General features: G+C 32.9%; 4 protein-coding genes across 6 annotated transcripts in view; all 4 read right to left on the bottom strand.

Annotated features, from left to right (window-relative positions):
- LOC109711683 (pantothenate kinase 1-like) overlaps positions 1-5,387 on the bottom strand; it is an 8,819-nt gene extending 3,432 nt beyond the window's left edge. Inside the window, exons 1-10 of the mRNA XM_020234835.1 lie at positions 5,077-5,387; positions 4,814-4,975; positions 2,971-3,011; positions 2,557-2,673; positions 1,913-2,032; positions 1,736-1,830; positions 1,568-1,661; positions 1,195-1,326; positions 423-535; positions 157-280 (exon numbers count right to left, since the gene is read on the bottom strand). Coding sequence (XP_020090424.1) covers positions 157-280; positions 423-535; positions 1,195-1,326; positions 1,568-1,661; positions 1,736-1,830; positions 1,913-2,032; positions 2,557-2,673; positions 2,971-3,011; positions 4,814-4,975; positions 5,077-5,206 — 1,128 coding nt within the window. The 5' untranslated portion in view covers positions 5,207-5,387. The remainder of the gene's footprint in view (positions 1-156; positions 281-422; positions 536-1,194; positions 1,327-1,567; positions 1,662-1,735; positions 1,831-1,912; positions 2,033-2,556; positions 2,674-2,970; positions 3,012-4,813; positions 4,976-5,076) is intronic.
- Positions 7,155-13,661, bottom strand: LOC109712012 (replication factor C subunit 3). 2 transcript variants are annotated; one of them, XM_020235425.1, is made up of 9 exons: positions 13,316-13,660; positions 12,949-13,165; positions 12,249-12,328; positions 11,987-12,146; positions 10,258-10,339; positions 9,766-9,895; positions 9,603-9,666; positions 9,440-9,508; positions 7,155-7,538 (listed from the first exon to the last, which is right to left on the bottom strand). In XM_020235425.1, exons 1-9 carry the CDS (start codon positions 13,497-13,499, stop codon positions 7,439-7,441), a joined length of 1,086 nt encoding a protein of 361 aa, XP_020091014.1. In that variant the 5' UTR covers positions 13,500-13,660; the 3' UTR covers positions 7,155-7,438. The 2 variants fall into 2 exon arrangements, with proteins under 2 accessions (XP_020091014.1, XP_020091015.1); XM_020235426.1 differs by lacking the exon at positions 9,440-9,508 and having other exon boundaries at positions 13,316-13,661.
- Positions 29,496-30,215, bottom strand: LOC109711287. The gene has a single exon (XM_020234249.1). It carries the CDS (start codon positions 30,171-30,173, stop codon positions 29,730-29,732), a length of 444 nt encoding a protein of 147 aa, XP_020089838.1. The 5' UTR covers positions 30,174-30,215; the 3' UTR covers positions 29,496-29,729.
- Positions 38,298-51,624, bottom strand: LOC109711846 (kinesin-like protein KIN-7D, chloroplastic). Of its 2 annotated transcripts, XM_020235146.1 has the most exons (23): positions 51,051-51,624; positions 50,866-50,963; positions 50,119-50,208; positions 49,840-49,892; positions 49,572-49,637; positions 49,425-49,478; positions 47,842-47,901; positions 47,145-47,223; positions 45,884-45,951; positions 44,728-44,787; positions 44,362-44,466; positions 43,578-43,682; positions 43,332-43,439; positions 43,009-43,155; positions 42,686-42,868; positions 42,444-42,599; positions 40,962-41,183; positions 40,169-40,309; positions 39,967-40,092; positions 39,837-39,887; positions 39,629-39,676; positions 39,333-39,539; positions 38,298-39,172 (listed from the first exon to the last, which is right to left on the bottom strand). In XM_020235146.1, exons 1-23 carry the CDS (start codon positions 51,299-51,301, stop codon positions 38,654-38,656), a joined length of 2,997 nt encoding a protein of 998 aa, XP_020090735.1. In that variant the 5' UTR covers positions 51,302-51,624; the 3' UTR covers positions 38,298-38,653. The 2 variants fall into 2 exon arrangements, with proteins under 2 accessions (XP_020090735.1, XP_020090736.1); XM_020235147.1 differs by lacking the exon at positions 51,051-51,624 and having other exon boundaries at positions 50,859-50,963.

The following is a 72,089-nucleotide window of genomic DNA, read 5'->3' as shown; positions in this document are numbered from 1 at the left end:
TAAGGAGAATTATTCAACATTACGTTGATATCGCAAATTTACAAGATTGAGAAAACATAATCTGAAGTAGAACTTGCAGCAATTCGTATAAATATCCAACAGTATCTCTACATAAAAATCATATACTAGTTTCTCACCATTCTCATCTTAACTCACTTGTTCTTTTGAATCCTCAAGTGTCAGGCTATCAGTATCAATGTTTCCATAACTAGTTAATGCACCAAGAGATCCTAAAAACCCTTCATGGCGTAAAAAGAGTGCTTGCATCTGACCTTTTGACCTGAATGACAAGCATAACAATGAAAGCAAACACAAGCAAAAAGAAAGCCTTTCCAATTATGAATTATTAAACATCAAGGATAACGAGTAAAATAAATTTGTCATGTTTTGCATGCTCAATGAATGTAATTCATGAAGTATACCAGAAGTCAATTGCATAACTAATGTTGTCCATTGTGCTTGTATGACCACGAATATACGATCCTCCAAAGAAAACCTTCCTGAGCCCCAAGAGTGATGCTACAAGGAAAGAAATCTGAAGGAATAGTGTAAGTACAAGAACCAGCATTAGTAACTTGTTTCATAATAATCAATGTGTTTGTTTTTTCCTTCAATTTATAATGATTGAATGCATAGTTATTGCTCACAGAAAGATATTTTCCACTCATAGCTTAGAGCATTTCAATCTGAAAAGGTCAAATGGCCTTCCATGAACCACCCCAATCCCTCCCCCNAAAAAAAAAAAAAAAAAAAACCACAAATGGGTTCTCTTTGTCTGGCCACCTTTATAATTAAATGCATGCCCTTAACATCTAAAGTATTATTCTCTTAATTTTCCTTTTTTCCTCAAATCTTTTTACACTAATTTTCTTTTTTACTCAAATCTTTTTACACTGCTTAAGGATCGTAGCTCTTGCTTTTATTACGTTTTCATTCTGTTTAGGAACTTCACACTGTTCTATTCTATGGTCACATCTTGAACTGTTTTATCCTTTGATCGGCCAAGACCTTCACAACAGGACAAGATCAGGAGATCTTTTGATAGCGTTAATCAGTAGTATACAAAGTTACTATGATCTGACAAAGGTAAGAAGATAACAGAACATTAACAAGCTACTTGGCAGTTCAGAATATTGATTCTGCCAATCGATTAAGTTTAAAAAAAAAATCTCAAAAAGCCAGAAAGAAACTTACTTGTGCAATGTTATAAGTAAAAGCACTTAATAGGGTAGCAGCAAGGTCCTCAGGTTTGTAATCCGCGAGCTTCCTTTTAGACGTTATCACTTTCCCAAAGCTAGAAGCAAGAGTTGACGCTGAAAGACCTTGCTGAGACATAAATGAAAAGAAAGTGATCACTAAAACCATATTATGCCAACAGAAACCACCAAAAGTGCTAAAATAAACTAGATAAGCAAACAATTACTAACTCTAAACAAATGGTAACTATAATAAAAGAACAGCAGGTTACTACAATCAACTTTTGACAATATGAAAGCATACCATCCTTGATTAATTCTGGTAATTGCTAAATAATAAGAATATGAAATCCAAACAGTAGAAAAGATACCTTTTGGCAAACCAGTTCCCCACAAATATCTTTGACAATCAAATCAAGAACAAGATTGTCCCCTTTCTGGCTCAACTTCAAGAACTCATCATAACTGTAAGTGACATGCATGTGAGTCGAACCAAATGCATAAGCATATGCATAACAGATGATACAAATGTAACATACCTTTTGCAACCAGTTAAAAGTTTTGCTAAACCAAACATGGTGCCCCCACCGATGTGGGTCCCACTTACCCTTTCAAACTTCCTAGTTCCAGTGACCTAAATTGAATTGATGAAAAATATCTAACTAAATAGGATCATCATTAGAAATTTTTACCAAGCACACCATATGCAGAATTACCTTTATTATACTAACACCTGAGCCAATATTGACAAGAAGGTATGGAAACAAGTTCTTCGGACTAATAGTTACAAGAGTCCGTTTTCCATTCATGTGTGTGAAGGATTCACCAGGAATTTTCTGCAAAAAAGAACAAAGGCTAGGACAGTTTAAAGTGAACCCAAAAGCACTTTGTATGAATAACATCTTGACAAAGACAAATGATGTTGCACAAAAACCTTATTTTACACTGAAAAAGAAATATAAGCCCACTTAGTTAATCATTCTGCGCATTATACATGATATAAACCAGGTCTTGCATACTCTTCAATATAATTGTTTTCTGTCAGTAATTAAACTCATTACGATACGTTTTACATAATGTACATAATAATGCAATTTACCAACATATGGTGATGTTTATACAATTTTCATATCTCCTTATCTCTTCTCTTTGAGATTCCTTAATAAGAATCTCCTTAATGGCAAAATCATGTAGCAAGTTTTACATGGAAACCACAAAAATGTAAGTAGATCTTAAGAACTGTAGAAATGAGTAGTGTTATTCATTGTAGTGAGCAGCAACAGCACAAAAGGTTAGTTTGCTCTAACTATAAAGTTCCAAATTAAGATGAATCTGTAAGAGAACAGTTTCAGTAATGAACCTGCAGCAAAAAGTTTGCTCCAGCTACAACACTATCCATTTCATCCAACTTATCAAGAGAAACACCTAGCTTCTCCTTGAAGACATCAGCAAATTTAAATGCTCCACCACCTGTAGCCTATTAAAGTGTTTCAGAAATGAGTTAAAACAAAATATGGACCAATACACATTTTCTCCTAATACAATAACTTGAATCAATTGTATAAATAATATTTTCTTCAGATGATACATATTAGCCATAAAATTCTTGTTCACCATTAGTACTAGCAATTAGGCCTTTTGCCTTTCTAGTTTCTAATCAAATAAGTCTCAAAAAACAATCCTGGAGTTCCAATTAGGTCTCTGTATGGTGCCTTAACTTTCAGAAAGAATCTCCTAAAAGAATTTGCATAACAGTAGCAAGGAAGGATCATACCTTTATTACCACATGTTCTTTACTTGACCCTGTAGTCATTCCTGACAATTATGGCAATGTAAGTTTACAATGAATAGCATAAGAAATGTAAAATAAGTTGCAACCTAGAAGTAAAATAAGATGTAGAGGCATTATTAGTCATATATAAGAGCATTGCAGTAACTCAAAGGTCAAAAGAAATTACAACACTTTTGAAATAACAACAAAGAACATTCAAACGACAATGCAATAATAAAAAATATATAATAGGTTTTTATTCATCTTTCTTTTCCTTTCAACCAAACAACCGTGATGGAAATCTATTTTTCTTTTCCTACAAACCAAACACTAAAATTTATTTTCCACCGAAAATTTTTTTCCACTGAAAACTATTTTTCACAATTTTACGTGGAACCAAACAATCCCTTAGTCAACTAAATTTGGTCGTGGGACTTAATTGCAATAATAAAAAAGTTCGAACTAGAAATTGCAACAAAGTAAAGTTTGAGTACCAAAGTGTCACACGCCTCATAGTTTGAAGACCAAACATGTAATTTACCTCCTCTCTTCTTTTTTTTTTTTCAAGAAAATGAGAACACATTCCCTCAAAATTCCTACGTTAGCGTTAATGTTGACGTTAATGTAGAAGTGATATAGCATCTTAATTATTATCGCATCATCATCAATCACAACGTTACTACATCACTTCTACATTAGCGACACATCAACATTTAGGGTGTGTTTGTTTCCTCGTAAAACTTGCCCGAAAATACTTTTCAGTCTGAAAAATATTTTTCAGGCTGTTTGGTTGGCCGTAAAATTATTTTACATAGAAAAATATTTTATGGATTTGGATGAAAAGTTGGGTTTTCGTTTTCCATTTCTGTCATGCAGAAAACGAAAACCTTCTCCTCAAAAACAAGCGGCCCAAGGGTTGTGTGCTCGTGGTCCACGAGAAAAGCCAATTCTCATGGACCGCGCGAGAGTTCCCACTGTGGACCTCTCTTTCTCAAACTTTACATATATATATATATATATATATATATATATATAGAGAGAGAGAGAGAGAGAGAGAGAGAGAGAGAGAATAGGACTATTGTGCTATTAAGAGTTCAGCAGCCCGTATACTCCTAAGTTCCTAACAANTTATTGTAAAATATATTTTATTTATAAATATAAACTAGCATATGTAGTATAATGATTATTATATATTATATATCAATAATATAATAATATATATATAATAGAAGAAAATATATATAATAGGTTTTTATTCATCTTTCTTTTCCTTTCAACCAACAACCGTGATGGAAATCTATTTTTCTTTCCTATAAACCAAACACTAAACACCGTAAAATTTATTTTCCTCCGAAAATTTTTTTTCCACTGAAAACTATTTTCCACAGTTTTACGTGGAACCAAACAACCGCTTAGTCAACTAAATTTGGTCGTGGGACTTGATTGCATTAATAAAAAAGTTCGAACTAGAAATTGCAACAAAGTAAAGTTTGAGTACCAAAGTGTCGCACGCCTCATAGTTTGAAGACCAAACATGTAATTTACCGCCTTTTTTCTTTCCAAGAAAACGAGAACACATATTCCCTCAAAATTCCACGCATAAAGAAAACTTCAAATCCAGTCCAACATCGGCTATCATTTTCGTTAGTTAAATTCTTCTCAAACATTTATATGCTCTTGGGATGATAAATGCAATAAATGTAAGTAAGAGAACCTCAAAATTATCTCTTACAGAACGCATGATGATCAACTCATCAAGAGACATAAAGGCAATTTAAGGCATGGTAACTATTAATGGCAAGTAAAACAATAACCCTAACAAAGGCATATGCTTGCAAATTCTTACCACAAAGGAGCTTCTTTGACACAATAAAATCCAAGCACTCATCAAGTCGCCGCGTTTCAAACTTCGTGAAATGCAACTTCCCACCAAGTTTCCGAACCCCTCTCTCACCCCCCGCATTCCCCTCTTTCCCATTGGAAAAGTACACGAGCTTGATCAAAGTCCCTAAATTTAACACAAAATCGAACCGGCACATCAAAATCGAAACAAATTTAACACCATTTCGATCACAAAATTGGCCAAACAAAAAAAAAAAAAACGCTTACCTCCGATATCAAGCGCGAGAAGAGGGGAATCTGAGGGTTGGTTGGGCAAATAGATTGGAGGGTTCCTCTCGTCCAATTCTCCGCGGATCTCCGCGCCATTGAGATCGAGATTCACATGAGGTGTGCCCATGTCACAGAGATCGAAAGATCCACTCCGAATTCAAATCCAAATTTGGAGAGGCATTAGGGGATTTGGGGGGACGGGGACGAGAATTAGGGTTAGGGATTTGGAATTCCGTGGACGTGGGGAATGGCGGAGCGAGAGAGCTTCGTAGGTTTGGGTCGCCGTTCAAAGAGAGGCGGTTGGTGAGAGCCGAGACAATTAAAAATAAGAACAAAGATTGGGGGGATTCGCTGCGGGGAAGGATGTTAGAGTTGATCCAACGGACGAAGAAGAGTATCGGCATGAAATGTTTTGACACGTGTCCAGTGTGTATTCGTGATGGAAGAGAGGAGTCCATATCATTCGTTGTGGCGAATCCGGTGTACTGTTTTGACAAGTGTTATATTTCCAAGCGTGATCATCTCTTCCATTATTATTTTGCACACATATACTAATACTGTTGCGGATGCCACAACATGCTGTAATTATGAGTTTTTAATTTTATAATTAATTTACAGGTACCGTTTTAGCTTCTGCGTAATGTTGCTCTTATTTATAGTCCAATGTACTGATTCACACACACACACACACGCTTTCTTTGAAATAACACGTGTTTAGTTCTTTTTTGGTTTTCTTTTTAGTTCATTTTTTCTTTAATTTTTCACCTTTTTTTTTTTTTTTTTGAGACCTTAACTGTCTCATTTTATATAACTAAATTTATTTATCTAATAAATAAAATAAATATCGTGCTATTTTTTTTTTAAAAAAAATATTGGACATATAGGGGAGTGTCTCGGATCCAAACAGGGTGGATCCGGGGGAGGGGGGAGGGTTCCCCCACCTCCCGCTCCATTTCTTATAAGGTGGGGCGGATTCAGGGTGAATTATTTTTTATTTTATTTTTGACTCATTTATCATCCTATTTGGGACAGAAGTGAATTTTTGGCAGATTATTGACGGATCGAAGCGGATTGAAGGAAGAAAAAGGTCTTCCGCCTTCGACTCCATTTACTTGGCAGATCATGGGCGGATTCAAAACAGGTTATATTTTTCTATATTTTCTATTTCCATTCAAAATGAATTATATTTTTCTATATTTTGTATTCCCATTTAGCGCTCCCTTCGGGATGGATTGAGGCCGGAGCTCCAACCTAGATCCATTTGCATTTCTAGGAATGCCCACCTATTGTATTATTTAGGAGTAGTGCCTTTCACAATTTTTAATTCAGAAATTCAGCAAGATAGGAAATTGTAAAGACGCACAATTATGCATAGTTCTATGTGCAGGATTTTGTAATATGAAAATCTGTAGACTTATTATTCTGATTTTTAGATAATTACCGATCACCATTTTGGCAGGTTCTTAAATGAAGATAGTTAATTCAGGATCAATGATATTGCGAACAAAGTCAGTGATACGAAATGTTAGAATTTTGGAGATTCATAAACGTGGTAGAGTCAACATATAACAAATGCATTATAACCCAAACTTGTACAAGGAAATTTACTAGTTGGGATAAGCCAGTGTTTACTGCCGGAGATTATATTTAATCTTCTGCCAAACCGCAATAGCCAACAAAGTTGATGACAGAACAAATTTCAGCATAAAATTCTGAGCATTTGATATAAAGTCCCATTTTTACAACAAAATAAATATAATCTATTAAAAAGCAAAAAGAAAATAATTCACAGTAAAACGAAAAAAGAAAACTGAAAAAAAAAAAAAAAAAAAGTTTGTGAGCAGAATGTGTTAAGCTGAAATCATGGAAAAATCATAGACTTGCAAGAAATCCCAACAGAAATTAGATTTGTTATAGAAAAGTAAATGCTCCTCGCAATCCTAATAAGAAAATGATAGATGCAATACATGACTTTTGCGTCAATCCATTTTCTTCTGACCAATTCAAGAACAACTAATGTGCAGCTCCAGCAAACTTGATTCACAAAAAGAGAGAGAGAGAGAGAGAGAGAGAGAGAGAGCACAACAACGATGCAGATTAGAGAACCGAATAACAACGCAATTTCCACTCTTCCTCCAGCCTCAACACGGCCAGTGCAACAAACAGATTTTGATCATAACAGGTCAACACATAGTTTTGCAAAACACAAGCTATCTTACAATGGTTAAGTTACAGCAATTCCCCTCAATTTGCTGCGCACAGGAGCCAAACAGCCTCATTGAATTATGCCAGATTCACCAAAAAGTATAATTTCTCTTGTCAGATCAGAAAAGTAAAAGGCCGCAGCTTCACTTCAATGTTACTTCGCAGCAGCAACAATGGCACAACGGGCGTTAGTGAAAGTAGAGATCAATGATCCAAGCTGCAACTTATCATTGCATGCAGAACACAACCTATACCTGCAGGGAAAGATATTCGAACCATCAGGGCTGTTATTTTTAAACATTAAGTATTAATGTCTTGCATTCTCCAAAATTAAGAAAATAGCACAAATAAAGGATGGTAAAAAAACTTAACAGCATTAAATCCAAGATCGTTATCTTGCTTGGAGACATAAGTTTTCATTCATTTGGCTTTTGGTTAAGAAATGCAGTATAAGCAACATTTACATGCTTCAAACCAAATAATTTTTTAAAAAAATGATAGTTTTAGTTGCTGCAAGAGTACAAATTATAAAATGCCACCCATTGCATCCTCTCTGGTTTTTATAGTGTTGACATTTGAAACTGCAGAGAGATTAAACTGAACTGATGGTGTAGATATTGCAAATGATGAGAACCCATTGGATGTGTTACAAAACAGGAGGAAATATTATACTTGAAACAAAACCCTGTTATTATAGTTATGCTAAACTGTTTACATGATCACTCTTATTGGGGTTTGCTATATAGATAGTTTCCTCTCACTCAGTGGTCAACACTATTTAAACATGGTCCGACATGAAAGTAAATGTTACGCCTTTTTCTTGCTTCTCCAACAACATTTTTGGCCATCCTATTCTCAAGCATCTTCTGAAGAGTCACTTATTCTAATAATGCAATCCACTAGTACTAATAACTTATTGGGCCCAAACCGCTGAGTAAAAATGCTTAAGTCTAGTTACACTATTATTACAGCCTTAGTACCTATGTTCCCAAAAGGAATTTCTTTTTCATCCGATATGGGACTATTAGAGCATTACAGACTCCCCTATTTAAACCTTTATGTCCTCGTCAAGTCCAATTCCCTAGCTCAATATTACCAGGCGATTTCATTCCCTAGCTCAATATTACCCGGCAATGTGAAATCAATCTTACACTTCCAGCTAACAAACCGCCCCTGATACTAAATATAATGACCCAACCTGCTAGCATTATAATTTTTAGGCCCAAACCACGCGCCAAAAATGTTTAGGCCCAATTATTATTACTAGAGCCCTTGATCCTTGTATTCCTACAAGAAATTCCTTTCCCATAGGAATTACTGTCCTCCCCAATGTGGCATTATTGGGTCGTCACACTTATTTTTGCAACTCATACCTATACAACATGTCAAAACCATTTTATGAGATTTTCAGCCACATATACTCGAGAAATGCTATTTCCAACTTTTGCCAGTCAAACTTGCTTCTTATTCTCTTTTTGCGAGATCACTCGTCCGCCTCAACATACACATCTTGCCATCATTAAATATCTGGTTTGAGCTTCAGAAGGATCATGCATTAACTTTTCATACCAATATAGGACTGGAATATTAGTGTATCTTCCAAAAATGGCAAATCTGAAACAAAGGCACTTGCTAAGCTAACCTAAAAGCCTGCACACCTTTTGGCTTGTTTGATGCTAATTTGAATATATATTGTAAAACTAATGCATTGGTTCTTTAACTGCACAGCTTTCGTACAGTTAGAATTGGATTTAAACCTAAACCAGATTCTTCTTCTTGAATGAAATGACTATTATAAGCCTTAACTTCTTCCAGCTGCTGAAGTTTTACAATGAATCCTACATAGTGAATAAATCCAGATTGATCTGATGTAACCCTATCTTACCCAGTCAGATTACTTGGTACAAGTTTACAAATTTGATTTTTTTTTTTTTTTGAAAAAAAGAGTGATTACACATATAATGAGGCAAGGCTTGTTCCAGATGCTATATACGAAAGATACTTAGGTTGAGCTTATGTGTCCCCAGCACTGATCATGACTATATCCATTCGTACCGTACTCATGGTCATCAGAAACACAAGAAGTACAAGCAATAGATACACAACTATAGCAAAAAGATTAATAACAAGCCAGATGTGAAAATTTAGAACATACTCGATATCTGCCAAATCATTGATTAGTTTTACTTGGACATTTGATGGCATTTGTATTTTGAAAACAAACCTGAGAAAGCAATTCGTTAGAGACCGCTACAAAAGAAAAGTCCACTTATTAAAGGGTAAACAAAAAGGAAAAAGATGAGTTTGTAAATCCATACATAGTAACCTCCCTCACAATATCGATCAACGCCAATCCTTTCCTCATTTTTATATCAGATATATCTAAACAAAGTAAAGGACAAATTCATAACATGTGTATATTCAGATTAAAAGATAACTAAGAAAGAAAACATAGAAATGGAAACAATTCGTGTAGGATACATCTGAAACTGGTTGTAAATGATTCATTCAGTAACCAATAGGCTATCTGCTCAATGTCTTTTGGCATTGGATTTCCAGTGCAAAGGTAGACGGCTTCTTCTGTTATATGTTGAGAAGCCATATGCGTTGACTGCAAAACAGAAATGGAGAATAAATCTCAATGTAAGAATAAGGAGAAGGCTGGCAAATTTAGAGAAGTTAACTTACAGACCTCAAATGAAGGACTATCTAGCTCTAAGCCTCTAAATCAAAAAAAAATGTTATTCACTTTATTGGTCAACGAGTGAGCTAAAGGAGATCATATAGGTCAAGTTTATTAACCAAGCTACTCAAAACAAAGTAGAGAACAAAAATGACTGCGCAGATCAGACTTCCTACTGATCTAACAAGTGAATCCTAGATGAAAACAAAGTAGTTAACAGAAGCACATATTTTTTTTAAAAAAAAATAAGCATAAAGAGCTTAAAAGTGTTAGATAGTGCAGATCAGAACCTGCAATATGTTCAAAGCCTTTCTCATGTCACCATTGCTCAACCGTACTAGTGCTGTAAGGCCACTCTCATCCACATCAAGCCTAACAGGACAAAAAAATTGTACATGAATTTTTCCAAAGTGTGCAGACATATCTAAAAAGGTCACCTATGATGAAAAAAGAACTGCCATTAATTGGATTCTTCACTGCACGAAAGGCAAAAACCAAGTATAACAGGTTGAAACAACTGTTTTCGCTAATTTGGAGCATCGGCTTAGTTTTACAAAAGTAGAAACTTGGAAGTTACCCATAGCACTCGCCAGTACTGAGACAAATAGTTATTCTGATGGAAATGATTGACATAAGTAAGACCATATTTTATCAAATATTGTTATGCTACGTAACACCCCAAACTGAGAGGTCCAGAAAGAAGGAAAATTGCAATAAAAATATCAAGTACTGCTAAGAATTTTAGCAGTACTGTACAGCACAGTAATGATACTGCAAGGCACTATAGTGGTACTGTAAGGATCGGAGAAATGCTAGATGGATTAGTTAGCAAGCTCTTGAAGTCCTACTGGATCAAGAATTTATAGATTAAACCAAGGACTGCATGTGCTGCCCATGCCATACCATGCTGAGGCCGTGTTGGCACATGGCACAGGGTTGTGCCAACGCTATATCGACAAACTAGGTTTTTTTTTTACATTTTTCTGGGGTTCTTTTTGAGGTAGTAAATTTTTTTATACTTAAAAGGACGTAGATCTTCTAAATGTACTAACATTTGGAGTAATTGATAAATTCTATTTCATTATAAGACCAACTTTTAGTGAAAAATTACAATTAAAAAGATTTCCTCAAATTTCTTTTATCGTTTTAGATCTAATGATTTTATTCATGGTAGTGTTTCCCTATAAATTTTTATCCAATTATGACTTTAGTTTTGGCTTTATCCATATAATTTCATAATCTATATAAATATTTTTTTTCTTTAGTTATTCAGAAGATTATAACTCTATTCTTACTTAATTGTGTGAGATATAATACATAAACCATTTTTATAGCCCCTAAAGATATTAAAATACTCTTAAAAAACTAAATTTTCATGAAAAATTAATTAGAAAAAACCTGTGCCAATATACCAATGGCGTGCCATTGGCATGAAGGGGCATGCCGACATTGGCATGCCCCGTGCCACTGTGCTGTGCTATGCCTCCGGCACAACAGCATAAGCCCTGCCAGTGGCATGACAATCCTTAGCCAATCCTTGGATTAAACCCACCGGGAAAGGAAATAAAAATGAACTCACTACTGCCAACATAACATGGCAAATCCTTTCTTGCAAAAGGCAGTCAAGAAACATAGAACAAGAAGTAAAAGTAAGTAATACAAGTTATTGAGCACAACTAAATCACAGCAAAAGTAATACAAGTTATTAAGCTCAACTAAGTCAAGCAATAATACATCTTAGTCTTTATTCCAGATAATAATCCAGGAAAGTATGAAACTTGGTCTTTCAGACTAGCATAGCAAGAGAAAACTAAGAAGCATAGACTAATGTATTATATCAATGCTAAACAGGAACACAAAAAATGAAATGAAGAAGACCAGCCTTAATAAAATGCCTTAAAAAATAACCATTAGATTCAGGGGAAGTTTGAAACCAGGAAATTAATCTTTCTAACTACATAAACATCAGTAAATCACATTAAAGATTCATAAATTAATCAAGGTAAGGTAGGGACATACCCTTCAGCTTTTATCACATACTGTAGACGTTCTCTAATATGGGTAGCCTCAAGGGGAGCAAACCTAAAGCGAGTGCACCTTGACTGTAATGCTGGTATTATTTTGTTGACATGATTGCAGATAAGTGCAAACCTTGTGCTCTTTGTATGTTTCTCAATCACTAAACCAAGAGAAAATATAAACAAATTTGGTAAGCTTGATAACGAGAAGCACGGTTATGAAATTATTATTTAAAAATGATAGTTCTATAATATCAGCAAACCTCGACGCAAAGCAAACTGTGCATCCTTGGTCATTGCATCTGCTTCATCCAACAGTACCAATTTAACAGAAGGCTTTGCTCTACGTAAACATAGAAGAAGAATAGAATTTTACAAGTACTTAAAGGTCAAATTACAAATATGTAATCCAATTTGGCTTACCCAGTAACAAACCAGCAGCATGTATTGAAATAGATTATAAGCAGTTCACTGTTTCAAAGGTCCGCAAAATTCAGATAAGTCCTTTTATTATTCATTCTAGTGTTTGTTATGGTGAGCAAATCTCAATTTGGTCACATATTCCCATACCATCTAGAAAAGAAATGCACTGGACACTCTTTACAATTGTAATAGAAACAAAGTGCTAAATTTTAAAGAAATCCCCAATTCAATAAAGAGAGATCAAATCAAGCAATTAAAGATTGAAGGGCCGCCAATCAAAATAGAAAATTTGGATGTCCTACTTGAAAATGGCCTATATAGTTGAGAAGGTCACCATACATTTTTACCTAAATAATTTTTTCCAATGGCTTCGCTCCCAAGTTGGAGCCTCTTCACTAGGACCTAAAAATCACATTTTTTTTGCTTAGTGCTACAGGAAGAGTTTCAAACTTTTCTGATTGTCAAATACTCTATGATAGCTACAGCTAAAAGCCTAAATCTATTCATAGATTGCATAATTTTCATCTAGCTCTCTTTTACCCAAACGACAGGCTCCGAGCGCTCGCGAAATCCTGAATCTGCTGCCGAACGACACCAATCCCCCTATCATCCGACGCGTTGAGCTCGAGGATCATGTTCTGGTACTGCGAACCATAGAGCTTCCGCGCGACGGCGAGGATCGTCGACGTTTTCCCCGTCCCCGGGGGACCGTAAAGGAGCAAATGCGGGAGCCTGTTCTCGTTGGTGAGACGATCAACTACAACGGCCAAAAATCATAGTAACCAAAACATCATCATCATCATCATCATCATCATCATCAACAACAACAAAACCATCAAAAACAACATCATCAACAACAACATCAGCAACAACGACGACGAATCCGGGATCGAGAGAGGGGGAGTACTTGTGTCGACGATGTCGCGGTGGGCGGCGACGTCGGCGAGGGATTTGGGGCGGTACTTCTCGACCCAGGGAGCGGATTTGGCGACGTCGTGAGCGAGGGGGGATTTGCCCTTGTCGAGCTTCGGCGGTGGCGGCGCAGCGGCGGGGGCGTCGTCGTCGTCGTCGATCTCCATGATCTCCGCCATAGGGTTTCCTTCGGGAACTCGGCGATGCGCCACCAAAAGAGAGGAAAAAAAAATAAAAACCCTTTCTCGCTACAGCGCGCGTTGGGGGCTTCGGGGGTTGTGGAATTGAGCGCCAAAACCCTCTCCACCAGCAACAGCGACGAAGGGGTTTTTCCCCTTAGAAATGGTTAAGGGGGGCCTCTAAACTCTACAAATTTTTCTTTTTTTAAAAAAACATAAAAATGTATAAAACTTTCCTCGGCCCGGCCCGGTTTAAAATACGGGCCGGTCCGGAGCTAACAACCCTCCGGCCCAGCTCTGCCGTCCGGCCCGGAAGACACGAACCGTGCCGTTCTCCGGGCCGGTTCCTTATCTTTTTTATTTTTTAAAAAAAATATAAAATTTTTAAAAATTAAAATAATGTATTATTCCTATCAACGATTTAAGTGTCCATCCGGGCCGTATCTATCATACCGTATCGTGCCAACAAGATATTGATACGATACAGCCCCCGTGTCAATGACACAACTCAAAATTTTTTATTCTTTAAATTAATAAGTAATTTTCTCAACAAAATTTAAAAGATTTGATAAAATTACATAATTAACCATTAGAATATTTTGTTGTTATAGAAAATAAATATTTCATATTATTATGTGTTGGCACATATGAATTTTTTGTTACTGGCACGTATCGGCACAGCCCGGCACGCACCGTGCTGTATTGTACCAGCAAGTTTCCGGCACGACTCCGTGCTACGGCACTTAAATCCTTAATTTCTCTTTAAATTGATATTTTAATTAAAAAATTTTAAATTTATTAAAATAATTATAAAATAATAAAATTTTAAATTTTTATAAAAAAAATATAAATTATTATTTTATTATTATTAATTTTTAAAAAATAAATTTTTTATCTAATAGATCAAAATTGTTTGGTCCATTAAATCAAAAACCACCCACTCCTCCCAACCTTGGGAGGAGCGCTCTTGGGGAGACTCCTCCCGAGGAGCCCTTCTCTCTAGGAGCTCGAACCCCAAGCCCAAAGCAGGTTGCCTTCGGCCGTGGGGTCCGGGCCACGTTGGCCTGGTGGGCCGTGCCAATCAGACCGCGAACCTCTTCTCTGCCCGGCTTGACCCAGGCCCGTTATTGGCCGGACCGTGCCAAGCCATCGTGCCCAATTATAGTGGCCCAACATGAACCGAAAGTCTAGGCCGGGCCAAGTCGGGCCGGATGCTATAGTATCCATACCGTGCTGTTGCCCGGCCTGAAGGCGCGTGGGCTACCCGACCTGTTTTACGTCCCTACCTATCACAAACACTTTTTTAAGTCTTGCTTGTCCGTATCGGGCTCGTGTCTGACGCGGTAACACTATGGTTACGCGTTCGACGTGAGTAGGGATGCAAACGGGGCGGATTTGGGGGCGGGAGCCCCGCCCCGCCTCCCGCCCCAACTAGCAAATCTCGCCCCGCCTTCCGCCCTGAATCCGTGATGGGTTAAAAAATACATCCATAATCCGCCCGCCTCGTAACCGTTTTCCGCCGGCGCCCCGAATCCGCCCCGCCAATAATATGTTTTATAAAATTATAATATTATTAAATATTTGTAAATATAAATTAATATTTTTTAATAATATTATATATATAATTTAACAACATTAATTATAAAAAAAATACAATCACAATTCAAACAAAATTCAAAAGTTTCAAATACATTAGAATGAGAATACTAAATTATTTGTATTTTGAACTTTTTTGTAAATACATTATTTTTTAGGAATATTTTTTTAAAATATAAATGATTTTCGGGGCGAATTCAGGGCGGATTCAGGACGGATCATGGCAGGGCGGATTCGAGGCGGGTCAAAATTTCTCCCGTTTCCTGCCCCGAATCCATCTCGGATCGTAAAATTTATCCCGTTTCCGCCCCTGAATCCGTTTATTTTTTCCATTTACTGCCCTGTCATGGCCGGGCGGGCGCTCCACCAATCCGGATCCGTTTGCAATGCCTAGATGGAGTCCATGGTACATCCCTTTAAAAAAATATATTCTTTTTATATTATTTTTTATGTATATATAATAATATAATAAATATTTTGTTTTAATAAATTATGTATAAGAGAATTTTTTTAAAAAAATATGAACTATCAATAAAAAATTTATTAACTTTATTGGTATAAAATATAATAACATTTTATCAAAATTAATATTTTATATATAATAAATATATTGTATTATATTAATAAGGTTAATATTATATTTTATTAATATCGTGTCTGTGTCCTAATTTTTTGAAGCTAATGAGTGATCATGTCATAGGCATGTCGTGTTTCATATCGTGTGTCCGAATCTGTGACACCTAAACTATCAATCTATTATACATTTGGATTTGGCTACCTAATCTTTCAATATTTTGATATTTACTATCTAACCTTTTATTTTCTTTTTTATTTGACCCAATTAGTGACTATTTAGCTTTAAAATTTGAATGTATCATTTATTTCTATAAATTTAGTTAGTATATTTTATATAATTTACATAACTATAAATTTATTAAAGTAGATAATTAGCTTAAATTTTATATTTGGAGAGCCATCAATTACTTAAATTAAACAAATTGAATGGTTGGACGCTAAAATCAAAATTTTGAAAGTTTGAGTAGTCAAATCAAAATGGTCTATAGTTCTAAAAACTTTTATACATTTTTACATTTAGAAAATTACTATCCATTCACTTCTTTTGGATATGAATAGTAAATAAATTATGTCTCAGGATTAGTGAGATGTTAGTGTATAGATTGCTTTGCTCTTTTGATTTACTTTGGTCTTTTTCTTTTTCCTTTTACCCATTTGCATGACTGATTTTTATAGTTTATTGCAGTTTGGTTTCAATCACTCAGGTTCCTATTAATTTTGATAAAATAGACTGAAGCCAACGTCAATATATGTACATATATATGTATGATTTAATAATCCAAATCAATCTCAGTATCGACTTTTCTAAATTTTCGAAAGAGTTTGGTAACATAATCGGCTCAACGCTAGAGTGTTGAATACTTTAGAATAGACGATAGTCATAGATGCAGAGGATGATAGTAAAGATGGTCACTTCTAATAGATAAATAAATATGAAAGAAGAAAATAAGGATCAAAGTATAGAAAAGACCAAAGTTAGGGAACAACCCAAAAAAAGAAAAATCGAGTAAAGATCGGGGACCAATGGTGCAATTGACCCTTGTGCGGATTCAGTAGATTTCGGGTTCGGATATGAGATCCAAATGAGAAAAGGCGGAGTGTGATTTCGGATCAGATCAGTTTGTCTGGTCCGAATCCGCCCGTCTGAAATTTTCTACCTATTTTAAATTACCTTTTTTTTGCTTTTAGCCCTCTGAAAAAAAATTTCACAATAGCTTCATAAAATTTATATTTACAAGATTAGTCCTTTTCCCGCCACGCAAACGCCATGCAAGCGCCATGTAAGCGTAACAAATTAAGTTGAATACAGTGAATCATTTACCGTAAATGGATACGGTGAATGATTTATCATGTTTAACTAAACTTATACAATATTTAATATAATAAACACAATGAATGTGAAAAGGACATGGAGAATGGTTAAACGTATTCAACTTAACCAGCCACATGTATGTGGAGTTCGCGTGGTGCTTGTGTGGCGGGGATAGGACAGATGTTACAAATATAAATTTTGCAGGAGTATTTGTGAAAAAAAAAAAAAAAAAAAATTCTGAGGTAGCTAAAAGGAAAAAAAGACCCTTTTAAATGCTAACTATGTCCAAATTGGTTGGGGTCGATTGGGCTCCACTGGTAAGCTCGAGACGAGTCTGAATTATTTTGGGCTTTTCATTTGGAGGCCCGGCCCAATCTAATAATTTAGGCCTTATATTGGGCTTCACTTCCTCAAGCCCACATATACGTGATTTGTTTGCGATAGCATTGTTTCCATATTAGTTGCACGCAGTCGCAATTGCACTATATTTTTAAACTATTTGTAAATCTTAATTTGGTATTTTATTTCATACATTCGAATTTAACAGCTGCAGTTGGAATTAAACGAGAAAGCTCAACTGCAATAGTTTGAGATAACAATTTAAATAAAAGATAAGTTTACATTTTCTAATAATTATCACCCATATATAAAATAATAAAATTTACAAATATACTTCTCAACAGTATACTACCAAATAAATTATTTATAATTCTAATGTATTTGCCACATCCAAGTATCCAATCAAACAAGATGCATATAATTGCAACTACTGTATTTCTAGCTGCATACATTTTTAATTATATTGTATTTACAATTACATTCAACAGAATGTCTCCTTTTAGTATTTAAAGTTTGGGTAGGATAGATGATCATTTATAATATAACGTATTATCAGCGTACAATGCATCTGTCGTGATTTAAGAGGGTTCAAGGTAAAACTAAACTTCATTTTAAAATGGCTACCCAATTTAAAAATATTTGAATTTTATTATTTTGAATCTTTCAGTTTAGTTGATTTGAGTCGGTCAACAGTGATTTGACTTCAAAATTTAAGCTAGTTTCTTATTTTAAGAAATTTATAGTTGTGAGGATTGTATAAAATGTATTAATGAAACATATAAAGATAAATGATGTATTCAAATTTTGAAATCAAAATATCGTTGACTAGCTTAAATCGAACAAATTGAGTGGTTGGATAGTAAAATCAAAATTTTGAGGACAGTCGTTTTAAAATGATTTATAATCTTGATAAATTCTGCATATTTTTACCTAAATTTAAATTCGTGTGCTTCGTTAATTGGACACTCCACTGTCAACAAGAAAGAATTATAACAATCATGCGCAAAATAATTGCCTTATATTATTGGTAAAAAAGTATAAAACTTATTTGAACTTTAAATTATTTTGAATCGACTACACTATCATTCAAAATTTTGATTTTACTATCCAATTTCAAATTTATTTGATTTGAGTTAGTTCAGCAATAATTTTACTTCAAAATTTAAGCTAATTTCTTATGTTAATGAATTTATAGTTATGAGGATTATATAAAATGTATTAATGAAACATATAAAGATAAATGATGCATTCAAATTTTGAAATCAAAATATCGTTGACTAGCTTAAATCGAACAAATTGAGTGGTTGGATAGTAAAATCAAAATTTTGAGGACAGTCGTTTTAAAATGATTTATAATCTTGATAAATTCTGCATATTTTTACCTAAATTTAAATTCGTGTGCTTCGTTAATTGGACACTCCACTGTCAACAAGAAAGAATTATAACAATCATGCGAAAAGTAATTGCCTTATATTATCGGTAAAAATGTATAAAATTTATTTGAACTTTAAATTATTTTGAATCGACTACACTATCATTCAAAATTTTGATTTTACTATCCAATTTCAAATTTATTTGATTTGAGTTAGTCAACGACTCTTCTACTTCAAAATTTAAGCTAATTGTTTAATTTAATGAACGTATAGTTGCGAGAATTGGATGAAGTATTTGGGTTAAATATGTAAAGATAGATGATGAATTTTAAATTTTGAAAGTTCAAATGTCGTTGAGGGGCTCAAATCAAAAAAATTGAAAGATTCGGTAGCAAAATCAAAATTTAAAAAAATCTGATAGTTGGCTCGAATGACTCATAGTTTGAGCAAGTTCTATACATGTTTACCTATATTATTATTTTACATAATGTTATAGCAAAAGATTCTATGTTCAAACTCCATTAGATATTTTATTAAAAAAAAACAGGGAGTTCAGATATACTTGCTTAAGTTTTTTAAGACAAATTGTTATAATTTTGGGTTCATGCTGTTGGGAATTTGATATTACGAATCTCCAATCCGCTCTGATATTTATTACTGTAAATTCAGTATTTGCTCTATTACCAGTCGTTGGAATTCCGCAACGGAAGCGTCAAATTGAATTTTTACTATAAACCCGCCGTCTACTTAGCAAAACCTGATACGATTACAAAAAAAAATAAGAAAAAAAAAACCAAATAAAAAATATAAATAATTCACGAACCAAGAAAAAAATTACACTCGACTACTTTTCTATATGAAAAAACTTCAACACAACCTCTCTTACTAAATCTCTACCATTCCTTTCTCATTTTCTATAAATTTAAGGATAAACTTCAAATACCATCCATATAGTTTTGCACTTTCTCACTTTAGTACCCTATGGTTTAAAGTATATCAAGTTAGTGTCCTATGATTTTATTTTTATCTTTTCGTCAGTTTTTTCGTTAATATTTCGTTAAATTATATACAAAAAATTTTAATTAGATATCTCAACTCGGTTTATCAAATATTTATTTTAGTACTCTTTAGTTTTAACTTTGTTACTGATTTAACGAAAAAAATTTATGAAATCAATGATAAAGAGATAAAAATAAAATCATAGGATACTAAATTTATACACTTTAAACCATAGAGTATTAAAGTTAAAAACTTTAAACCATAGAGTATTAAAGTAAAAAACTGTGAAACTAAAATGTGGTATTTGAAGTTTTTTCCAAATTCAAATGAGAACTCTCTTACGATGCACCCGTATTAATTACTACGTGCATGCAATCATTGTACGTACGGTCACACCTTAAATTAATATCTATTCAATTTATTTCATACAGATTTAAATACCCATCCTAATCTAGCTACAATTTAACAAATTGTCAGAATACAGAAGTTGGCGAGTACGATTATAATGTGACGCTGTTCTATTCGTCATTCGTGTCATTTTCAGACGCTTCGAAATGCGTAAACTATATCGGGTTGTGGGCTCTCGGATGCGCCGAGCCCTATTGTGGGTTTAAATGAGCCAGCATTCTGTCTTATTGCGGGAGGTGATGTTGGGTCGAGTCATGTCCGAAATAGTATGAGACTGAGTGAGTCGAGTCATATTCGAAATGGCGTGAGACTGGTTGGATCAAATCACAATCGAGATCTGTGAAATATGTATCTGTATGCTTTCAGTAAATTAATTAATTATTTTTAATAGTTCGAATTTTTGAGATTAATGATTAGCGCTAATGTTTTGACAAGTGATTAGCGCCAGTAAAGGCCCACAATCTACAGCATCTTTGGCACTAGATCATCTTACAGTATTTAACCCGTGATCACCTCGTATGCATTCAATGAGCATCAGTTGAAATATATTTACGTACGATTTGGTACGGTCCAAATATCGGATGCACGATATTTAATGCAAAAAATAATAATATATGTAGAGGACCACATTAAAATCGTACGTGCAAAATTCATTGTCACCTTCATCTTCGTTGTCTCATTTTGCGTCCTTTGTTCCTGCAAGATATGGGCATCAGGCTGACACATTTTCTTTTTCCTCTGCACACTTATGGTTGAAGTTCTCAAAAAAAAAAAAATAATAATAATAATAATAATAATAATAATATCCAGCATAAAACTTGTTTTAGATATTAAATAAAATTTTCTATTAAAGTTTTATGTAATTTAAATTATTTTACACTGTTGAACTTAAAAACATACCACATCGACCGTTAAAATAGTCAATTTTGAGACCTTTTGATTACTTCGTAAATAATGTTAAAAAATTATAAAATTTGATTTCTAAATAGTTCCAACAAGATAGAATATACCTAACAGAGCCAATTGTCGAATCGGATATCCTATCATCGAAAACAAATTACAAGTACGGAAACCTCCGTACTTTCGAAAATACAAGAGACATACACTATATATATTTATATATAGAATTGAGCTCCTATGCTTTTAAAAGTACCAAGTTATTGGTGCTTGTAGATTTTTAGCCATTGGATTAAAAGATATGCGGTTAGGATGATGTGGGCCCCGTAGAGTTGAGTGGGTAGTTGGTTGAATAGTATAATCTAATGGTTGAAAATGATCCAAGAGGTAGATCTAGCGGTAAAAAACTTACAAGCACCAATTGTTTGGTGCTTTTACAAGTAACTTAGCTATACTATATATATATATATAAAATAAATTTATGATATTTTATTCATTAGACTTTGCTCTAATAATTAAAATTTTATATATAAATTAGCTTTTTTGTAATTGAGTTGGGATTTGTATTTAGATTGGGCTAAAAATCAAATAATAAAATCTGTATTATATATATATTTATTTATTTATATATATCGAGTTGTTATCGCGTTGAACACGAACGAGCTGACCCGAACTCATATTCGACTCATTTATTAAACGAGCTGAAAAAATCAGCTCATATTCGACTCTTTTATTAAACGTGTGATTTAATTTCAAGCTCATTTCTAGCCAAACATAAACGGGCTCGTTACCGACAAGTTAGATTGTCACCCCAAAATAAAACATACATTGAACTCTACCATTTGCATTTTCAACTTTGCACTCTACAAAAGGGTGAAGTGGGTCGATTTAAAAACAAAATCCCCATCTATTAAACTATATGAATCCTCAATGTTTGTTGCCACGTGGTAAGTTTTTCTTCATCCTGACTAGCATGTGACTCTTCTTCTTTCCATCACTAAATTTTCAATATGCATTTTAACGGTCTCATTAACCAAACTTTCAATTAGTGCATTTAAATGGTCCCACTACCTTCTCTCCACTATACTTTCAATTAATGTAAATGGTTTCACTATCAAACTTCCAATTAATATATTTAAATGGTCCTACTACTATCTACGATCCTAACCTCTATCTCCAATTATTCATCATGGTCCATTTTTCTCCTTCCACCGAACTTTCAATTCTTTATCTCCGATTTGTTCATCAATTCTTTATTTCTCATCTTTAGCTATACACCATCGCCTCCTTCCCTCACTCCCTCTCTCTCTCTCTCACTAATGTGCACCCAATTCCTTCTTCCGCCGCGGTCGGAGAGATCGTCGTCGCCGTCACTATCACCATTGCCGGAAAAGGCATCATCGAGTTCATATCTGCCGCCTACAATGAGATACTTTCGGTAGATGTACCAAATGAGATACACAAGAAAATATTTAATATTTTATTATTATTAATTACTATTAGGGTTTCTATCCGCTGTAAAGTGCGGGTCTCTTCACTAATATAACATGATCACACAGTTTCACGTACTAAGCGTGATTTCACATTTAAAATCTATATACAAGATCACAATTTTCTTCACCAGGTGATCTCAAGAACAAGACAAAGACTAAAAGAAGTGTTATTAGTTAAGTTATAAGTGATTCACTTCAATGGACTAAACTAAATAATTAATATCTTTATCCATACCTCTACACCTATACATGATTTCTCATGATCAAATCCAACGTGGATGTACTACCTTCATTTGAGGGCAGTGGGACACACTATTTTTTTTTTTTCTCTCTTTTATCTTAGTAAAATTCTTCCTCTCCCTCGTAACCATATCTTTCAACTCTCTTTCTCTCTCTCTCTTTTCTCTCCATCTCTTATTTTCTTTTATCTTTCAAACCGATAACGACATCTCTTCCTCTTCCCTCACCTCACCTGTGTAGTGATTTTGGATTTCTCCACCTATGATTTTAGATTTTTCATTTTTTTTCCTCCTTTTTCCTCTTGCTCACCGCTCAGAGCACTTTGGCCTCTATCCGTTACTCCTCATGTGTCCTTGACAAGAACGGCGTACGATGTCATCGCCGGCTGTCTCATTCTCAACAATCATAGGATATCTATATTCCCGTATTTTTATTTTTTCTATAAATTTTTATTTTTATTTTTATTATCTATCCATCGCATCGCGCGGGTTACTTCACTGGTTTTTATGAAATACCACATAGTCACCAATATATATCAAGAACAAAGTCTCAGGTTAATTGATAATCAATTAATTAATTATTTATAGGTGAGATTCCTTTTGTGTAATTACACATCACCCATTTGCCAAGCACCAATGCACCAAGATTTTTGTTGCATAAACATTTATTACTAGTGAAGGGACCTGCGCTTTGCAGCGGGTAGAAATTGTAATAATAATTAATAACAAGAAAATATTAAACATTCTCTTGTGTATCTCACTTGATATATTCACCAAACGTCATGGCGGAAAGGAGAAGTGGGCGCGCATTAGTGAGAGACGGGGAGGAAGCGAGGGAAGGAGGCAATAGTGTATAGCAAAAAATGAGAGATAAAGAATTGATGAATATATTGGAGATAAAAAATTAAAAATCTGGTGGAGGGAAGGAAAATTTCCATAATGAATAATTGAAGATAAAAATGTTAGGATTGTAAGATGATAATGAGATCATTTAAGCATAGTAATTGAAAGTTTGGTAGTAGAATCGTTTGCATTAATTAAAAGTATAGTGAAGGGAATGGAAATGGTCATAATGAATAATTGTGGATAGAAATGGAATAATACATGATAGTGGGACTATTTAAATATATTAATTCAAAGCTTTGTTAGTGGAACCATTTAAATACATTAATTGAAAGTTTTATTAGTGGAACCGTTAAAATGTACATTGAAAGTTTAGCGAGGGGAAGAAAAAGAGTCGCATGCTAGTAAGGGTGAAGGAAAACTTACCATGTGGCAACAAACATTGGGATTAATTGAAAGTTTTATTAGTGGAACCGTTAAAATATACATTGAAAGTTTATTGAGGGGAAGAAAAAGAATACATACTAGTGAGGGTGAAGAAAAACTTGCCATGTGGCAACAAATATTGAGAATTCATTTAAGTTAATAGATAACATGGAGAAAATATGTCCAACTTTTCCAAATGTTGCTATAAATTACACATCATCATCCAAAGGTTAAACGAGGGTTTCATAAAATTAATTTGTAATATGAGTGTAGCTTTCAACTTTATCAAAATTCTTTTCTTTCTTTTTAGCAATTTCCACAACATAAAAGCAAAATTATTAAAATAAACTTTCAATAGTCCAGCTCAATTTTATTTTACTATTTTGTGATTTAAAAAGTTATGCTTAATTATTTTGTGGTTATCAAAAAGCTTTATTTTACATCCTATTTGATAATAATTTTTTTGGGTAAAAATAAGGATTAAATCACAGAATAATTAAATATAACTTTTTGGGCCATAAGATGGTAAAGTAAAAATAAGCTAAATCACAAAGCATGCAAATTGAAGTTTACTCAAAAGAAAAAAGCTAGTATAACTTAAAAACTAGATGCTTGAACAAAATAATCATAAAATTTACATATATAAAAGTTATTATTTTTTTTTTAACTTTCAAGCTAAATTTCAGTTTTGGTTCTTGACCGTAAGGTTCTCAAACTTTAATTTATTATAATTTTTTATTCAATTTATTTTTAAAATTATTGTAATTAAGTTTTATAGTCTAATTTAGTTTACAAGGTGGGGATATTTATATATATCAATATATGTTACTGATATGCCAGTAATATGACATCTTAATTACTATCATCTCATCAACTATAATATTATTATATCACCATCACATCAGCAATACATCATTATTTAGTCATATTGTAGAATTTAACTATAATAATCTATAAAGTCAGAAATTACAATAAATTAAGTTTGAGAATCAAAGTGGCATTCGCCTTACAATTAAAATGCCAAAGACATATATAATCTAGTCTTCAAGGACCAAATTAAGTGGCAAACTTTTCTTTTGAGCATGAAATTATGTGCTGCAGCTACAATGATTATAAAATTTTAGAGAGATTTTAGGGAAGCATGCATGCAGATGAGGCTTTATCTCTACCTGCTCCTGTCACCATCCCAGCCGAAAGGGGAACAAAAAAAGAAAAAGAAAAAAGAGAGAGAGAGAGAGAGAGAGAAAGAAGATGCCCTTGTGCTTTTCATACAGTACCATTACTACCAAGTAATTAAGGTACATTAATTCTAGTTGATTTTTAAATGAGTTTTGGGATTCATTAGCAACTTTAAACCTTTTGGCCTGGTGTGTATTAAAGGATGATTATTAAAATGATTCCTACACAGATTGTACAATTTGTTGACATGGGAACTTTAATTAGTAATCCTACCCTTATGCCTTTTAAAGGCTTTGTATCTAATTAATTCGATAGAATACATGCAGCTTTTTCTTTTTTCTTTTCTCTTTTTTTTTAAATTTTTTTTTAATGGATTTCATATTTTAGATATTTCTCTAAAAACAAGTGTACATGTTAAACCCCAACTTTGAAATTTAGAGCTCCAAATTTATGCGCGCACATGGAGGCGTGAACCCTCAACCTCGGGAAAGGTTACTAGACAACGATACTGGAGCATTGCTGATGATTTGGTGGAATTGCGTGTATTTGGCACTTCTATCGTTTGTTTTGTTTTTATTTGGGTAAACTTTAAATATCATTTATGTTGTTTCATTTTTTTTTATTTTAATATTCGGTAGTTTAAAATGTATTAAATTAGTGGCTTGTTATTTTACTTTTATCTTTTTATCAGTTTTTTCGTTAATATTTTATAAAATTATATATAAAAAATTTAAGATAATCCATCTAGGTTTATTAAATATTCACTTTAGTACCCTTTAATTTTAATTTTATCACTGATTTAATGAAAAAAATTAGTGGAATCAATAATAAAAAGATAAAATGAAACCACAGGGCACTAAATTGATACACTTTAAACTACAGGGTTTTAAATTGAGAAAATGTGAAATCACAAGTGTAGTATTTAAAGTTTTTCTTTTTTATTTTTTACTAGTTCTAAGATAATTTAAGAATTTGTGACTGCATGTCAAATTAATCTGAGCATGGTTTGTAGCTAGAGCCAGTGTAAGCTTAAATTTAGAGGCTATGGTACTTTTGAAAGTACTAAGTATTTGATGCTTGTAAATTTTTTATCGTTAGTTCTATCTTTTTGACCATATATTCCATCCGTTAGATCATATTATTCACACTACAATAAAAATACTTTATAGCGACACTTTTAAATATCGGTATAAGTCAAAAAAAATACCGCTGGCTTAATTATCGACACTTTTTAAAAGTATTGCTATATGTGGGATCGCTATATATGGGGCCGTCTTAATATTTGGCATCTACTCCTCTAACGACCCGTGGCAGAGGGACACGAGTCAATTATAGCCCTCTACGATCCCTGCAAGATCCTCGCGGCCGAACTGCAACAGCCGGAACCCTACCTTGTCAGCTGCGGCAGCAGAGGAGGAAAAGGGGAGATGGTAATCAATTTTTTTTTTTTTTATTTGCAATTGGGCCGAGTGGGCTAAGTGGGGTTGGTTGAGTAGAGTAACTTTTTATTTTTGATTGGATTGAGCTTTATATTTAGGCTTTACTGCTTTAGTAGATTTTTTTTTTAAATTTTGGTATAAATAAAATACTTACACAAAAGTGTCTTAAAAATATGTCTCTATAATCTAATTCTGTTGTAATATCGACCAAGCACCCGCTCAATCTCGGATGACCATTATTATTCTAACCGCACATCTCTTAATCAAAAAATTGAAAATCTACGGGCACGGATGACTTGTTACTTCTAAAAATATAAGAGCTCAATTCACATTAACATATATAGATGCATTTACTCGCCAACTTTTACTACTCACGTTAGAGACCCACCCGGGGAATGTAGTTTGAAGGCTTAATTGTTAACCATTTGTCACATATTTTATTAGCTTATCACGAACTCTGCAAAATATTTTATAATTACTAATTATAAATATTTAATAATTGAAAACGTCAAACATTTTTGTTTAGGGGAAAACTTCAAAATCCCCCCTGGTTTCGTACATTTTTATTTTAGTATTATGTGATTTAAAGTGTATCAAGTTATACCTGTGGTTTCACATTTTCTCACTTTAGTATCCTATGGTTTAAAATGTATCAAGTTAGTACCCTGTGGTTTTATTTTTGTATCAAATGAGTATCCCGTAATTTTTAAACCACAGAATACTAAAGTGAGAAAGTGCGAAACCATAGGGTACTAACTTGATACGCTTTAAACCACAGGGTACTAAAGTGAACAAATGCAAAACTACAGGATACTAGCTTGATATACTTTAAACCACATGGTACTAAAGTGAAAAAAAAGTAAAACCACAAAGGGGTATTTGAAGTTTTCTCTTTGTTTAGCTAGCAAAGAACATAATTTTGAAAAGCCATGAGAAAATTAAAAAAATATATACACAATGGATTTGCAAATAGTACTGCTTAGATAATATTTTATTAAATAATATTATACTCTAAATAAAAAAGACCAAATAAACAAGCTTTTGTTGCAGCTTTGCAATATTATAGTGTTTTAGTATTCCTACTTCTATTTAGGATAACCTATTCAACCAGCTATATATTCATAGTGCATATAACATGCACAAAACGAGCATTCCAAATGGTTCTATTGCTATGGGCAATGCATTTTTTTTAAAAATTATTTTAGAGAAAACTAAGCCTCCTATCTGTTTTTTTTTTATTTTAAAACTAAATTTATCTAAAAATATAAAGTAATTAAACTTTAAACTTGAAACTTCGGATAGCAACAACCAATCCATTGGGTACTACTAGCAATGCATTGGGTACAAATTTGTGTGTAGAAATCACTTATCCCTCAAAAAAAAAAGAAAAGAAAATTGGGCATGTATAGTAACTAACCACTAAATGTACCTCGCGTAATTGCCTAAGAGTTTGATGATTGATATTTGACATTTTAAATTCGAAACCTAATTATTTATATTTTCTAACTAAATTTATTTCTGAAAAAAAGGAAACAAAACAGATAACTTGTGCGTGTAGTGATGTCCTTACTTATTAGCATCAGGATCATGAATAATCCTCATTATCTAATATGGATTTATTAGCATCAGGATCATGAATCCTTATATTGTCTAATATGGATAGTGCGAGTAATATGAATAGTGTGGGTCTAAACTGCCACTAATGGGCGGCGGAATCATCTCATATAAGGCTTAAACATATAAGGCTAAATTACAGAAAACTTCTCTATAATAATCCGCTTTTTCACTTTCCCCTCCTTGACATTTAAAAACCTACACTTTACCCCCTTATAAAATAAAAAATGTGCACTTCACCTCCTACCGTTAGAGTTCTGTTATAAAATATTTTTTTATACCGAAAATACCCCTCCGCCCTCTTCTTTGTTGCTTCGCTTTCCTCCGCTCGCCGCCTCGCCATCTCACCGTCCTCCACTGCCTCGCCCTCGCCCACATCCCCTTCGCCCTCCTCCGCCGCCTCGCCTTCGCCCTCGTTGCCCTTGCCTACCTCTCCATCAACACCCACCTCAATTTTCTCCCTACTATCGTTAAAATCGAGGGACGGCGAGGGTGCTGGAGGAGAAGGGGAGTAGGTGGAGAAGGAAATAGAAAGAAATCGCGGCCGATCGAAGGGGCGGCTGAGGAAGATGAGGAAGAAGACGAAAATGACGAGGGGCAAAATGATCATTTTACACGCCGTAACCCCCTGTGAATATTTTTTATTTTACAAGGGAGTAAAATGTAGATTTTTAAATGTCAGAAAGAAAAAGTAAAAAAACAGATTATTACAGAAAGATTTTTTGTAATTTAGCCAACATATAATTCTGAATGGAGAAAAAGTGACACTTCACGACAGAATAGATGACTTTTTTGGAAAGCTCCAGGTCCACTGTCACGTATTAGTTTTACTTTCATCCAATAGTTTGTTGAATTATTTTTTAATATTAATTTTTTTTAAAAAAAAATTCTAGAAGGAATGATTATAATCCTATAAAGATAAAGTAATACATGTGGATTAGAATTTTTTTTAATGAAGTGTTGTTCGAGAGCTCCTCAGTGAATTTTTTTTTTTCCCGACTGGCTTCGATCCCAATTACCAAGCTACGATCGATTATAAGTTATAAATCAAGGTATTTAGCCGCTTTGTTTTGCTTTTCTTTTTTTTTTTTTTTCTTCCTTTTTTTGGTGTGACAATAGCTGGTCCGATGCTAAGTTTTTAGTCTCCTTGTCATTGTAGTCTAGCTTTATAATCATCTCTTAAACCATTAAAAAAAAAAAAAGAGAGTTGAGGTATTTGGAATCTCGAAAAATCTGCGAAATATCAAAAAAAGAAAAAAGAAAAAAGAAAAAAGAAACCTCTACATATTACCATAGGACTTAACATAATGCATTAATATTTGGAAGGAATATTAAAGTGGAGCACACATGTATATATCTTGCCCCTCTTCTTTAGCCCCATAAGAAAAGCAAATTAAGAAGCCTAGCTAGCCCTTCTTATACAAAACAAAGCATATATATATATATATATATATAAACCACACACAAGTTTATTTATTTAATTAATTTGGCCCCTGATCACCTGCTCAGCAGGGGGAACCACCTCTCGTGGAAGTAAGACTGGTAGGAGATCATGAACATAAGTAGCACCAGCACGAGCGCGACCCCCCACGGGGATCCGCCCGCGCGACCGCGGCTGCAGTAGAAAGGCTGCTGGTGTTCTGGCAATGGCGCGAAGAACGGCACGTGCCGCCTCTCGCGGCTCGACATCAGGTGCACCACCAGGAGCAGCACCAGCGGCGACACCATGAAGAGGAACTTGACCTGCTCGATCAGGCTCTCGAGGGCCGACTCGTAGCTCATGTACCACGAGAAGGCGATGAAGAGGAAGAGGGTGAGGAGGAAGAAGCAGAGGTGGAGGGGGAAGGGTTGCGCTGCGTGGGAGCTGGGGTGGTGTGCCTGGGAATAAGGGTTTTGGTGGTAGTAGGGGGGGGTGTTGTGAAAATAGTAAGCGTTCGCCATGTGAGAAATTGAAGCTCAATTATAAGTATACATGGAGTGTGATATATGGGGGGTTTTATAGGAGGAATTCTACACTGTCACACTTGCACCACGTCATCAATAACAAGCCAATCACATTCCTTCATTTCAAACAAAAGTACAATAAAAGTATTTTTTTACAATCATGATGGAACATATATTCTTAAAAGGATTAATTTGATTGGTTTGTTACGCCACGTCACTAATATACCCGTTGCATTCTAGAATTTTTCGTTTTATAGAGCTATGGAGTGGGGGGTTCCTTTTTCATTGAGTGGGCCGAGGAGGATACGTCCAAGTTTGGTGTGGTCCCACTGGACCAGGTGCACAATGGTTGGCCATTGGAAAAGTGACACGTGCCGCCGACCAGGCAAAAAGGAAGGGTTGGGATTACTTGTAGGATGCGTTTGGTTCGCATTATAAAAGATTACTAGGAATAAAAGATATCCGAGAATCTTATTCATATTCATCCTATTACTAAGAATGTGGAATTTCTGTGTTTGGTTCGCACGGTAATATTAATTAGTCATGTTATTTAATATTACAAAAAATATACAATTAATTTTAGATAATGTTACCAAAAGTTTCAATATCTTTTTAGAAAAAATAGAGAGAGCGTATAAGTTAGAGAGAGAGAGCATAATTAAAAAAATAGAAAGAAAAATATAGTCGAAATTAGAGGAAGTGAGAGAGTTGAAATTTTAGAAAGAGAGAGAGAGAGCTTAGTTTGGAGAGAGAAAAAAAAGTTGAATTTTAGAGAGAAAAATAAGTTTAGAGAGAGATATAAGGTTAGAGTGTAAAAAAAAATAATATCAATTAGCCGGCGGATAGGAAGACAGAAAAAAATTAGACATATTATGATTACCCCAATCCATTAATATGAGGATATCCATCCTCCCTCAAGAAAATGAGATTAGTACTTTGGTATAAATCTTATTCCCAAGTGAATCCAATATTACCAACTAGATTACTTAGTACGTTTAGCCAAATACCGTTATATTTTTTTATTCCCATTGAATTATTAGGAATCTTTAAAAGATAGCGCGAACCAAACGCACCCGTAAAGCGCTGCAGAAGGAATCGGTGGCCCTCATCCTAGATCCGCCGTAATTAGTAATCAATTGTGTTTGTGTGTGTGTGTCTGTGCTTTTTTTTTCTTTTTCTTTTTCTTTTTTTTTTTTTTAATGTTGCTGTGAACATATAATGAATTAAAAATATATTTTTATAAAATCTAATTTTAATATGTTGTTTGTGTAAAAGTCCTGTTCTTACCATTAGAATCCGTTAGAAAATTTTAAATAGATTAAATCTTAATCTTGGTTAGTTTATAAAATAATTTGATATTTTTATCCCTCTTATATTATACTATTGTGACTTTCGAAAAGACATATTTGTGATGGCAAAATTAATATTTCATTTATTTGCTATTAAAATATAAACAGCTCTCTAACAGTAATAAATCAAAAAGGCATATTTAAAAATATTAGAAGTTTTAGAGAGACAATATATGAAAGTTGAACTTTATAGAAATATATTTGCACAGACCTGTATGCATTTAATCTTTTTCTGGGTAAAAATGCACGCAGACCCTTCAACTATATTAAATTTTAAAATTGCTTCTCAATTTTTTTTTCGTTTTATTGAAACGCTTTCAACTTTTTATTTTTTCAAATTATGTAATTTTAGTTAAAAAATTTTAAAAATTTAATCAAATTTATTGATTAGCCGGCAAAACCAGATCAGTTAATGGTTAATAACCAACAAAGTTATTAAATTGATACAACTTTTAACTATAAAAAATCAAATAAAAATTTGAAAAGATTAGTTTGAAAGGGGGTCTCCATACATTTTTTATCTATATTTTTGGTGATAAATTAACTTGATTTATTTATTAGACTACTAATCAAAGCCTCTATACATAGACATAGATTCATGATCTTCTTCTTATGAGTTAAGTAAACCCTCTCTCTCTCTCTCTCTCTCTCTCTCTTACACACACACACACACACACACAGTGACACACAATGACACAACTCATAAGTTACTTTTTTTTTTTTTTTTCCTAAAGGGAAAAAGCTCTAACACAAGTATAAATCACTTTATTGATAAATAAAAAAGATGCCTTTTAGGTTTGTGGCTCCACATTCATTGAGAAGTGCAAAGAGAGTTCCAGAGACTTTCTAATTTCCGAGAAAGGCATAACAAGTCCCTCACATTTTAGTATTTGCTATACAGTTTGAGTACTGTTACAAATATTTTTGAGCATTTTCTTATTGGATCAAACTTTTAAGTAACATGATATCAGATCTAATTATGAGTTCATGTTATTTTTATCTATCCTATTATCCACTAATTGCACCTATTTTTCATATTGAATACACATGCATATGATTATTCATGGTGCACTAATTTTTTCACCCAAGGCTAACATATATATTTTGTATTGATGGGTGTCAAGCTAGTGACGCAATTAAAAAATTAATTAGGATCAAAAAATTATTTTCTTTAGTTATCAAAATTTAAATTTTTCAAAATTTTATTTAGTGAATTTATTTAGATTTTTGAAATTTTGTATTATTGAATAAATTGTTAGAAATTAGAGATATGGTTTTGAAAGTTTTATGTTAAGATTAGATTACTTGTATTAGAAATGGAGAAATTGTGGAATTTAATATTTTATCCTCTCTCCTAGGGTTTTTCATTTTTTAATCTAACATTTGGTTTGATGCGTTTGAATTTAACTATTACAGTAGAAACTACATAAAAAGGTCCAAGTGCAGGCTGTAGTAGTTGAAACTATACCTAAATTTGTTGGAGTTCCAACTGCGACAGTTGAAGAGAATAACTTTAATCGAAAGATAAGCTTACGGTCCTAATCATTCTTTAAATTGATTTTTTATTTTTCTTTTCCACCTTAAAGGTGATCTCATCATCCGGTAAAATTTTACAAATATACTTTTCAGCTACATGCAACTAAATAAATTATTTATAATTACAACGATTTTTACTGCGTCAAACCAAATGAAATATACATAGTTGTAACTGTTGTATCTCCCATTACATTAGATTTTAATGATTTCTAAAAGTAATATTTTTTCATTTTAGTCACACAGTTCTTACGGTACATAAAAAGGTCATTTATTCAAGATAAAATCAAATGGTGAACTATGGAGCATTTAGATTTAGTTGTCCAATTTATTTAAAATTTTAATTTTACTATCTAAGCTTTTAATTTTTTTAATTTGAAATTTAAATGCAGCGTTTATATATCTTTATATATTTAATTAATATATTGTATAGAATTCTTACCGCTATAAGTTTACTAAAGTAAAGAATTAGCTTAAATTTTAAAGTCAGCATATCGTTAATCAATTCAAATCAAGTAAATTAAAAAATTAGATAATAAAATTAAAATTTTAAAAAATTAAATAATCAAATCTAAATATTTTACATGTCAGGTAAGTTCTGTATACTTTTACCTTTATTCAACGCAATACTTATGGTGCTACATACATGGCTTTAAATATAGTGCAGGGTCACGAACTACAAAATATATTGAGGCGAGACAACCAAGTCAACAACACAGGCCTTAAAAAATTAAATAATTGAGTCTTTTGAGGCACTGCCGCTCATTAAGTAGCAGTTAATAATATTCTCTTTTTTTTTAATTTTTTTTTTAAAACGTCAACTATGCCACTTGCCGATGTCTACTAAAGGGCCCTTTGGTTTAATATAATTATCCGTGAAATACCCGCGCGATGCTGGGAATTTAAAAATATTTTTTAATAAATTTTAGTTTTTTATATTTTTAAATAATTTTATAAATCTAATTATTAATTAAATAAAAATTATATAAAAATAATTTAATAGTTAATTTTATTTAAATAAAATTTATTAAAACGACAACTTATTTTATAAAGATTTATGCAAAAAAAGATTTATGATAAATATATCAAAATAATTTTAAAAAATAAATAGAAGGGAAATAAAATAATGGAAGAATTTGTTTAATAAAATTAATTATATATATACACACGCACTATTTTTAAAATCTTACAATTCAAATTTAAATTATGTATTTTTTATAGCATCGATCAAATAGATTTTTATTATGCGATTTATTAGCTGTATTATTAATAATATTAATTAATTATATTATATACAATGAATTTATTAATAAAATTAATTAATTAATTAATTTTATAGAGTTTAGAGATTAAAAATTTTAAATTTTAAAATTTAAAATTTGAAAAATAAATATTATAAATTAATTTGAAATTTAAAAATTTAAAATTTTGAAAAGTATCAAAATTTTAAATTTTGATATATATATATATAATATATATAATAATTATAATATATATATATAGAGGGAAGAGTAAAAGGGGTTTGGGAGAACACATGTCACCCCAAGGTCCCCAAACCCTCCTTTAATATAGAGAAATAGATATTATAAATACACTATCTATGATAATATAAAAATTGGTCAGTTGTAATTTCGTGCATTCTATTTTATTCGATGTAGTAAAATTACTATAATTATAAATTATTTGTTTTATTGCATGCAGTTAAGAAATAAGTTTTAAAATTTTATCATTATAAATTATTAATTTGTTTGATTGAATGCAGTTAAAAAATTATTTTTAAAAGTTTATTATTATTATTATTATTATTATTATTATTATATGTATGATAGTAAGATTATCTCTAATGTGAAAAATAGTTTTTATCTATAGTTAAGGAGATAAGCATAATTTTTGCTTAAAGTTACTCTCTCCAACTATTATAGTTGGAATTGCGGCCAACTTGGACGTAATTCCAACTATTATAGTTGAATTTCCTTCTGCAGTTTTTACTGTAATAGTTGAAGTTAAATATGTCAAACTAAACACAAAATTTGTCTTTGCATGCAGTTATAATTGCAGTGTAGTTGCAACTGCATGCAATCAAACTGCCCCTAAGATGCAGTGTCATACTATTTATTTGGAATTTTTTTAAAAAAATATTTATTTGTACTGGCAGTACTTAATGTAGTTGATTAAAAAATTCGATAGTTAGTACCAGGAGTTTATTTCTAAAATAAAAGAAAAGAATAACTTGCTACCTTTCTCTCAAAAGAAAAATTCACAAGGAATGAGATGAATTTTTCTTTGTACAAATTATTATTTTGCTGCATCGCGCGTTTTTTGTTTCTTCATATAAAACATTTGACAAAACCGCTCAGATCGAGCTGAAAATGAAAACTTCGATTTTCCTTCCCGTTTGTAAAACTTTTTTCGAAATTTTTTTGCAAGCAAACAAACATTAGAATTTTATTTTTCAACCGAGATTTTTTTTTTCGGATGAATTTTACAAGTAATCAAACACATCCTAAGAAGGTGTAAATAGGAAGTACGTTTGAATATATTTCTTGAATCAAAAATCAAATTCAATCTTCAATTTATTTTCACGAATGAAGATAAAATATTTTATAAATAAAAAACACTATCTAAGCAAGATATATCGATGTCAAAATTTTCCAAAAATGTAAAAATTAATTTTTATTTACTTCCAATTAAAAAAATATTACTATCATATAATAATATAGATAGATTATTATTAAATAACTTAATCGGACGTACGGGACATACTGTGACAGTGAGGGACAGAGCCATTATGAGACTCCAGTGGCCATTGCCTATTTGCCTCCCTCAATTTTAGAATGTTATGTATAAGTCCTTTATAGTAAAAGTCGAAAAATTACAAATCATAGTTTGATATCTGAATTATTGAGCACTTAAAACTTTCAATTTGATTTTACCACCCTTTTCAATTTATTTGATTTAAGTCAGTTAACGGTTCTTTTGCTTTAAAATTTGAATGCGTCGTTATCTTAACAGGTTTGGCTAGTATATATGCTCCAAACAATTCTCGCAATCACATATTTATTAAAATAATTAAATTTAATTTTAAAGTTGAAGTGTACTATAAACTAATTCAAATTAAATAAATTGAAAGATTAGATAGGAAAATCAAAATAATTTATATATTATTTAGATAAGTTTTATATATTTTTATCTTTGGTTTTACGTGGGCCAATATTAAAACTTTTTAACTAAATTTGTTTTCTCAATTAATCTTTTCGTCAACTCCGATCTCAACCCTTTTCCACCACCGTCTCTCTAGTCCTACTCTTATTTCAGCACATCGTCCTCGTCTCCTTGTTGGTAAAATTCTAGAATGCAACGGGTATATTGGTGACGTGGCGTAACAAATCAATCAAATGTCTCTTTTTAGGGTGCGTTTGATTCGCACTATCTTTTTAAGATTTCTAGTAATCCAATAGGAATAAAAAAATATTACGGTATTTAGCTAAATGTACTAAGTAATCTAGTTGATAATACTAGATTTACTTGGGAATGAGATTCATCCCAAAGTACTAATCTCATTCCTTTGAGAGAGTAATGAATTGAGGTAATCATAATATGTCTAATCTTTTTCTTTTTTCCCACTGGCCGGCTAGTTGGTATTATTTTTCTTTACATTCTAATTTCATATCTCTATCTAATTTATCTCTTTTTTTCTAAACTTCAACTCTTTTTCTCTCTCTAAACTTAACTATTTCTCCCTCTCTTTTTCTAAAATCTCAACCCTCTCATTCTAAAAAGATGTTGAATTTTTTTTATAGTATTATTTAAAATTAATTAAAAAAAATTAATTGTATATTTTTCGTAATCTCAAATAGTACGACTAAATAATATGACCGTACGAACCAAATATCGAAATATTACATTCTTAGTAATAGAATGCATAAAAATAAGATTCTCGGATATCTGTTTATCCTTAGTAATCTTGCGAACCAAACGTGCCCTTAGAAGTATATGTCCGATCATGATTGTAAAAAAATATTTTTAATGTATTTTTATTTAAAAAGAAAAAATGTGATTGATTTGTTATCGATGATGTAGTACAAGTGTAATAGTGTAGAATTCCAACTCGCTGTAATAAACTGACAAACTCTTTTCTTAATTATTCGAGGCGGAAATCTTTCTCTGCTGAATCCAAATCTTCGCTCCCACGGGCGAATTTTAATTGCGGACTTCATTCCTGATGACAGCGAAATAAGAAGGACTAGGAGATTTGATTTACGTACATCAGTGATTTCATGCAGTGTAAAAGATTAAAAATGATAATAATAATAATAAGGACTAGGAGATTTGATTTACGTACATCAGTGATTTCATGCAGTGTAAAAGATTAAAAATAAAAATTAAAAAGAGTGGTCCGTTGACATGACAGGTTGTGATTCGGGCTCTGTTTAGCAGTAATCACGTGGCGCTGATACTTCAGCATGCAAAATGACGGTTCTCTCTCTCTTTCGTCCTTTTTTTTTTTTTTTATAAGGGCCCTGTTTATATTTAAACAAGACTGGAGACCTAACGAAATTTGAAATGCAAACATCCTGTGCTAATATTACGTTAAATAATATAAACTAATCATTTATCTATAAAAACTTGAGCTACCTGCCGAACACGAAGGAGCTGGGTCGTCTCGTGTTCAGCTCGTTTAATAAACGAGTCGAATACAAGTTGAGTCGTTAAAGTTATCGAGCTAAAAAATCCAGCTCGTGTTCGGCTCATTGTGAACAATAAGTTAATATTAGATGGAATATATATATAAAAATTGAATTATAAAAACTACTCATTAGACTTTGATCTAATTGATCGAAACTTTATATATAAATAAATTTTTTTATAATTAAGCTCGCATTTATATTTTCATTTTGATAAAATCAAATAATAAATATATATAATTATTTATTTATATATATAAATATATATAAATATAAATTATATAAATATAAAATATATGTATTCGAGCTATTATCGAGCAGAACACGAGTAAGCTGACTCCAGCTCGTGTTCGGCTCGTTTACTAAATAAGCTAAAAAATTCAACTCGTGTTTGGCTCGTTTACTAAACGAGCGATTCGATCTCGAGCTCATTTCAAGCTGAACATGAGCTGACTTGCAAACAGTGAGCTGAATTGCCACCCCTACATGCAAGTAGCCTGCTGGCATCTTCACAAAAAAAAAGGAATTGAAAAAAAGATCCTCTTTCCTTCTTATTTTTCAGAAGCAGATTCGCAATTCCCATTCCTCACGATAGCCATAAAAATTACAGGGCTTAATAAAGAACCAAACATAATTTGCTGCTGCTTTCACTGAATTTTGGATCAGCGACTGAGCAGGAGCATATAATACTGTCATTGCATCAAATACATGCTTTTTGTTGCCAGACAGACATTTTATATCACAAATTTGAGCAACTAATCAAAGAATAGAAGCAACAGAGACAACCCGGATCCATATTACAAAAGAAGCACACAAATATACAATAACCTCTCTTTTACATACAGAAACACCCGAATCAACACGATGACTAAAATCTAGTTATCCTCTTTCCTGCCCTAACCTTTGCCAATTAGGGATCTTTCAATTTGGCATCCGAATCATCTTGCTCGCTCCCTTGCGACTTCTTCAATTTTGCCACAAGGACCCACATGTTAGCCAGCTCGTTCTCTAGAAAGGCTTCCCTTTGTTTCGACTCCTCGAGCTTCTTTTGGAGCTCTGCCTCTCTCTGCTCCTTCTCAACGATTGTAGCTTCGAGAGCGAGCTCTCTCTCGTAGCTCACATTCACCTCCCTCTTATTTACAGGTTCATGGCGCTTAATGTGGCTCTCTCTTTTCATAGCTCTCGGTCCGTTACTCACTCTCCGTTGATTAGAATTTCTAACGGATGCCAATTCATTGGCGAGCCTCTCATTGTGGTTCATGAGCTTGGTGACTTCTTCAGATAGAGCTTTTAGTTCCACTCCTGCAGCTGAGGCCAACCCTTTGGCGTATGCACTCTCCTCTACTAGCTTCTGATTCCGGGCTTCTAGTTGGGTTCTCGTTTCCATGAGTTCCTGGAGCTTCTGCTTCAGTTCTTCGATCTCAGATGCCTGAGGGAGTAAAAACAAGTAATGAAGAGGCAAGAAGGTCATAAAGTTATCAGAAAAGAGAATTAGAAGTAATTCTAAAACAAGTAAAGCTACCTTAAAAATAGATTTTGCAGTACTACGATCATCAGAGTCAAACATATTATAAGAGAATAGATGTGACCTGATGTGCTTGTAGCAATAACTCAGCAGTAACATCTCTTGTTGCTTTCTTTTCTATGTCTACGTGCAGTTCTTTTCCATCATTAGCTCCTGCGACATCATTCTCTAATCGAGCGCATGACAAAGACAATTCCTTTTCTTCAAGTGCTTGCGATAGCTGCTCTTTTAGTGAAGTGACGATTTCCTGTAACACTTCACATTCTCGTGTCTGACAAGGAGAATAAATTAAAACATGATGATCAGGTTCTCCATAACAATTTAGGCATGTTATTTATAATTGTACAAATCAAGTCCAACCTTATTCTGCAGCTGGTCGAGTATCACTCTGTTGTCCGCAGTCTTAACCTGTCATAGATTGCAAAGTGATTGCCTCAGCAATCAGTTCAAGCAGTTCCTTAAAGACCACACTGAATAGTACCCAACATGACTTTTGTATTGTTTATTATGCTGTAAATAAGCGAAGGGTTTGCATTAAAGAGGATACAATGGACTAATGTTTTATTACCTCAAGTTCAAAGTTCTTTTCGTTGAGTTGCTCGAGTAGTTGAGCATAAGACTGCAAGAAAAAGTGGCTCCGCCAATTATAGTGACTATCCGGAATAACAAGTAGCGTAGAATGAAAATTACTGCCTTACCGGTGAAAGTTCTGATTTATCCGCCTTGGCCTGAGTAGCTGATATCGAATCAGCCATCTGCTTTTCCAAAGAAGATATCTGCAGGTTCTTGGCCTTAATCTCATTATTAATCTTCTTTATTTCCATCTGCAACAAATAAATGGCTTATCAAGTGTCGTGTATATTTGTGCAGATCATGGAGTGCAGGAGGGTAAAAGATTACCTGAATCTGTTCCTTCTTGGGGCTATTTGCTGCTTCTTCTGAGAGCCGCTTTAAGACGCTGGTATGGAGTGCAACTTCTCCGGACAAAATCTTGAGTTGCTCTCTGAGCAAATCAACATGATCTATAGTTTTTATGCTAGCCTGTCATCACATAACATATGATGTTACTAATATATAATCGAGTGCCATAAATTGAGAAAGCAGATACAGCTCCACAGAGTTATGTGGTTATTAAGTTATACGTAATTACAAATTTAGAGCTTTGATATTAATGGTCAGGACATCTTGTTAACAAAGTTTGATTTCAGCAGAGCTACATTACTCAAAAATGTTTTTGTGAAGATGAAAGTTCGACTATGATTACTATCATTTGATTTCAGCTTAGTTTAGTTCTTTGAAAATGAATTTGTGAAGATGACAGTGCGATTACTATCTTATAAGAAAAGCTATCCAAAGATGGAAAGATATACCAATAGGGTTCAAACTCATCCATGCTTCATATGCCCAAACTTGTAGTGGCAGAACAAAAGTAAATCAAACATTACAACAGTATTTCTAGAAATTTATTTGTCCTTTTGAGTATTATCTTATAAGAAAGCTATCCAAAGATGGAAAACTATAACAAAGAGCAAATCCAACATCATAGCAGTATTTCTAGAAATTTGTCTGTTCTTTGAATAGGAGAGTATGAGGTGCTTGCTTTCATTAAAAAAAAAAAAAAACATATAGCTACTCACAAGAAAGGAAAGAATATATAATGTTTATCTTTTGAGAAAATTCAGAAATCTCATACCAAAGGTGTCTCATCCCTTGAAAGGCTGTCAGAAGGGAGTTCTCTATCATGTCCCACGATAGCAGCGGTGATATTTTCCACAGCAATAGAAGTCGATATCCTGGGCTCTGGAGGAAAGGTTACACTCTCTGCTTGGGGAGTCGAAGGAGCAGTAAATGATTTGGTTCCACTCGACTTATCTCCATCTGAACTTGTAAGTGTAGTTCCACTACTATCTCTTTTCTGCAGGGAGCAGTACAAATTGCATGAGAATGAATAAAGAAGACAAGGACAAAACAATAACGCTGATGTGATGGTTGGGCAATGTTTTCCTAATTATGATCCAGCAGTGCATGGATAAGACCAAAATGGTCTTAGTCAGAAACAGATGGAAAAGATTATTCAGCCACTTCATTTACTGAGTGCATCACTTAAGAGCAAAATACAAGAAAAATTTAGTTAATATTGGATGACCAAACCAGGAAAGGAAGGCCAAAATCTAGACTGATTTATTAAATAAAGTCTAATTACACTAAGGAGTCATTTGGTTTGACGTAATTAGAAATGCAATGTAGATGAAGATGCAAGCAGTTAGAGATGCAGCAGTTACAATTACATATATCTCATTTAGATGGATGCAGTAAAACGTGCTGCAATTATAAATAGGGTTAATTTCATACAGGTCCTTGCAAATATAGTGAATTGCAAATATATCCCTACAAAATTCAACTTTCATATATTGTCCCTACAAAAGTCCTAATATTTTCAAATATATCTCTCTGATTTGTTACCATTAAAATACAGTTTATTTTATAAGTAAAATGACCTTTTTGACATCATAAATATGTCCCTCCAAAAGTCCCAACTATTAATTAAAAAGGGGTAAAAAGGTCAATTCACCTCATTAACTAACTAGGGTTAAGTATTTTATCTATGATTAACTAATTTTTTTTAACGAATCCTATCGATAGGGACATTTGAAAACATCAGGACATTTGCAGAGATAACATATGAAAGTTGAACTTTGTAGGAATATATTTATAATTTACTATGTTTGTAGAGACCTGTCTGAAATTAACCCTTATAAATAATTCGTTTGATTGCATGTAGTTGAAAAGTGTGTTTGTAAAACTTTATCACTTTATATACATGGTGGTGAGATTACCTCCAATATAAAAAATATTTTTTTTTTGTTTAAAAAGTAATTAAGGAGGTAAGCTTACCTCTTGTTTGAGGTTACTCTCCTCAACTGCTACAGTTGGAACTGCAGCCAATTTGGACGTAGTTCCAACTACAGTTGGGTCTCATGTAGTTCCAACTGCAGCACTTGGATTCAAACGCATCAAACCAAACGTCGAATTTAAATTTGCATGTGGTTACTGCATGCAACCAAACAGCCCCTAAATGAATCTACATAAGAAAAAGAAATCAAAAGATAATGACACACGGCATGGATATGAAGTCTAAAATGCAAATTGATATCCAGGATTTAATAATCCACACCCGCTGCTTAAACCAGTTAAGGAGCCCATGCTTGCGATTTTTCTTCTCCTTTGAAGTATCTTCAGTAGTTTCACCATATCCTTCGGCTGGGACGAAAAAGTCACTACTTTCATTATCCAAGATCATATCTCGCCTTCTATATGGGAGATAAGCAAGCTGCATTTTACGAATGTATTCTCAAGATTAGGAAATAGATCTGAAAATAGAAATATGCAGGAATGAACAGTTTTGAATCGCCAAACCTCCTCTTCTCCAAATGAATGTCTTCGCCTTGGACCAGGACGTTGAGGAAACCTTGAAGCCTGAGTTGTCTTTGTAGAAACAAGAATCAGCTTTGTTAGACGCTGTATCCTCCCTAGCAAAGCAGCTTTAGCATCTTCTTCTTGTTCCAATCTCGATTGCAGCTTCACGTTACCATCTTCTAGCTTTTCAATTAATACCATCACCGAGTCAAAATGTACAGTCATTTTAAAGTAAAATCACCATGGAAAAGGAACACCGTGAAGGATAGGTAAAATTGAAAACTAGATGCCAAAAGAATTGAGTGTCTTGAAGTTATGTTGACCTTTTGTTTCAGCAGGACAATATCATCTTCTCCAGTATCTTTCAAAGGAGTGCCAGTAACAATGCCCCTTTTCAGTTGTTCTAGTTCTTCCTTCAATCTGTGGATCTCATTTTGATACTTCTTAATCAAAGATTTCTCATCAATAATCTGCATAGGATGTGTATTTGTCGGATAAGTAAATTAGGTAACAAAAGAACAAATATAATATAAGTCAAAAATTGAATAGACATATTTGTCTTGAAACAAAACAAAAATTTTCCGTTAAATTGAGCGACAGCGAAGAATAGTCTAAATTACTCAATTGTACAAGCAAAGTGATATACCTTATTTTGCGATGCTTGAATCTCAATTTGTTTTGCTCGATTAGCAAATTTCAAAGTGTTGTGCGTTTCTTCAGTATTACTAGATGATGGGGTAACTGTGCAAATAAGCTGCAGAAGAGTGCAAATATTAGACATCTAACCAACAGTTTACAGTTTTATTACAAAATGAAAATGGCCAAACTTCAGGAATCACTACAAGTTATTGGCTCAATTTCAATTGCACATGCATTGTTCAGTGCAACTTACAGAAACACGCCCATGACCACTCAAAGAGGATTGCAGTAGTCGTGTTAATTTTGAGTCACGATATGGAATATGTGTAGCCCTTCCATCAGTTATTTTCGCTATTACCTGAAAAGCACAAGCCCAACTATCTTAATCTTACCTATATTCAAAATAATCGCCCTAACATATGTAAGATTTACAATTATAAATATTTATATAGCTAAACTAGCTTCAATGTATAGATGCTAATTAGTTTGGGAATTTCTCATTAAAGCTGTCATCTTCAATGATAGATGGAAAGCTAAGCATGAGAAAAACTGAAACGCCCGGTCAGATTTGAATACTTTTTAACCACTGGATAAGTACAAGTATATCGTAGGTCAATTGGTGATCTCAATTTGGAGCGATAAACATCATTGTCTAAGCCATCTTCCCACAGTAGGAGATTGTCCACATTCGAAAGCAAAAATATGGGAAAGCTGCAGATGTTTTGGTGCTAGGTTCCCAGGAATGAAACTAAACAAAAATCAAACAGAAAGGCTTGACATGAAAGCAATATAGCCAATTGGTGATAAAGTAATTCATATAAAAACTCATCAAATAAAAGCTCTTGCTACACAACATATATTGGAGGATGAGCACCAATTTGAATATAGCTATAGAAAGGATATTATAAGATGGATCGAGTAATGGAACTGAAATACCATGTTCCACAAGAACACAATTAGGTAAAAACATGGAGTTACGAGAAGGAAACTTAGTGAACATCTAACTTTGTGTAGATTTATTATGTTTTTAGCCTCACAGTTCCAAGAGTTAACAGGCTTTTATTGATGTAGGATCCTTCTTTTCGGCGAATTCCAGTTGTTTCAGCTCTTGAGCTCTCTGAACCTGCCAGATCGATGAGGTTCTGCAGATGAGTAAAAGAAAATTAAAACAAGGAATCAAATAGCTAACTGCATAGTATTAAGTAAATTTTGGTCGATAGACCAAACCATCATCAAAAGCTTGATATATATTTTCCCTTTTTTTTTGACTCACGACAAATATCTAAGAGAATAACATTAAGTAAAAATAAATCATGTAAACAAACTAAGATTTGGTAAGATAACAAACTTAATACAATTGTATTAGGAAGAACCAGTCAAAAGCATTGTGAATATGAACTCACTAGTTGCGAAAAATTGACTTCTCCTTCACTACAGTCACCGCAGGGGCTACTCTCTATCGTCTGTAATTAGAAAGCACAAGGAAATATCAACTTGAAGCTTCAAAATAAAGAATTTCATAGTGCTTTCACAGCAGTGCAGAATATTGTGAAACATGGTTGGGATGCTAAGTAGAAGAAAAACAGAAGATAGAAACATTTTCATGGCAAAATATACAACCTTATTTGTATATTGGACAATAAAACTTTATGAAGTCAGCATTGCAAAAAAAAATCTTCCTTATTTACAAGAAGCAAATGAAGATTTAACAACCATGATTGTTGTCTTCTGGCAGATACCCTAAAGCTGCATAGAACTAACGATTGCACAAGCTGCTATAGAGTGAGCTTCCAAAAAGGAAACATAATACATTCCAAAACAAAGCTAAATAGTTAGTCCATCTAAATTTTACTATCTTTCTCAGCGACACCTATAAATAAGAGACGTGCTTTTGAATTGTGGATGAGAGGACCAAGAATAATGTATCATTGAATTTTCTTTAGTTTACATTTTAATGGGAGAGATCTTTGATCCGATCATGAAGGAATTGATTGGCTTCCAAATTTGGAGGTCAAAGACTTGAAATTCATATTACAATTTGAATATAAAGACCTTGAAATTTAAAAGCACTCAAATTTGACTGAAATAAGTTAAAGAAACAAAAACCAGAAAAGCTACAAGATTCATTTTCTCATAAGTTCCATTATAATATATCAGTTGGTTACAGTTTCTTCAGGTCTTCTTCTGATGTATCTCACACATTTCTAATGTCATAGTATCAGGAGACTGTTAAAAAGGTTGAAATTGTTGACAACAAACAACAGCACCAGCAATAGAGCCTTATGTTCTAGCTTACTATGGCTAGCTAGTAGCATGCATGCTACTTCTGAATAGAACTCTTGGTAGTGTCTTAAATCAATAAAAGGGAGTATGATATCTTTTATTGCTTTCTGTGCTTAGTAGCTTTTTGGTCATCAACTGTTTATCACAGAAAATCACAGAAATATATGCATTTGTTTTCAAACCATTCTAATCATTCTTCCATTTAAACTTTAATCAATGATACAAACATTGCTCTATGCCAAAATAAGCGAAGTGCAATAAGTAATTTTGATGTACCAGTGTGAAAATGGTATGACTTCTGCTGCTCAGCAGATTGAAGTTATTGGAACCCACATGTCTATGCTCTGTCAGGCCATCAAAAGATAGAAGCCATAAATACACCAGCAACAGAAGATTACACACTAAGATTTAGAATTTTCAACTCATGGCAGTACAGAAGTGAAAGGACATTTCCCCAGAAAACAAGTTGCTGCTTCTGCTCCTAAAATGGGGTCATCAAAGCATACATCAACCAAAAAAATGATACTGTATGCCCCCAGCAGAAGTGAAATTTTATAGGAGTGAAAATTCTAAGAAGAAAATAACGAAGCCATAGTTGAAGGTGTCAGATATAACAAATAATCAGAAAATATTCATTGGAAATTAGTTACTTCAATATCTGTCGAGTGTGGACTATGCAAGATTACATATATGACCATTCTGAGACAATTTACTCAAGAAGGTATCCCTATGTATCACGGACACTTCTATAAGCCTTGCGTGTTCGTGTCGAACACGCGTATATCCATGTCGGACACGTGTCCGATGTGGACTCATCGGACACTCTTTGAACGCGCATTTAATGCTGATCCATAGCGTATACAACTAAAAAAAATATAAACCTATTTTTATTTTACTTTTTCTATGCATATTTAATGTAAGATAATAAATATTGTAGCTTTTTGATGAATGTATATAATTTTTTTGACAATATAAATAAATTATGTGTGGTGGAGAATTTTTTTCTTAAAATATATGAACTATTAATGAAAATTTCACTAACTTTCATTTGTATGAGAAATATAATAATATTTTACCAAAATTAATATTTTATATATAATAAAAATATATTATTATATTAATAATATTATATTTTATTAGCGGTGTCCGTGTCCTAATTTTTTGAAAGTTGCCGTGTCGCGGTGTCCGAGTCGTGTCGTGTCCCGTATCTCGTGTTAGTGTCCATGACGCCTAGAGATATCCTAAAGAAAAATGATTTATTCTAGAACAAAAGGTACAATGAGATAATTTATTGAGGTATAATTGACAGAGCTTATGGGCTTATTCTAGTATACAAGAACAATGCAGGGTTGGCTATTAGAATTCTGTAAGTGTCATAGACAACTAAGTGAGTTGAATAATTAAATAACATATTTATGCCTATTAACTCCCACCTAGAAACTACAAATGATAATGAAAGCAAATTGCATGTCTGGGAGGTCAAAATATTTCTGAATTAAGGGATTTGACGTTCATATGAACAAAGTACGATATTAACCTTCTCCAGCTGCAATAAGCGACAAAGCATGAGCAGGAGATAAGACAACTTCTTCTTTAATACCCTCAACAAAGGCTCCCTGAGATCATGTAAAACACAAACACGCAATCACTACAGTGAGAGGTTAACAGATTTCAAGAAACAACATCAATTTACAATCAACTGAATTCAGCAAAAGCTATAAGCATGCTCTAAAACATGAACTAGCCATGCATGATTGAAGGAATAGAACAAGCGCAAAAAAAAAATTACCATATTACCCAGATAAAGGTTCATACCAGCTAATTACCAAGTAAGTAAAATCAGTTTTGTATTTGTATAGGAACTACCTGTTTGTCAGAGTCCAAAAACTAACTTTCACAATTTTATTGATTTAAAGTTTTGAGAGCACACTTGAGCAATTCAAGGAAAAATTTTAAAGTTTTGAGTGCACACTTGAGCAATTCAGGGAAAATTTTCAAGGCACCAACGAGATATACGTGTAATGTTTTTTTTTCCTCCCAAAACTCAACTAGAGACCACAATCAGCTTACCAATCTTAAGAGTGAAAAGCAAGCACAAATCATCATAACCGCATAAAATCTCAAAGAGAAATGTCGATTAGTTAAGCTAAAAGACCCATCAGGAGTGATTGCAAATCAGATTACAAGGTAAAAGAGGAAAGATGTTTATGAGTGAACATTGTGACATTCAGCACCTGAAGATCCTCCCTGATTCTTAAATTCTGCCCAGCAGGATTAAGCAGATCATTAACCACCTGAAACATCAATATAGTAGGTTACCAAAAATGCTATAAAGCTTTGAAAGGACCAAGCAATTTCTAGAAAAATGGAAGATTCAGAACAAGTACTTGCTAAAGAAACAAGAATTACTCAAGTAGAAATAGCATTCTAGATCAAGTCAAAATGCAACAGAGTGCTCACTACCTCGGTGGCAAACACCTAATTTTAGAAAGTTGCTTACTAAGTTTTCATGGGCTAGTTGCAATATGAAACAGTGGATGGACTGTTATAACTCTCAATGACTAGTAGTGCCACCCAAAATTAAACTTCAAAACCATCATCGACTTTTTTACCATAATAGCATCTAAACTATCATGTGTTTAACCTGATTAAAGTGAATTACGCAGGTCAAGGTACTAATCCGAGAACTAGGAGAACCAAAGTCATAAAATTCAATAAAGCCAATACATCTTAAATTTCCTTGATCGGTCCACTGTCCGAAAATCCTAGCAACAACCTAGCTTCTTTCAAATGAAACGCATTTACAACAGGGTTTAACAAGTTCAAAGACCAAATGCAGTACTTCTATTTGACTACTTAAAGACGAACTGCTTCTACTTCCATTTACTAAATTGATTTTCAGATGAAGTCCAATGCGAAGCAACCTAGTGACACATGAATTTAGTGGGCAGACAAATTTCACAAGAAGAGGATAAACAATTTTCTCTCAAATTTGATTTAATCCAACTAAGATCAATTGACATAATATCCATGTACCATGCCCTTTCAATACTATAACCACGTGGACCACAATTTGAGATTCTCAATTTTTTTCTGCAGCAACGGTATGTAGAGAACTATAGGGTTTGCTTGCTTGTCTGTAAGTGACTTTCAAGTTTAAATGACTTTTCAGTTGAACTGAAGTTCAAATAAATTTTTTTTTTTCACCGTTGTTTGTTTGATAGTAAGTCAATAGGTTTGCAGCTGTAACCATACCACTTTTTTATTTATTTTACTGAAAATTTTCATGCTAGTACATAAGAGGATAAAAAAAAAAGTTACAACAATTATTTTTTTAATTTTTATATCTCTTGCTTTCCCGTAATTGACTCCAGCACCACCCAAGGCGAAGTCAATTACGGCATTTTGGGAAAGTGGAGTTACATGCGAATGTATTTTACGGCGAATCAAACAATGGAAGTGGGCATTTATTGCCGAAAACAGCGTCATTCCCCTCCACTTTCAATGAAACAAACATACTCATAGTCAAGCAAATGTTCCCAACAAAGTCAGTTGCTGACCTGCCAAACAGAGTCATTGTTGTACATTTTGCACTTAATTCTGAAAGATCTTAGGGATGCAATCAAAATTCAGAGTGTGAAAATTACATTCTAAGATCCATGTTTATCAAAAATTCGAAGTACATAAACCTGCAATGCAGGGTATAATACAACATAAAGCAGAAAATAAAAATTTGAAAAAACAGAATGTCATATCCTCCGTATGCTACACAAAGAATTGCAGACATGATACGCTAAGCAATTGAGAGAAAACAAACCTCATTGTAGATTTCCATGTATGACACACGAAGAAGAAACTCACGACTTGGAGTCTACATAAAAATAAATTAAAGAATAAGTAAATGGCTGGAGTATCTAGGATATCCAATATAGGTGGATTATGGAAGATAGCCAATGTACACTACCTCTTGTATGATACTGAAAGCATCCTTGACAGCCAAAGGTATTATACCAGGGGACCGTTGATCTCCCTGAATTTGAATCACGAAAGAAAGAAAATTGAAATGTTAGAATAATCCTCACTTCTTCTGCAGTTTTATCAGAATTTAAACTATGACATATAAAAATCCTACAGCACACACATATGAAAGCAGTATGTGATGTCCAGATTAAGCTTGTAGGAAAGGGAAAATATTCCTCCACAAATAAAAGGAAAAAAGTTGCAACCCTTACATGCATTGTGTGTGTCTTGCCACTACTTGTAACTCCATAAGCAAAAATTGTACCTATGACCGAAAAGGCAAGAAAATTTGATTAAGCCAAGGAAACTAACATCTGAAGGAATGATGACTAAAGAATCATAAGCACAAACAGAACCGATCAACTTGAAACATAACTGAACTAACATACAATAATATGACTAATTAACGTATAATATTTGACTTACAATTCCTTCATTGTTTATTACACTGTTTGATTTAGACCAAAGAAATAACATGTAAAACCAATTACCATTTATTCCTTCCATAGCACCACCGACAACATGCTGAGCAGCCACATCATAAACATGACGTGTCGTAGTAGTAGGTCCAAAAACTCGATCTGGAGGATTAAGAAAAGAAAATTAATTACCTGACACCAATCTTCTCAGCTTGTATTAAGAACAACATTATGGATCTTCTCTGCTTGTATTAAGAACAACATAAAGTTCCATAGAATACATAAAATCCACATGCAGTGAGACAAGTAAATAACTAAAGAAAGATATCTACAGTTGAGTTAGTTCAGTTGCCCTGGATGTCGAAAAGGAGAATTGAATAGAAGACCTGAGGTTACTGGTAATTTCACAAGTATTATATTGTTTGCTTGAAGCCACACATACCAGATACAAATAACATAGAAGAGCTTACTTTTCTTCACTGAAGTGTAAGAATCATAAGACTGGATAAACTAGAATTCCAACAATTCATTTGAGAAAGCAATATTCGTGATAAAATTGCTGAGCAGAATATATTCGAACAAGTGCAAGTTCCTACAAGTTATCATAGTTTTTGTGCTTCCTCTGTTGTTACTCAAGCTACACAAATGACTTCAGCTTGGGCATTTCTGCTTTGACTTAAAAATAACTTAAAATCAATTTCTTCTCTTAAAGTGAAATCTCAAGCCAAACAAATTTTAAGATTCATGGTAGATATCAACGCTAATAACATTCAGCTTCAAAATGTTCAAACTAATTTTACTGCAACACATACCACATACCATATGCATACGCCAAGGATGGATTGTGCTCGTTCCTCACAATTATATCCCCATCCGCGTACCAAGCTATCTCCTCCCCCTGCCTAATCTCCCGCGGGCTTCACGGACACCGAACTCCGACCACTCAGACAACATGCATTACCATTTTTCTCAAAGAAGAAGAACAGAGGAGATAGAAACCGAACCTTAGCGGCCGAAACCGCACCGTAACCGTGACATTCTCCTTGAACCCCTCCACATCCAACGCCGCATTCTCCGCGTAGAACTCATGCGTCCTGCTCCTCGCCGCCGCCGACGACAGCGGCGAGCTCTGCTCATCCAGCGACGCCTCGGGCACCGGCCTCGACGACGAAGTTGTCGACGAAGCCGGCGAGTTCGCCGGCTTCGCCGCCCCCGGCGACGCCTTCTTCGTCCTCGAACCCGACCGAGACGCCATTAACGGATCAATCCGAGCTCAAATCCCACCCACACACTGCGACAACCCCCTACGGTGGATCGAAACCGCACCAAATCCCGATCGCGCCGCCATTGGAGCTCGAACCGGAGCAGATCGGAGCTGCATTGGGGGAAATCGACGACTATATCCGATCGGGAGCCGCCAAAAATGGGAGGCGATTTGGGGACGACGAGGGTGTAAAGGGGAGTGGGAGTAAAAGGGTTTTCTAGGGTTTCTCGCCGCTTCACCTTTTCTCCCTTGCCTTAGAAGCGATGCGAAATGCGATGCTCCTCGCCCGAGAGCTTTTACTCCCTACGAATTAAAAAAAAAAAAGCGTTTCCTTTTTCCGCAAATATTTTCGCTTCCTATATTTTCTCCCCCTTGCACGGACGAGAAAAAGGTAACGACGCACCAACTGCAAAACGAACGTCCGCATAGACGTAATTATGGTGCCGCGATGCTCAAAACGGATGGGATGCGGTAAGAATCGAACGGACGGAGAAGAAGTGAGTCGCATAATCTCTTTGCGTGCGATCCGTACAGGTGGCGATGGAGACACCGTCACATGACACCCGTGCCGTAGCCTCGCAGTCTCGTGCAGCCAGTGATGAAGCGCCACGTGGCGCACGCTGTTGGCTGCGAATCCCAACACGCGGAATCGGCAATTGGGAGCCGTCGCCTTCGTGGCGATCCGTGCGGGGTTCGCGGGATCGACGGTGTTCCCAAGCGGTCGTATTATAGCTTAACCGGTTGCTACCGGTAAACACCGGGCTTACGTAACATTTCGGTGTAGCACAACGTAACGGGGGAGGGTGTAACGGGGTTACGAGAGCTCCAACGGAACGGGATAGGAGGGAATCCAAAAGATGTTTTTTTTTTTTTTAATATAGCTCTTGACTTTTCAGACAATTCTTAAAAAATAATAATAATAATCTTTGCATAAAAGAATTTGGGTAAATTGCTCCACTGATCCCTAAGCTTTCAGCTTAGTTTCATTTTGGTCCTCAAATCTTTAGAAATACTCGGTTCTTGGTTATTTCTAATGCAGATCTAATTCTTAAAATAAGAAGGAATTAGACTAATATTGTGTTTGGATGAAAATTTGGCTATTTTTAAAAAATAAAAAAAATAGTAATTAGATAGGAATAGCAAGAATAAGAGTAATTATAATTTTAAAATAATAATATTTTGCCTAATTAATCAACATTAAAATATTAATTAAATAATAATCTAATGAATAAATTAATTAATTAACCATACATATTGTTAGATAACCATGAATATTAATTAATTATTAATTTATTAACCATGAGCACTGTTAATTAATAAATTAATAAATTAATAAATTAACTAATCATAAATAATTTCATAAATTAATAAATTAATAAATTAATTATTTAATTAGTTAGATTGGTCAAGATATTAATTGGTTAATTAATATAAATATTTGTATTGCCTAAACACACTAATAATTAATTTTTTAATTAGTTAATTAATTATACATTTATACATATAGAGTCTGGCTGGAATATTATCGATAGCACCAAGGGCTTGGTGCTATCAAGTTTTTCACCGTTAGATTTAACCCTTTGATTATTTTTACTCGTTAGATTATACTATTTAACCAACCACTCACTCAATCTTATGAGGCTCACATCATCCTAACCATACATTTCTCAATTCAATGACTAAAAAACTGATAGTACCAATAGCTTGGTGCTATTAATAGTATTCCAGCCTAGTTCCATACATACATATATATGGTGCTATTAAATTTTCTGCCATTTGATTAAAAAATATGTGGTTAAAATAATATGGGCCCTTTAGGGTTGAGTGTGGTTAGTTGAATAGTATAATCGAACGGATGAAAATGATAAAAGAGGTAAATCTAATAGCAGAAAACTTGATAGCACCAAATGCTTCGTGCTATCAATAGTATACCAGTCGGANTCAGTGGAGCGTTTCCTCTGCTCTCTCCTTCGCGTCGTTCCCTCTTCCCTCTCCGTTTCATATGGTAGGTCGTTCTCTCTTCCCTCTCCGCCATATCATCTATCTCTCCTTTCCGTTACCTACTTCTCTTGTCGCTCCTTTCACTCTCTCATTTCCCTGGCTCGCCCTCTTCTCCCCTGCCTTTTTCTATCTTTTTTGAGATTGGTATTGGTATGGATGGGTTCTTCACCAACCTCACCTTTGGAATGGGCGAATTTCTTGCCGCATCTTCTATGAATCTATATCCCTAACCCTAACTATTGCTTTGGTACAAATAGGTTCCCACGCGAGCAGAGAGAGCGAGAGAAAGTGGGAGGAAAATTTCAAAACTTTAGGGAGCAGAAAGTGCAGTGCTAGAAATCCTAGAAAGCCTCATCATCTACACATAGCATTTGCAATCGTGGTGGTGTTGGGTTTGTTCTAATTTTCTCTTTGCAATTTACCATTTGTTTTTTGGTCATTCACCATCGTCAATGGATGGCTGAGATGGCTTTGAAGTTGTCTGAAGAAATCCTAATCTTTTTTAAAATTTATTTTATTTTTATTATATTCTTTTATTTTATATAAAAAAAAAATCTGAGATTGTATGAAAGGTGTTCTAGAGAATGCCTAAGAAAAGTTGTTAACATAGAGACACTAAATAAAGATCCATTAAAATCACAACATTTTTCCCATTTGATTCATTCACTATCTAAGTTCAAAGCAACATATTTTTCGAATTGCATTCAATTTTTCCTGTTAGCTCCTGTTCAGATATTTAAATTTCAGATTTTAGATTAATTTTTGTTGCAGCTTAGTTTCTTAATATCATGGTTAAAAAAAGGTGCCAAAGATGAGCAATTTGACTATTGTAAATTTTTATCATGTGGATTCCAAGAGTACATGGAGAAAATTTGATATTAAGAAAAATTGTGTCGCATCAATTTTATCCTTTTTTATATGTGGTTATAAGTTAATAATATTCATATTGCCATGGATGGTCCTTATAAGTTATTACAGGCCTTATTCGACGTTTATTTTTAGGATGGAGCTACGACACTCATCAAGTAGATAAGGTTTTCATTATTCATCTCTGAATAGGATCTATATGAATCTCGATATTGAGTTTCTCTATGTTTCACGTAATTGAAATAGCAGCACTCTTCAATTTAGGTGTAAAGGTTCTTATTTGCTAAAATTCTTTTATGGGAGGGACAAAGACTATTTTGATTGATGGACTCTGATATCTTTTCTATTATTCCTTTAAAAATGGTTTTGCTTTTTTTTTCTTTTTGAGATTATTTTTTTGATATAAAGTTGTCGATGGATATAAAATATGATACTGAAATGCTTCCTCTTTCTTTAGCCTAGCAAAATGATTTGGTACTAGAATCATAGTTTCTTCTTCTTTAGGAATATTTTGAGCCCTTATTATGCAGGAAAGATGGATGAAGTCTTTCCAACCTTGATCATTGTGTTTGATCCGCTATTTTCTTAAGTTATGCCTTTTAATTTGAAGATTGAGGTTCTGAATTTAAGAAGGCATCTACAGTTATTTTAATACTGATTTAAGGAAAGTAAGATTTATTTTATTTAGCTTTAACATTTAGATAAGCTTACAATAGTAAGCCCAACAATTTACGGCATTACAAGGCTGCAGCCTGCAGCGACGTGGGCAAGGCCGGTGTCAGGTGCCGGGGCTGCGATGGGCCATCCCATATTGAGAGCTTGACATGACAAGATTCTCTTTATAATCTTACACTAAATGATGTTCAGAGTACTTAGGTGAATCTCTTCACTGCGTGAACCTTAATGAGTTGCTAAAGAGAGTACTTTCATATATTGTTGCTTCAATTAAATTTTTCACAATTTTTATCATTTGCTTCACTTGGGTATAAATATTTAATGAAGTAGAAACTTATTCTTTTCGATCTGCAATTTAAATTATTTTGTTCATTAGTACTGCTTGATTCGTATATATATTTGAATGCTTATTATGGTAAGTTGCTATAGTTTTTCTGCTCAACAATTTTTTTTTACATTTGAATCAACTCTCTCTGAAATGATTCTCTATTAGTTGAGAAATAAGTTCTACTTTGATAAATTCTTAGTTGTGAATAGATAATCCATATGAAACTATTGCCACCATTACAGAAGCTAAATGTTAATTGTTAAGACAACAAAATTGCATTTATATTTGCTAACTGGATATGTATAAGAGGTGTGAAAGGGAAGCAAATGCGGCATAGGAGACAAAGAGTACACAACTTTTAGTAGAGTATTTTAGAAATTTAAAAAAAAAATGCCCCATTGTTTTTTTATGCCCTGTATTATTCTGGATTTTGGGAGATGCTATTTTCACTACTTTTGCAGTTCTCTTTCCTAATGTGCTAAAGGTAATTTTGTTTCTGTGACGCCCCGACTTCCCAGGGGTAACCCATCCTAGGACTACTCCCGTCCTAGCACGCTTAACTCTCTTAACCTCTTGGGCCTTGCCACCACCCAAAATGCTTAAGCCGGGTTAAGAGTTTAGCCCTATTATATCTCATATATAGAACTATCTGGGGTCTCACAGTTTCTTGATGTACAATATGTTATTTTCCTTTGAAATTTTAGAAGATTGTTTTGTTGCTATTTCTATTTTCTCCTACTTCTCTTCAGCTACCTTAATTTTAGGTATGAAAATATCTTGACTATTTGCAATGCTCTCTACCCACCGCAACGCGTGGGTTTCTACACTAGTATATATAAACAGAGAGAGAGTGAGAGGTCCACGTGGACCTATCACTCCACATAGTCTACGAGGCTAAGTGCAGCCTCGTGGACCGCGCTATTTCCCAACTCTCGGTGCGCCGTGATTTTCTTCCTCATCGCTCCTCCTCCTTTCTTCTTTCCCGCAGCTCCATCTCTATGTTTTCTTCAAAATTGAATGGGTAAGCTTGCTCGACTGCTCACAAGAAGGTGTAGGGATCTGTGGAGCCGTGGTCGCGCGACGCCATTTCAAGAAATTTCATATTTCCACAGGCGCCCAATCCAAATTTTATTGACAAATTTTATCTTTCCACCGTTGGTCAATCCGAATTTTTCAAAATATATTTCGCCACTAAATTCGAATTTTTCGGAATATAATGCAGCGAAAACCCTTTTGATCGCAAAGACTCGGAGCAAGGAAAAAAATGCATTTTGTTCTGATTTTTTGAAAACAAAATTCATAAACGAAGCATTTTATACATTGTGACTGTTGTTTGCGGATAATTTGCATATTATTCGTGAATTAACTAACTAAGCTGCTGAAAAGGTAGGAATGATTGTAAAAATATTTGAGGAATTAAGGACCAGCTGCAATTTACCCAACCGAAGGAAATGCAGAAACGCGGCTTTATGTGACAGGGATCGCTGTCGGGAGGGTGGGGGCGCGGAGTTTCCGTCACTCGCTCGTCCTTTCTTTTCTCGTACCACTAGAGAGTAGAGAGTCTATTCGGCCTATCCGTTAAAAATATAATTTTTGCATAATTAATTTTAATTTTAAATTTTAATTTGGGCTAAAAATTTTAGATTGTTTGGCTGATTTTAAATAAAAGTAATTTTTTTAAAGTAATTTTGTCTGACTGTTTAGTAAATTATTTTGCTGCCTGCAAATAATAATTTTTTTTACTAAAATTTATTTTCAAATAATTCAATTTTTAAATTTTAATTAAAAAATTAAAATTTTAAATTTGAATTTTGAACTAGAATTTAAATTTTTATATTTGAATTTGAAATCTAAATTTGAATGTTGAAACTTAAAATTTAAATTTTGAACTTTGAAATTTAAAATTAAAATTTGAAATTTGAAGTTGAAATTTGAAGCTGAAAATATAAAACTTAAAATTTCAAAATTTAAAATTTAAAATTTAAAATTTGATATTTGAATTTTAAATTTTAAATTTTATATTAAAATTTGAATTTGTATTTAATATTTGAATCCAAAATTAAAATTAAAATTTAAAATTTCAGTCCAAAATCAAAATTAGATTTCAAGAAGCAAATTTGACTGCTTCTGATTTTGGACCTTTAAAATTAAAAATTTTTAAAAACTGTAATCAAATTTGAAAATAAAATTACTTTTGCCACAAAATCACTTTCCAGAATTTAGACCAAAATACATACAAAATAGTTTCCTATGACCCTGTTTGTTTTTTATGACTAGTATTGTAATTTTTACCAAATTTAAAGTGTAAATTAAAATAATTTTTCTGATAAATTAGAATTTACGTAACAATTACTCATGTTTTGTTGTCTGTTTGTATAACTACAAAATTGGAGCTTGTTTGTATAACTGTTTGTTGGATAGAAAATGAATAATGCAAAATTTTAAAATATTAAAAAATAAGTTAATTTATTATTACTATTTTTTATTAATAATTGATTTTAATTTGGACTAAACCGAAGACAATTATGCTGTTTTAAAAAATTTAAATTCCGGTCAAGAAAAAAGAATTATAATAAATCAAACAACAAATGAATATTTGCTGATGAAAGCGACCTCACTTACTTTTAGTGACCGTTTAGTTGTATATAGTTGCAACTACATTGTAGTTATAATTTCATTACTACAACAAAATTAGATTATAGAGATATATTTTTGGGATACTTTTGTATAAGTGTTCTATTTATGCCATTTTTTTTAAAAAAAAAAATTACTAAGGTTTAAATATAAAGCCCAATCTAATTAAAAATAAAAAGTTCCTCTACTTATCCAACCTCATCCAGCCCACTCGATCCAATTACAAATAGAAAAAGAATGAAAAAAGAAAAATTGGTCACCATCTCCCCTTCTCCTCCTTCACGACTGTAACCAACGAAGTTGGGTTTCGATGGCTGGAGTTCAACCGCGAGAATCTTGCAGCGATTGTACAGGGCTACGATCGCCACGTGTCTCTCCACCACAGGTCGCTGGAGGAGTGGGTGCCAAACATCAAGACAGCCCTATATATAGTGACCCCACATATAGCAACACTTTAAAAAAGTGTCGGTAATTTAGCCAATAGCATTTTTTTTATCTATACCAACATTTAAAAGTGTTGCCATACACTATTTTTGTTGTAATACATGCAAATACAAATTTAGTGTTTAGTTTAATATATTTAACTCCAATTGCTGCAGTAGGCAGGAGAAGGCCCAATTGTAGCAGTTGGAACTACGTTTAAATTGATTGCAATTCCAACTGCGACAGTTGGAGGGAGTAAGTTTAAGTAAAAGATAAAATTACATCCCTAATTATTTTTTAAACAAAAAATATTTTTGTTTTTTACATTGTAGGTAATCTTACCATTATATATGTAAAATAATAAAAAGTAGCTTTTTCGGTAATTAAAAAAAACCAATTTAAAAATTATTTCTCAACTACATGCAACCAAATAAATTATTTATAATTACAACGCTTTCTACTATATCCAACAAAACATGACGCATGTAGTTGTAATTACTGCATTTTTAACTATATACATCTTCAACTACACTGCATTTATAATTACATCTAACTATGGCCCTGTTTGGATGGTTATTTTTTTGGAGTAAAGTATAACTATGCTGTGGGTGTAGGAAAAAAATCCTAAGAGGTATTTGGATGCTTCAAAAATACCCCAACAAAATAGGGTATAGTTAAACTACACCCTAAAAAACAGAGTAAAAGTAACCTCTAAAATTTTCTCTGGAAAAAAAATTACGCTAATTTTTTTGGGCCGCCTCCCCACTCGCCCAACTTTCTCTGGCGCTTCTCTCTCCCTCCCATTACCCTCTCCACGTTTCCTCCCATCCTCTCTCTCTCACCTGAACCGCGTCTCTCTCACCTCAGCCGCCGCCGACGCCGCCGCCGTGGATCTCGGCCACCGCCGTTGCCATCTCTCGGGCTGCCGCCGCCGCTCTCCACTGCCATCTCGTGCGCTGCTACTGCCGAAGTCACTATCACCTCGGCTGCCGTCGCCGCCGCACTAACCTCGGCCACCATTTTCTTGCCTCGATCTTGTCTCGCCCTTCTCGCCCCTCGCCTTGCAATGGCCGGAGAAGGGCAGCCCCATTTCGCTCCTCCAACAGGTAACAAAGAAATGATCTGATTTTTTTTTTTTTTTTCAATAGGTTAGATTTTGATTGATTCATTAATCTTCATTAGGTCTTTATGTAAGAATTGATATCTGTAACACATGAACTCTATCTTCTGCCTTTCATGGTGGCAGGATTTAGCCATAGTATGCCAGCTGTTAATTTGAGTTTGCAATAATTTCTTTTGTGACTCCAAATGAGTTGGTTGATGATTAAAGCAGGCCATTAGGACTTAGATGAAGTGCTAATTGTTTATCCTTTTTGATAGTTCCGACTACCCTGCAACTTGATGAATAACGGCGATACTCAGAGAAAACGAGGTTTTATACTTATATGTAGGATGGTCATTCTGCTGTTTTCTCAGGAGGCAGAGCAATAATGCATAGTTAATTATGTTATGACTACGTCTAGTTTATACTGGTTTCTGTTGGCCATGGCTAAAAAATCTGATGATGAAATGTCAAGCATGCCTGTGACTAGAGAGGCGCAAAGATTTATTCGCCAGTTTTAGTTATATTGTTGTAGATATCCCAAATTGGATGGAAGGGGAATCTGTGAAAATCTTGTTAGGTGAGTTCCTTTGATGAACTTGTTGTATGTTTTAAATTTGGTTTGAACCGGCCGGCTGATCTAATTGGTCGAACCATTACCAAGTGCTCAGGTCAGTCCTTGTTAACACATGAAACTCTAGGAGTTCAAAAAACAGCATCAAGCCAAATGTCTTTATTCTTTATGCTTGATCATTTATCAGCTGGTCAAAAAACAATGGACACATTCTTAGGATGCTAAAATGTGTGCTTGAAGTTTATTTTTTTGCATTTATAAGCGATTATTGGGTTAATTTTTGGTCAGGCTATGTTAGAATAAAGTCCAGATTTGGGTTTATTTTTGTCTTCAATTTGTGTTCAATGTAAGCTAGATGGTCAATTTGTTTAGGCCCGTAGAAGCTTCAGTTTGTGTTCAATTTATTCCTTTTGTAATTATTTTGTTCATATTTGTATGTATTCAAATATTGTCACACACGGTTTGTCGTGGTTAGAATAGCCTTCTCAAACTAATTTTTCAAAATTTTCAAATTTATTCCTTTTGTAGCCTTTCCAACGGCTAATTTTTCCTTTTGTAGCCTTTCCAACGGCTAATTTTTCAAATTTTAATTTTTAAATTTTAAATTTTAAAATTATTTAATAGTTAATAATTTTAATTTTAATTTTAAACTTTTATTTTAAATTTTTAGATCTTAAAGTCATTTTAATAGTTAATAATTTAAGTTTAAACTCTCAAGACTAATTTTTTAAGATTATCAGAAATTCTGTAGAATTGTATAATGTGTATCCAAACAGCTTTTAAAATAAACTCGTGGAATTTTTTTGGAGTTACAGAATACTTCATTTTATTTGGACCAAAACTACGGTATTTAAACTCTATGAAATTTATTTACTGCTCATCCAAACAGGGCCTAAACGATCTCTTACTTTTGTATGAAACAACCATATAGTAACCCCTCACTTTTTTTTTTTCTTTTTTTTCATTTGAAACCTAAGTATTTTATTAATATAATTTAGTTTATATTTCTAATAAATGAAGCGATGTCATTCAACCTTTTCTTTCGTCCTACCCTTCTCTTTAAAAACAAGAATGAGCGTGGAGTTTCCGAGAGAAAGTACTCGGGATCGGTTTGCACGAATTTTGACGTCCCGTCGAGACCACACCTCTGTGCATCAACGGTTGGAGTTGTTGGCACGTCATGTCCGCGAAGTTGGGGTTTTTTCTTTTTTTTTTTTTTGGTAGGAGATATATTTTTTCCACACACAAATCTCTAAATTTTTATTTTCATAACTAAATTTGTAAAATTTTATTCGAGCGTTCAACAAAAATTATTATTTGTGCATTCAAAAATATATGTAAATCTTTACTCACCCATTCAAAAATTTAAAAACTCTTTTTAGATTTTTAATGTTTAAAAAAAATGAATAAGACATGAAAATATTAACTATTAGTGTAAGTAGATCGTAAGAATTATACCTACTTTTAAGATCTACATATAGCATTGTTCATAGTTCAATAAATTATTCTTTTTAGTTAAAGCTATTAATTATATAACCATTGTGGTTGCACGTTTTGTATATAATTTTATAATGCTTCAAATCGCAATTTTTTTATTTCAAATATAAAAAAGCAGGAAAAATTGAAATAAGGTTTACCATATTTTTCAATTTTCAGGCTTAATCATCAAATTGAGAAAGAAAATTGGATTTTATTCAAGGTCCATTTGGTTCAATGTAAAATCATGACAATATAATTTTAATCAAAAAAAATTTTCTATGGAAAAAAAAAGTTTTATGTTTTGTGGTATTTAGTTTGTGGGGAAATTTTTTTTTTCCATCAATATTTATTTGGTTGAAAGAAAGTAATTCATTTTTGTTTGATTCGGTGCCAAAAAAATAAATGAAAAATTTTTACGCAGCTTGAGTTTTCATTTTCCACCGAAAAATAGCGAAAAATAAAAATTTTAATTTTTTACTTTTACAGAAAAATACTTTTACCTCAAAGCAAAACAAAGGAAAAGGCATTTTTCATACTGAAAATAAGTTTTCAATTCATTTTACGCCGAACCAAACATACCCTTAATTATTTTGAAGTCATTCATAACTATAAGTATGACATCCGATCAGAACGGTTGCCTAATCAATAATTTCGCTTGAGAAAAAGGGGTTTACTGAATATTTTTATAAAGTTTTAAAAAATTAATTAGTAAAATTGAGAGCTCACATATGTTATTTTGCAAAAGAGCTCAAATCTTAGAAAAACGCTTCATTATAATAGGTACACCAAAAAAGATTTTACCTCAAACCAATGATATTGTGCTAAGTGAAATAGAGAAGAATCCGATTAGAAGTAAAATGGTAATAGCATAATAAATTGGTGCTTTAAAAAAATTTTCTTGCACTTTTATGTAATAATATGAAGATATTTAATCAGTCAAAAATCCTACAATTGTAATTGAGAAGACTTTCTCCAAGTCCTGGTGGGTCCACTCAACTCTTCTCTTTTAATTAATCAAGCCTCAACTTTTCTCCAAAAATAATAATAATAATAATAATAATAATAAGCCTCAACTTCTAATTTTTTAATTGAAATTTTATACCTAGTTAAAATAAAAAATTTTTCGAATTTAAAGAGTTCACTAATTATTAACCATTATTTATTTAGTTTTGTCTACTAAAAAAAAGACTATTTGAGTCAGAAAGCTTTGAAAAAGCTTCAATTTGTGTTCCTGTGGTATAACATATTTTTTACCTTATTATTCTGTAGTTCAAAAAATTACACTTAACGACTGTTGGTGAGACCAGCCGTCTTTAGAGCAAGTGGTTGGTACCCGAGGTCCCAAGTTCGAATCCTAATTAATTCACATTTCCAGCTAAGTTTATTTCTTAATGAAATAAACGAAACGGATAGCGTGCTACCTATCTCTTAAAAAAAAAAAAAACTACTGTTGGTGGGTTTGCTGAAAATTATCGCAGTCTTACATGTAGCACGATCTAAATCATCTGCCAGTAGGTGTGCTGTCGTCCTCCGATTCTGCGGAAGTTGGAGATTACGGGAGCTGAGGGTGGTGGAGATTACGTTATACCAACTCTTCATGAATTATGTTACAATTACTCTTATTAGACTACGTTACGGTTATTGCTTCGCTTTAGATGCAAAGTATTGATGGAATGGGGTTTGTGGTGCCATGTTCGGATCCCTCTTTCTATAGTTGTCTTCGCCTTTTGTAGATGCGCCGTCGCGATTGTCGGAGTAACTCCTGCGATTCGACACCCTCCTTTCCTTTCACTGCTACCCTAGCTTCTCGCTTTTGGTCATGTCTATTTGAATTTCAAATAGTCAATTCATTTGAACCCCCCTTCCGTTCGCCAAAATGAGTATGTTCAGGTGCGATACCGAAATTTAAACTAGCTGCTCTTTGGCATATCTCCCTGCCGACATTCCTTGCGGAGCGGGCACTTATTTTGGGGACATCTCCTACGGCACTTTTTTTCGGTGTTAACAATGACCCTTTTTTTTCCGGTGTTCACAACTACTCTGTGATTTTATTCTGATTTCACCGTTAGGATTCATTGTTAAACAATATAGAGTGCAGCTAGGATGCTTGTGGAAGCACGGAGGGCTCCGTGCTTCCACTTTGTTTTCGATGTTCGGACTTTCGAATCGATGATCGGCTCCGTTAGACTTGATCTAGAGTATTTGAAGTATCTAGAAAATAAATTTTGCGATTTTTCGATATCATTTGCCTAGTGATCGAAGTGGTTCAAAATCAACGGCTAAAAATAAAAATCTTACAAAATATGATGACATGACATTAAAATTTTAGATCAAAGTTATTGATCTTGTTTTATATGGTATAAAAAATTTTCTATCAAAATTTCATATTATTTGGATATTTCTACACCGTTAAACTTGCAACCGGCTCACCACGGCCGTTAAAATTATTGATTTTGAGCCCCTTCGATCACTAGGCAAATGATATCGAAAAATCACAAAATTTATTTTCTAGGTACTTCAAATACTCTAGATCAAGTCTAACGGAGCCGATCGTCGATTCGAAAATCCGAACATTGAAAACAACTTGAAAACACGGAGGGCTCCGTGCTTCCATAAGCATACCAGCCCACTCAACAATATATATTATTTTATAGTTTTCAAAAAATTACTTTCTATCCTATTTAAGGATGGAATTTTTTTTGGTGAAATAATAATATAACAACATAATAGTTAAGTACGACGTTTTAATCACAGGATGGCAAAGTAAAAATGCCCTATACCACATGGAAGTAAATTGAAGTTTGTCCTCAATTTTTTTACAGTATTTTTAATTTTTTGACTAAAATTACTTAATTCTAAAAAAAAAAAAGATATTGCAAAAGGTCTCAAATATTAGAAAAGGATTAACTACATACAATTTTCTGTAAACATATCGAATAGCATATATATCTTTACAAAATTTAACTTTTTATTTTATCCCTACAAACTATTAGGATATGTTAGAAAAATAGTTAAACATGAGTAAAATACTTAACCCTATTTTGTAAATGAGTTAAATTGACATTTTTACCCCTCTTATATTATTAGGTAAAAAAATTTTTCACAGGACATTTTTGTATAATTTTAATAGTTGGGACTTTGGAGAGATATATTTATAAAAGCAAAAAGTCATTTCACTTAATTACTGTTAAAAAATAAACAATACTCTAATTGTAACAAATTAGAGAGACAAATATGAATATCACTAGATTTTTACAGAAATAAAATTAGAAAATTAAATTTTGTAAAAATATATTCGTGATCCAATATGTTTACAGGGAGTTATATGTAATTAATTCAAAAAAAAAAAGTTGTTAAGGGGGCTATTTCCACAACGGCCTATTGTTGAGAGAGTCTTGTACAATTTCACCTTTTCTTTTTTAGCAATATATATTGGTACACTGACCGTCCTTAAAGCAAGTAGCAAAGGGCTTGATTGTTGATACTCGAGCTCCAAGTTCGAATTCTAGTTGATTCATATTTCCAGCTAAATTTATTTTTAAATGAAATAAACGCAGCAGATAGCATGCTGCCCATCTCTCAAAATGTGTACCCCTTGGTCCTTTGTGGAACACATTTAACCACTTGGCTTTTTTTTTTATTTAATTTTTTTTTCTAAAATCCCAAATGATTGGTTTGAACTGTGGAATCAAAAGGATAAGATATATACCTTTTTAAGGAATGTATTGATAATTTTTTTCTTATTTTCGTCGTGCGGATAAATTTTAGATCAATCACATTTCCAGCTTGGTGGTTGGTATCCGAGATCCCAAATTCGAATTCTAGTTAATTCACATTTTCAGCTAAGTTTATTTCTAAATGAAATAAACGAAGCGGGTAGCGTGCTACTTATCTCTAAAAAAAAAAAAAACATGTACAATTTTTTCATATTAATTTGCTTTGTTGAAAGTTGGTCAGTGGCCTCCAATAGTTCAAAAGATAAATTTTATGTACGTGTATCAATCAATAAATTGGAAGAGTGTAGGGGCCATCTAGGCAATTTGCTTGCCATCATAATTCTAATTTACCAAACAAGTCCTTAAAAACTAAAAACTAATGCTTATATATGACTATCGGTGTTCTGCTATAAGTTTATTATAAATTTATAATATTATTTTTATATATTACTAATGTATATACAGTTTAAAAATATTAAATAAACTTACCAATATATTAATATTCCACGAAGATAATATTATAAGAGACCTAAAAAGTTTCTCATTATACAATGACAAAAAGAGATGATACACGAAGAACTAATTCTTCAATAAAGACGAAAGTCTTATTAATTTATTTTAAAACTTTGATTACAATATCCTATCGCAATACCTATATATATATAGACGATATCCAAATCCTATTGGATGAAGAAAATAAATTCTAATATATCTATAAACCTAATTACAAAGAAATAATCAAATAATCAGACTAAAAAAAAAAAAAATAGAAATTTCGAAAATAACCTAAAAATGCAAAGAGAAAGACCGAAACAATTAAATTTGGGTCTCAAACTCGGCCAGAACGGCTTTGTCTTTCGACGTGTAGATTTTGAAAAGTGATTCAGCGGATATTTGGGTGAAAAGTTATGACCATTTACAAATTTCTCGCACTAATTGTAAAAATTATTCAAACTCAAGAAATTTTTGACTTAACTTGGTTGAGTCGCATTTTTGCAGAAATTCTAATGTCAAATTGGCCGCATCAGATATACAACAACATCTGCAAGTACATATATAGGACAAGATTACTCTTTAATTGCCTAACTGTAANACAAAAATATTCCTACGATATTAAATTTTAATTTTAAAAAATAATTTTTAGGAAATTAAGTCTTTGTGGGAAATTTTAAATTAATTTGTAAAACAAACAGGCCCTTATTAGAGAGAGATTTCATTTCTTCCAAAAAGTTTAGGGTTTGGAATAAGATACTTATATATATATAATCCCTCTACAATCCTCATGTTGTAAGCTGGTCTCTGTGTTTCTCATTTACACAGCTTAGTTTTTGAATTTTGGTAAATTAATCTTGCACTCTAATCCTCAAACATTATAAAAATTATTAAGTTTTGCTATAAAATATTATTTTTAATCTTACTCGGACTAAATTGTAAATACGTTGGAAATTTTTTAAAATGGATAACATAATGATTTAATAAAATTAAGATTGAATTAAATTAGTCTCTTTAATTGTGACTTGATAAAATTCAGCTCATGCAAAAGCTTAAATCTTTTAGATCTAAAGTTATAATATATATGTCAATCGTATTCACGTGCAAACTCTCAATAAAAGTTGAATAATCATATTGTTATTTAAATAAAAAGTACAAAAATTAACCTACTTATAATATCATGATAGTAAAGGACTATTTATTCACTCATTCCACTCAATAAAAGTTTCATAATTATTTCTTTTGTTTTGGTGGTGATGACACTTAGATTCTAAGAAAGAAAAGGACACAAAAATAATGAGTAATCAGTAGGACACAAGGAATCCATTGGTTGCAACATAGTGAGGGGTTGGTGAGAAATAATATTTTTGGTCCAAAAAAATTATTAAACAAACCAAGTTGAGTCACCATTCCAACCATAATTATTTCTTCTTTAATTAAGACAACCTCCTTAATCAACTGACCTTTTATTTATATATAATATAATATAATATAATATATATATATATAGTACTTCATATAGTACCACAAAAAAAGAAATAAAAAAAAAATCAACATTATTTAATGGGATCTAAAAAAAAGATCTAGATATATATGTATATATAATATAAATGCATGGCATAAGGCACAGTAGTATTTTATTTTCGAGTTGTGGCCACATCTCACTTGTCCATAACTATTGAAGAGATTCAACCACTAATTTAGTAAACCAATAATATATTATCACTGGTTGTTATTTATCGCAGTTGTTTAAAAATTCAAATATATCACCACTTTCTTCATATTTCTAGAAATAATTGTAGTTAGAAATATGAAACAACTAAGTTTCGAATCTAAAATCTTAAGTACTAATTATTAAATTTTTAAACAACTGCGATAAATAACAACCAGTGATAATATATTATTGGTTTACTAAATTAGTGGTTGAATCTCTTCAATAGTTATGGACAAGTGAGATGTGGCCACAACTCGAAAATAAAATACTACTGTGCCTTATGCCATGCATTTATATTATATATACATATATATCTAGATCTTTTTTTTAGATCCCATTAAATAATGTTGATTTTTTTTTTATTTCTTTTTTTGTGGTACTATATGAAGTACTATATATATATATATTATATTATATTATATTATATATAAATAAAAGGTCAGTTGATTAAGGAGGTTGTCTTAATTAAAGAAGAAATAATTATGGTTGGAATGGTGACTCAACTTGGTTTGTTTAATAATTTTTTTGGACCAAAAATATTATTTCTCACCAACCCCTCACTATGTTGCAACCAATGGATTCCTTGTGTCCTACTGATTACTCATTATTTTTGTGTCCTTTTCTTTCTTAGAATCTAAGTGTCATCACCACCAAAACAAAAGAAATAATTATGAAACTTTTATTCAGTGGAATGAGTGAATAAATAGTCCTTTACTATCATGATATTATAAGTAGGTTAATTTTTGTACTTTTTATTTAAATAACAATATGATTATTCAACTTTTATTGAGAGTTTGCACGTGAATACGATTGACATATATATTATAACTTTAGATCTAAAAGATTTAAGCTTTTGCATGAGCTGAATTTTATCAAGTCACAATTAAAGAGACTAATTTAATTCAATCTTAATTTTATTAAATCATTATGTTATCCATTTTAAAAAATTTCCAACGTATTTACAATTTAGTCCGAGTAAGATTAAAAATAATATTTTATAGCAAAACTTAATAATTTTTATAATGTTTGAGGATTAGAGTGCAAGATTAATTTACCAAAATTCAAAAACTAAGCTGTGTAAATGAGAAACACAGAGACCAGCTTACAACATGAGGATTGTAGAGGGATTATATATATATAAGTATCTTATTCCAAACCCTAAACTTTTTGGAAGAAATGAAATCTCTCTCTAATAAGGGCCTGTTTGTTTTACAAATTAATTTAAAATTTCCCACAAAGACTTAATTTCCTAAAAATTATTTTTTAAAATTAAAATTTAATATCGTAGGAATATTTTTGTGTCGTATGTATTTCAGAATATCTGAAATTATATCATTTATGTGTTTAGTTCAATATGAGAAAAAATGAGCTGTATTAATAAGTTTTCTAGGATACCTTATTAATAGAGATTAAGACTATACATTATTTTATACTGAACATGATGATAAATATTGAATTTAATTGGAAAGAGTATTTTAATTGTTGGATTTTATCCGATAATAAATTTTGTTGATAACAAATAAATTTTGGATTTAATTTGTTATTTAGCAATTTCAGGCTGTAATTGAATTTAAAGTGACTCAAGCTGAACAGGATTTGATCAAAGGTAACCATTCAATTAATTTGTTCAAATTGGTCCGGATAAGATCAATTGTACCAAATTGGATGCAAGTGCCACAATAATAATTTGGAGGACTTCTTTACAATTTATCAGATTTGAGCCGGTCAATCTAGTCAAGTTGACCAATTCACCTTTTGGGTTTGATTTGAGCTTAATGTCAAATTAGCCATTATTTTAATATGGCATGAAAGATATTTGATATATAATATAAATTCAAAAATGATTTTATTATGGCATGAATTTAAAAATATGAAATATGATATAAATGAGTTTTATATGTATGGTATTATTTCAAAAGTTTTTACAAATGTGGAATGAATTCAAAATTTTTTTCATTTGTAATATTAATTTAAAAGGATTTTATAAATTTGGCATAATTTCAAATGAGCTTTTCAATATAGTAATATTTCAAATAGGTTTTGCAAATGTGGTATGAATTTGAATTTATTTTGGAATTAATTCAAATGCATTTGCAAATATGGCTAAAATTCAAATTGAAATCAATTATGATTTAATTATACTTTTGTTCTATTTTTGAAATGATGGCTAGTGTATTTAAAGAGGGGCTTGGATGTTGTTTGGGATACAACTTTAAAACAATTCTGTAAATGTTAATTGTTCATTAATTTGTAATTATGAGTTTTATTGAGAGGTTATAAAAGAAGTTTTGTGTGACGCTTTGGTCTTGTCCTATTCAAAAGGCCAAGTAATAGTGAAATCGGTACCTGAAGGAGAAGAAGGACCGGACTGGAGTAGGCAGAAAGGCCGAATCAGGATAAATCATCTGTGTTATCTGAGTTTGATTTTCTTCTTTTATTTGGTTGTGCAATGTTTATCTTAATTTAATTTTATTTGAGTTTTTAGTTGTCCCCTTCCTCTTACTCCCCTCTTAGGCTTCGTTTGGGATTGTGGGGTGATTGCGTTACGTGCGGTGAGAAAGTACGTTGGAAAAATACCCTGTTTGTTTCTGTACGTAATATTGCGTTCCGCATATCGCGATGAGTCAGTTATAATATATTCTTTGCAGTCCCACCGGAGAACGCAGAAGCATATCCCTATATATTTTTTCCTCAACTCTATTTTATCTAATAGCATTAGATAGACTTCAATACCAAACTAAGCCTTAGTTGCCGTTTGATCCTTAAAAAAGGAGTGTTGAATTTTGAGTTATCTGTTTAATTAGTCGGTAGGAGATATCGTGACAATTATAACAAATTTCCATCGTATCTTGTAACCGACAGCTTCCAATTTTAAATAAATTTTGTCACAATCTGATTTGACTATATTGATAGTCTAATTATATATATATATATATATATATTTTGCAAACTTTGGTTATGATTATATTTTATTATTATTATTATTATTATTATTATTATTATTATTTTGACGTTGTTTGGTTTGAGATATCTATGCAAAATATCTGTAATACGTAATTGCTTATTAGTTCTTCACATTATTCTAAAGACTAATATTCTTAAGATAAGACAATATAATACAAATTATTAAAGCTGTCCAAAATATCTGATATACCATATTTGATCCCGACCCTACCCAAATCCGATAAAAAAATGAATAATATACGGATAAAAAAAATTATCCACTAAAATTTCGAGTATGGTCCGGATACTTTATATCTATACCCGATTTGGATCCGACCCGAACCCGATCTTCTAATGGATAGGGTGCTAAAGAGTTTTCAAATTCAAACCCAGAACCGGACTCGAACTTAGACCTGGTAAAATACTTCCATAGTAAATAAAAAAAATTTGAAGTTCAGTAATCAATTTTAATAGGACTTATAAATGAAGGGTATCTGTATATTTTCATTCTTAGTGAAAATTCTAGTCTTTTTATTTACTCATTTTTTAATTTTTTTATTTTACTCTTTTTTTTAAAAATTCTAGCCGTTTACTGTTTGATTTTTTCTTTTGAACGAATTTTATTGGATTATATGCAACTAATTAGAACATGAGTTTTTATAGTGATTGGTTTATGGTTTATTCATAAACTGTTTAATAAAATTTATATAAAAAAAATGCATATGGTTATCCATACTTGATCTAAACCCGACCCATACCTGAACCATATCTGGTCTTAAGTAGGTACAGATAGTCACTATTCAGATCCGCTAAAATAGACCCGATGGGTATATTATTAACTTAAATATCTAAATCCGGACCCAATTCGAAGTTAAATAGACAGGATATATATATTTTTGGTACCTATTTTTTTAGGGTACGGATATACTATATCAACTATCCAGACCCGATCCGGTCGATAGGCACCTTTACAAATTACTCTCCGAAACCCCGTAACAAATACAGGTTATTAGACCCAGGTCATCATTTTTAGAGTAAAGCTATAAATATCCCGAAGCAAACTTAGCTCACCAAAAACTAAACAAAGTTAATAATGTAACTCAACTAAAACAAAAGGATATAAGTTTGGTGCCTCAAATATCAATAAAAATTTAACTTTGATAATTTAACTTAAAACTTTTTTACAAATTCAGTGACCTTAATTTCCCTAAACTTTATCCCGTATAAGTGTACAAATTACAACAAAAATAATGATCCAATTCACTGAGACGGCCCAAGAGGCCCATTTGGCCCAATAGAGAAAATAAGCCATAATTCATTGTTCAGAGCCGAAAATCATGATTTCGGGGGATTCGGACGCTCAAAACAACTTTCGAATGCGTAGATTTCATAAGTTAATGTACTATTTTCTTCTCTACAGAGCACATGTGGATTTGAATGGTGGATTTGGACTTTCTGACTGCGCCCTTCTGAACGCTGGCATTGTTTTATTACAAAAGCGAGCGCTTGAAAACCTGTTCGGGCGCTCGAATGTTCATAATCTCTGAAACAGAGAGTTGTTGGATTTTGGCTACAAATAGAGGGCTTTTGTGGTTTGTTTCTACATTCATGAGCTTGTAATTCTTAGTATTCAATAGTTTTTTATCTCTCTACTCTCTCTCTCTCTCAACTTAAGTAAATATTGTAATGAGATATAATTTGTAAAAGAGCGAAAAATATTTGTATAATTTTCTGGTGAGAAGAAGTGTTCTTGGTGTAAAGACTTGATGTTTGGCCAGAAAATACATCACATAGTGAAATTTAATCGTCTCTTCTGTTGAGAAGTTGGCGT

The sequence above is a fragment of the Ananas comosus genome, linkage group 6 (genome assembly GCF_001540865.1).
Source record: "Ananas comosus cultivar F153 linkage group 6, ASM154086v1, whole genome shotgun sequence".
Classification (NCBI taxonomy): Eukaryota; Viridiplantae; Streptophyta; class Magnoliopsida; order Poales; family Bromeliaceae; genus Ananas; species Ananas comosus.
This window is presented reverse-complemented; position numbering and strand designations above follow the sequence as displayed.

Excerpts from the sequence above, each read along its gene's own strand:
- LOC109711846 (XM_020235146.1), bottom strand. The coding sequence starts at position 51,301 with ATGGCGTCTCGGTCGGGTTCGAGGACGAAGAAGGCGTCGCCGGGGGCG. Across the intron at positions 43,683-44,361 it reads GCCTGTTAACTCTTGGAACT|GTAATAGCGAAAATAACTGA; the intron begins GTGAGGCTAAAA and ends TGTGCTTTTCAG. Across the intron at positions 41,184-42,443 it reads TTAACTGGTTTAAGCAGCGG|AAAAGAGATAGTAGTGGAAC; the intron begins GTGTGGATTATT and ends TGCTCCCTGCAG.
- LOC109712012 (XM_020235425.1), bottom strand. The coding sequence starts at position 13,499 with ATGGCGGAGATCATGGAGATCGACGACGACGACGACGCCCCCGCCGCT. Across the intron at positions 10,340-11,986 it reads TATGTGATAAAAGCTGAAGG|GCTTGATGTGGATGAGAGTG; the intron begins GTATGTCCCTAC and ends TTGTCCTGTTAG. Across the intron at positions 9,667-9,765 it reads ATTTACAACCAGTTTCAGAT|ATATATCTGATATAAAAATG; the intron begins GTATCCTACACG and ends TACTTTGTTTAG.
- LOC109711287 (XM_020234249.1), bottom strand. The coding sequence starts at position 30,173 with ATGGCGAACGCTTACTATTTTCACAACACCCCCCCCTACTACCACCAA.